Source organism: Metopolophium dirhodum, chromosome 9 (assembly GCF_019925205.1).
Source record: "Metopolophium dirhodum isolate CAU chromosome 9, ASM1992520v1, whole genome shotgun sequence".
NCBI lineage: Eukaryota > Metazoa > Arthropoda > Insecta > Hemiptera > Aphididae > Metopolophium > Metopolophium dirhodum.
Genome location: NC_083568.1, coordinates 1,606,046 through 1,666,993, shown reverse-complemented (window position 1 = coordinate 1,666,993; position 60,948 = coordinate 1,606,046). Strand labels below are relative to the sequence as shown.

Sequence of the window (60,948 nt, the reverse complement as noted above, 5' to 3'; positions counted from 1 at the left end):
TGGCGTTGACCACAGCATTGTGCATCCGTCCTCGTTATTGTTGGATATAGTAGATAATACGTTCTTGTTTAAAAGCATATAGTTTACGATTTACATGGAAAAAAAAAGAAGTCGTGAAAAATATAATTCGATTTGGAAAAAGTTTAAAAATGTCATGTTTATATTATATTCAGTATACAATTATTTTGTGATTATAAACAAATAACAACTAACAAATATTAAAATACGATGATCTCAATTAAGAAACATTAACTAATAAATAAAATGATGTGTATAATAGGTATAATATCGTACTCAGTGTGTTATTGTGGTTTATAGGTCTATGATCAGTACATGCCATGCAGTCGAATAGTTTATTTTAGACCATAGAACTTTTATACCAATAGACAGATCGTGGTGCTAGTTCCCTGGGCGAGCATGGGTAACGCTGATCGTGGCGACCCTCACTTCTGCGCATGTGCGTAAACCACACCAGTTTGTGCATAGTTAAAAACAAAAGCAACATAAATACGTAATAATTTTGTATGGTTCATGAATATTTCTTACGAGTTTTAAAACGATTTTAACGAGTTATGAATGAACTTGATTTAAGAGGACGTTACACCCGTACGTGCTGTCTCCTCCTTATAAATGTAAAACATAGCAAAAACCGTTTCACGCGGGCAAGAACCACTTGGGCTGTAGTTCAAGTTGTGCAACCAAATTTTCACACTAGAAAGAGAATAACATTGACCGTGGAACCGCATTGTTAATTTTTCAATGCCACAATTACGAAACAAGTTCTTATTGTTTAAAAGTTCATTATTTTTGAGTTATTCCAACTCTAATTAATTTTTGTTTAGTTCTGATATCGAAAAAATGAAAACAATGTTGACAGTGAATGTTCTGCGCTTTGTAGTGTAAAAATTTGGTTGCTTAGCTTGGACTACAGCCCGAGTGGTTTTTGCCTGTGCAAAACAGTTTTTGCGGCGTCTTACATTTATAAGACGGAGACGACACTTGCGGGTGTAGCGTCCTCTTAAGTATTGGTAGGAACTCGTTTAGTTTTTAATTTCAACGTTTTCCACACCACTCCACCCCGCCGGCCTGGAATACTCCAACTATATTAGTATAAGGTTTTTTTTTCTAAATCAATATAATAATAAAAATTAAATATTAATATATTAATTAATATTATATTATACTGTTTGTTGGAACCCCTTTCATGCTGTTCACCACGACGCGAGTACACAATAATATCGATCCAATCAAAACGCGTAATACGCGCAACGTTTTGGAAATATGTCTACACTGGTATAATAATTATTAACGTCAAATAGGATATTATGATACGCAAGTACGGTTTTTCCAGGGAAACTGTTGTCTTAATATGTTTCTACCACGTAAAACCACATCATCATTTCGATATTGCCCACGTCGTTGAAACGATCCGATGTGTGTACTGTTTACTATAACGAGGCTTATATAATAATATTATTTTCGAAATTCCGTGAAATCGTGTATTTTCTAATAGCCGCAGACAATATAAACATTATATTTTTTTTAATTCCAGTGATTTTTTTTGACATTTTTAATCTTAATTTATTAGGGATAGCTTATTATCATATTTTTATATTATTATTTCCTGAAAAATAACCACCAAGTTTGTCCCTTGTTAGAGTCAATCATCACTTCTATAACTAAACGTTTAAGTTCCCAACTTACGAATTATCATTATTTCTTGGAGTTTAATAGTATCATTATAATAATCTATGAATTTCAATATTATGTTATGCGATTTTTGGTAACACGGCGATTTCGGTAGGCAATTTAGCTACACCGTTACACCCGCTGACTATTTTTCGATAATATGTCATAATAATAATAATATAGTATATTGTATGTCACAATAATATTAGTCATGTTAAACTTCGTGACAAAATATGTATTATCATAATTAATAATATATTTAATGGTATTCATTGTGTGGTAAGTAACATTTACAATATTTGAGTTTATATTTATTGTCCACGTTACAACTTACAAGTACTCTGATAGTCTGATGAATCATTTATCTAAACGTTCACTTTCTATTATCTTTTTAATTGAAATTTCATTTAGTTATACAAATGGCAATATTACTTACTTTGGATTTTACTCCAAACATTCGTAATATACTAGCTGTTTCAGTTCACACAAATGAGAATATTTGGTAATAATTAACACATAATAATAATAATGAGACTGTAGCATTTTCATTTCTAACAATAATATCCAATTAATTTAAGATATTTCATACGTACAATCCATGTACGAACAATAAAACGTCGTAATATGAAAATTTCTATTATTTAGTCTTTATCCTCTTTATTCGTATTATGTGAATTTAGAGTCAGTACACTGTATAAAATAACAACTATACTTACAACCTAGGTACCTACCTACATACAAATATTACTATTGAATTATTGTATTTTTGGTTTTTTTTATTACCATTATGATTGTTTCAAAATTATAATTTATTTTAATCGTTTATATAAAAATAATATTAATTTTTTCTGTATTTTACCTATCAAATATTATTATTATTATTATTATTATTGTTTTATTTTTAACGTTATTGACTCTTAAAACATTACAGATAGTCAGATAAAGTTGTTTAAATTGAAATGGTGAATATAATATAAGTACTTAACAAATAACAGGAAGTTGAAAAAGTTTGGCTAATCATGTTCTACAAAAGCCAAAAGAAGTTTTTACTTCTGTCTCCCTGTTCTTATAGTTTTTGACGTCAATATAATAAAATAAAATAAAGCAAAAACTTTTGAATCAATTTTTTTTTTCTAAATTAACTTTATTAAATTGAAAATAAATTCACAATAATATACGTACGGTACTGACATTAATAAAACGTGCACATTACTGGGTTATTTATGTTATGTACACTGTAGGCCCGTTTTCTGTCCACGCAATTTCTTAAAATACAGTACAAAATCGTGATTTTATGATATTATATTGTTATAATCCGAAGTCGGTGCATGTATAGTGTTATTATTATTATTATATAATAAGATTGTCCTCCGGATGCGAGCGCACCTGAGACCGCTAAATATGTGAACTTAAAATATTATAATAACATTGACGGAGCAAACGAACGGTATAGTCATCGAACGACATCGACGAATATTGGGTGCCATAATTCGGTACGACGCATTTTTATCGTCACAGTACGTTTATTACTTTAGGTATGATAATATGACATCAATATATTAATATTATTATTATTATTATTCGGGTGCACACGCGACAATAACAATTGTGATTTTTTTTTGTTTTTTTATCACCGATCGTCGGCGGTGGCGAAACTTCCGTCGGTCTGTCACGGGTTTTGTAGGACGCAGTCGTGGATTTTCACGAAAGTCTCGGAGTAGAACATCGAGCACACCGCCGCATTGTTGGTGTACGTCACCTCCGGGATTTTGTGCTCTGGATTGACGGACACCTGTAACGACGAAATCGTTTCGTTATAATAATATTATATATGTGCCGTCGTATTATATTAAATCATTTCCGATTCGATTGCACAGTGTCACGGACAGGAGACGACCACGTCACGTAATACAACAATAATAGTACGCACGCGACGAACGAGTGTGCGGCAGACAGTGAAAATTGGTGGGCGAAAACAAAAGTGTTTTCCGACGACGATGACGACGTAAGTTATTGTATTGTATAGAACAGGTGCCGCGACGGTGGTGGACATTTTCGTTTACGGACGTTTCATGAAAACATACGCGAGTTGTATGCATATTATAGGTAATAATATTAACGCGTATTTTATTGATAAATCCGATGATATTAGAAAGATAATCGCAGTGAACGCTTTCAGGTAATGTATGCCATAAATAGAGACTTGATTGGAAAGGGTGGGGGGAATCAGTAGTTCACCGTGTTTAGATTATTATAACAATATATCATTATTTGACCCTATATTCAGTCCACTCATTACACTGCTTGTGGATGACTGGACATTGTTGCAGGGACCCCTTTAAACTCGACCTTGTGTCCTCATCACTCCATTTCTAACTGACATATAGTTACTGCACAACATGAATCATAATATTATGAAATTGGCTTGTAAGCAATACCATTCAAGCCACTTCGAAGTGAATAACTTGCAGTGAGTGCCTCCTACGCATACTGTATACAAATACTTTTGTTCGTCATTTATGATGTTTTTAATTATATATTATATACGAGGCGATTATATTTTAATCCATAGACATCTCAGTTTTGGAAAAATTTTAAAACGACAGCAAAATTATAAACAATATAATATTCTATTTTTTTCCGACTAGAAATCGTGGAAAATAAAAACTTTTGCAAATCGTCATTACTGTGTCTTTCGTGAAAACGCCCTATGATTCAAGTTCACCAACCGATTTCTCTACTTGCAGCAAACTATCGCAACCAGAGAGGTCGTAACCGACCACCTGGTACGCGGTTGCCCGCGAGCTTACCTTGAGCGTGTACAGCCCCGGGTTCAGGTCGGTCACGTCGACCCACTGACAGTCGATGTTGTGCCGGTAAATGTCCGAACAGTTGACCGATATGCCCTGGTCACCGTAGTCCGCGCACGCGAATCCCGGCTTGGCACCGCCCGTGCACTGATTGTCTTCCAGACAAAACGACGCCTTATGCCCCTCGGCCACTTTCATTCCGCCGCCGTCCAGCACGTCGAACGTGGCGAACACTTCCATGCTGTGGTAGTGCCTGCAACAACGATATTATTATCACGTCCGCCTTAAAGATAAGTAGTGCAAAGGTTCCCACACACTGCAGCAGTGGCGATTAGTGTTGGACGCGGTAAGTGCAAAATTAAGCCGGTCATAATTTACCGCCACCTCGGCGGCACCGCCAAGACAAAAAAATTTTAACGCTACCGCAGCAGTGTGTGGCGAACTTTATATAGGTTTTTTCTAAATCGAATAATCGAATATTATGGTCGTCCGCATGTAACGTGAATATTCAAGTTACGACTGTGGCGAGTCAATCACAAACGAACTCTACAATAAAATTTAAAAATCAAAAAAAAAATTGTCAATACGGCCGTTGTCGTTATATAAATAACCGATTTCTACTGTGTATACTATAATTTGTAATTAAACCATACAACATTTATTGAAGTCACATATTCATATATTCCACGTGTTTATATAATTTTATTCACGAACAACAATTATTTCGAATAAGTCGTCAACAATATTATCGCGTATAATAATGCTACGTAGGATACTTAAATATTTTGTATTTCCACGATTTAATGACCTCGGATCATTATATTGGGCACATCCTGCCGGAGGCCGGTTGTTCGGTCAGGGTAGGGTGGTAGAAATGTTTCGTGGAAAAAGTCTTGTCGGTGTCGGTCACGTAAAATCCTAGGAAAATCGTATTTCCCGCATCAGAAAAAATATCTCTGGCCTGTAAATAATATCTTTCGCCGATTTATGCGGTGCAGCGGTTAGTGCAGTTACATTTCGATTCCGCGCGCAGTCGTGTCGAGAGAATTATAATATAAATAAAATATCATAGAACACATCGCGCCGTCGTAAAATCGGTGTGGTTTTAACTCGTCAATAACGAATGCTATTGTTTTGAGCAATAATTGTGATGACGTTTTGTATTCAGTTTTATCTACTCTTATGGTAGATTTTACGTCCAAGGATATTACTATTTAGTAACTTCTACTTAAAAAGATATTACTATTTGCTATGACGTGGTATTGACGTCGTGAGATGCATACAACTATTTGTGTTTAATGCGTTTGATCTTTTAATGGATATTATATACTATACGACACGCACTAATTTTCCGATGGCCGCACTCGGAAAAATGCGGTCGCTACCGCAGTGGTTCGAGTTTTCCGATAGAAAACCGCAACGACAATAAACATGACAATTTATTAGTGCTGTCGTTATATCGTATTATTGTTATCGTAAATCCTGGACATTGTGGCGGACGTTGTCGTAAAATCTAATCAACCGTGCCGCCGCCGCCGACGGAAATCAATTTATCAATCTATGAACATGCACTATACGTGATGACAAACCAAACAATGGTCGCCCCATATTTTTACTTTGACGAAAAAAATACTCAAATTCTTTATTTTGGATATTTTAAGTAGGTATATGCTCAAGTCTCCATAAGTTCAGATATATAGATCTTTTTCGAAATTTAAATAGTGTCTAGTGGCAATATAAACTTCTTTTTTTCAAATGAAAACCTAAGTTTTTTATTCTAAATTCTAAAATCAGATTATGAGTTTTTTAGGAAAATTTTTGTTTTTATAACAGTCAAAATTTAAGCGGGTAGTTTCTGAGTTAATAAACTTTAATTACCAAGGAAAACAGTCCGTTATAACAGGTGTTCAAGATAATGTGAGGGCTGTGATTAATTAATAATTATAGTTATTATTATAAATTTATCAAAATTTTGTAATTTTTAAAACTTGTTCGATTATAATAAGTGCTGTTCTTAAATTACATATAATTTATATTACATATAAAACTATTAAAAAGACTATATAATTATCCTTAGTTAACATAATATAGGTATAATATTTTATAACTTTGATGCATTAACATGTTCAAATACATCATCTATTCTGATTAACAATTTAAATAAAAATGATGGTTTTCATTTAGAGAAATTAATTGTTTATCAGGATACTCTTAATGGTATAAAAAATATAAATATTTTAAAATATGATCCTCGTAGGATATAGGTATTATTATGAAAATCAGAATTTGAATAAATTGTTTAAATAAATCGTTTTGTATAATATAAAACACAATGTATAATAATATAATTTTTTATAGGTGAGTGGGTTTATTGGTTTATATAATATATATTGTTATGTATATGGATAATAAAGAAACGAACCCACACACACAGCCACGCGTGACCCTAGAAACACTATCATTTATAGCTAACTATTATTATTAACAATCTATGGATTAAATTGTAGTACTGATCCAGCGGCGTATACAAGGGGGCGCGTGGGGGGGTCAGATCCCCTCCCATTGGCTTTGGTGTGGATAATCTTCCATATTGTGTTTGATGTGAAATTTGAATCAATTCAAATTATATTCATTGTTTCTTATTGTTAAATATTTTACTACTTAAGTAAAAAGTGTTGAGAGGATTTGGGGGGATTTCCCAATTAACCCCCCCCCCCCGCTCCTTTCCGTTAATCGTGTCTGCGCCACTGTCCTGACCCCCCCTAAATGCGGCCATGGGTGGGTGGGTGTTTATTGGGTAAAATAATAGTGCATACTTCTTAGTATTTCTGCTATACCTAATTATATTTAAACAGATGTCATTATATTATTTTTTTTATTCATTTAAGTAATTTATAATCTATACAACATTATGTACAATGAGCAAATAGGATATTTAATAAAATATAAAGTAGCAGAATTTAACATTTTTGGGCAGGCACTCAGCAGCACCCGACCGAGTACATTTTAGATGTCGTGGTTTTTTTTTTTTTTTTATTTTAGTAGGTCTCTAGGCCACTGTCTTATTATATTATTTATACATAATATTAGTTGAGCCAGTTTCACAGTCATTTGAAATGGTGGGTAGTTCAATCGAACTATTTGAACTGCCAGTTTTTATTTCATTCAGCGGCTCGGCCCTACTGCTTGGGTACCTACTACCTAATAATAACGTTATCGATTTGATGATGTATAACTTACTGTATAAGTGCATCAAGTAATTCTGGTACCGCAAAAATAACTCCGGAAATTTAGACCTCAAAAAAATAACCCCATAAGAAATTTTGTAAAATTAAAATAAATGGGTAGAACATTTGAATTGAATGATAGACAATTAAAAAAATATGTAATTACTAGCTGATCCCGCGGACTTTGTTGCCCGTAAAAAATGACAACTCTTAAAAAATTGTGATCATTCAACTCCTTTTGGGTGTAACTCGTTGCACTGTTGCAGTAAGTGCAACTCAGACATCCTGGTATAGGCAATCCGACTATGACGAATGGCGGACAATGTGCTACATTTGAATTTGGTCTCCGGTTTATAACGATAATTACCCATAATATATAATATATATATTTGGTCAATAACGTTAATTTCCAACTTCATTTACTGTAAAGGCGGGTTCCCACGGCGCGTGGCTCGGCGAACTTCGCGCAACGCGGTTGTTGTACCGTATGCTCGGCAAATCACGAGCCTACAATGTCAACAGCATTCCCACGGCGCGTGACTTGGCGAGCCACAAGCTTATCCGAGCCGATCAGAGTTCCTACAAAATTATTTAAACGCCAAAAGTCTCAGTTCAAAATGAGTCGTTCTTTGGATAACACGCAAATTGCTGATTGTGCAGCAGCGTAGGTACTAGGTATATTGTAATTGTAGGCGGTGATTATTTAAAAGAAAAATTAGTTGAAAAAGAAAAACGAAATCCTGCAAGGAAAGAAGGTATTGGATGCATGAAGTTTACAAAAGCCGTGCTAGGTAAGTATGCTTATGTAAATTAATATTTAATTTTAGGTTTTTTAAATTTAATTTTAGTTTAATTTGCTTATATTTAGTTTTTACTGACTACCTTTTTTTAACAGTTTTAACTTTAAATGTAAGTACATACAAGAGCATAACAGTTTATAATTTATTACAAGCTAGTTTTTTTATAGTTAACAAGTTTTTGACAGAAAATACTAAATTAAAAAATAAAATAATATTATACTATAGTTGTACTTAACATTATTAATAATATATTATACTACAACTACAATATAGGTACAATGCAACGGATCTGTTAGAAGATTTAAAACGAGGACCATCTAACAAGTTTCAAAACTTCTGTAGAATGTCTGCCACAGACTTTGAATATCTTATTCAAAAAATTGGTCCAACCATATGTAAAACTGATACAAATATGAGAAAGTGTATTTCGGTCCAGGAAAGGCTAGCTGTTACCTTAAGGTTCTTAGCCACAGGAGATAGCTTTAAGAGCTTATCATACTTGTTCGAGTCAAACTGTTTCCAGGTGTATTCAAGATGTTTGTAAGGCGTTAAATCAGGAGTTGAAAAATGAAATCATGGTAAAGTATTTATATTTTAAAACATATCTTTTATTAGAATAATAAACACTTTTTTTCTTAATAATATTTAAAATTAATAAATAATAATACAGAATGTATTATAAGCATTTTAATAAAAAAAAATTAATATCTTCTATGTATAAAACAATATTTAGTACCTACAAATAAGGGTGGTCCTTATTTTTTCAATGTGATTTTTTTAATACAGTACCCCCCTAATTTGCTAAGTTATATGAATAAGTCATTTGGGTAAAATTTGGAAGATCTCACTCAACCCCTTCTGGTGCCGCATTAGGGTTGAAATATGGAAAAAGAGGGTAGTTTTTTGTTTTTTTTATTTAACTCAGAATGTATAGTATTTAGTGAAAATATGTAAAGAACTAAATGATAGATTTTAACATTGTATATAAAAAAGCATATTACATAAATTCTCGTAAGTCCATTTATTTTTAAGAAAACTCATTAATTTACAAAATATTGTATATATTTAATGAAATTGGATTTTTTTTGTTTTTAAATATGTACAACGTACGGTTGGATATATGACAAAATATGTTGAGTAACAATTATACAGAATTAAATAATATAAAAAAACATTACGACTAAAAAAGTCTTAAGATTCTGTAATATACGTTTTGGTTTTATTTACTTGATTTTCATGTAATTTTTACAACATAAAAATAGAATTATCAATATGAATTTTTTTCATCAAATTGTAGGTATAATTAATTAATGACACTTAAAATGGTTTCTTTAGCGTATGTCTGTCACTTTGCGGGTATTTTTTCCGGTAGTCTTGAACAGAATAGAAAATATAATAACATTTTTAAGTTTAATTTATTTTGAAAATAGTAAAATATATTACCTGTAAAACAAGTTGTTTTTGCTCTTTATAGCTACGTCTGAAATTCTTTATTTGTACAATTTATATTCTTCTAATTTTTTTAAAAATAATATATCATTAAGTGGAGCTTCAATTGCATTGGGTGACGAAAACCAAGCCTGAACGTAACATTTAACTATAAAACAACAAATATCTTTTAACGCCTTTTCTTCTTTGCTATTTAATTTAAATTGATCTTTAAATATGTATAGCTTTAAAGAATATATGGCCTTAGCCATATCCATCTGGCTAAATGGTATGGACCAAATTTGTGGATATCCTTCAAAAACTCCTTGCAAAAACTCTATTACCTCATCATTTGACCATTCCGTCATAGTAAATATTAATATTGATTAAAAAATAAAAAACACCAAATTGCAAAATAAAACACCAAAAAACGTATAGGTACAACTATCAATGGCTCTCCGAACCGCACGCCTGTGGGAACGCTGTCTAAATGCGCGGCTCGTTTACTTTGGCGCGGACACATCGGACCGACAATTTTCGGATAGACACGAGCATGGCCGAGCTATACCGCGCCTAGACGCGCAAGAGCGTTCCCACGGCGCGTGTAGTTTACCAAGCCAGCGAATTTTACTCGTGGCTCGCCGAGCCACGCGCCGTGGGAACCCGCCTTAAGGTTTATTTTTGTTAGTATTATTATAATTATTACGGTTATCAAAATATTATAGTAATCACATTAAAAAAAAAAACATTTAAGATATTTATAACGAACAAAACTCTTTATGCGGTTAGACTTAATTACATTTGTCGGTTATTTCTCTTACATCGTATTTATATTGTATCACAATACACTGGGACTGAAAGCGGACGGCAATCGAGTATGATTTATATAAGGTGGGTATTATGCGGTATTATTACTACGCGGACGTGACAGAAATCCGTTTGGTTTATTTTATTATTATTATTATTATTATAACTATCGGCATTGCCGTAAAACATAATTACGCGCAATAGGAGCTTATTTCTGTATATTATTATTATTATTATGACAGTGATATTATTTTGTCGTTTTCTTGCGGTAAACAACACGACAGTCTCTCGTCCGAAATTCCGATCTGCAATAATATTATAAAATTGTTCGTGTCATAGTACTTCCCTCTGTTTTAGGTCTCGGTCGCCCATACGAAAATAGACGGAGAGCTCTATTCGATAGAGCTCGTCGGTCGGGTCTCGGATAATGTTTTGATCTCGGGACGAACGCATCGAAACGTGTAATATAGCTGTTGTCAGCACATACCTATTACTTCGGAGAAGTATAGAGTCGACGACGATGACACCCGTCTTTGATCTCGACGCGAATCGTTTTGCCAAAACCGCCGAAAATCAATAACGTTGAAGTTACCGCATCGACACGACGTGTCAAAAACTCCACGTGGTTAGAAATTTGTTAGAAATTGTCCGTTACTCGGCGGATGTCCTCGATTATAATGTGCCTGTGAATTTTTTTTTTTTTTAATATAATTTAATACCCGGACCGAGTGCCCCCGACGCACTTAAAACTATAATATTATTATAATCGTACGCGTAATTAATTATTACAACTGTGACCTACTCAGCTGCAGCTAAAACGCTGCGAATTCGCATTTGTTTACCACCATCATAGTCTAAAACATATTAAACTTTAATTTTCTCGAAAACAATAACTGTTAATACAACATATTTTTTTTTTCAATTTATCATTTTATTGCACAGTTGTAAAAACTACAACTTTTAATTTTTATGTTATACGATTAAAACAACCATAATGGTAATATTAAAATGTTTTTCAATTAAAACTTTTTTCATTTGAATATAATATAATAATGTGGAATAATATGGGATGGAAATGGAATTATACGTTTTACGAATTCGTGGGTTTTTTTTCAATTACAAACATCTATTATTTCTATTTAGAAGTTTTGTTAAACAACCCAATTATTCTCTGCTCACACTAATACTTTTCTGATATAATAATATAATGCGATTAAGTCACGTTTTGACTCCCATCATTTTAGATTCCTTCTATTACATTCATTAGTTTAATTTATATTTAATTGACATTTCAACTTCTATAATAAGTTTAGTTTTTTTTTATATATCATTATTTTTACCTCCTTCTTGTACAGCCCTTAATATGGTACATAAATATTGTTTCATATTTTTCGAAATTTTATCGTTTGAAGAACGATACAATAAATTAAAGATTTATTGATGAAATTTAATTTTATTACTACGTTTTTTATAAAGAAATATCAAACAAATTTAAAGTATGTACTCCAAATAAATTATTTAAATTCGTGTACATTATATTTTTCTATAGTAATAATCTAACAAAAAATGTATATGTCAAATATACTTCAGTCAAATGTATGCATCATATCGAATTTTCAAAACTTAATATAAAACATAATAATAATGTATTTGTGTTTATATCAAAATAATTTTCCTAAAAGAATAATTATTTCAAAATAAAAAATAAATGAGTAAATATTTAATGATACCAGAGAAAACAAAAGAAACATCAAGCAAGATAGAGAGAAAGAGATAGAAAGAGAGAGAGAGAAACTAAACGTTTGCAATGTAAATTATTTCGTATCGCAATCTTTGATCAACCGAAATTTAAAATCAAATGAAACAATCTCAAAGACAAAAATTAAAAAAGGTAAGAATATAAAAAGAAATTAAACCATGATTACAACTCGTTTATATTATACATTCTTAATTTATGGAAATATCTAATGAAAAACATTACCATAAACTAATAATATATCTACCGAGTTTCAACTGATGTGATAGAAAAATGTAGTCGATTCACAGTCGAAAATGTTCTGTTCACCCGTCAATACCGTAACACTATCTGTCATTACAAAAACAATCTTGATACTGTCTTTTAATAATTATAGGCTATGATGGCAACTAAAAACTAGGTCACTAGGTACTATACACATCGATAAGTCGTCGCGCAAAAGTATAATAATAATATCACCGTGACCTTTTTTCCTTTTCGGTCTTAAATGTTATATTGCCGTTCGGGAAAAAGTCTATGGTATACCGAACTTCGTTTGAATCAATCGAAAGCTCGACAAACATCGTAAGTCAGTGTTTTGCACCTATACGCCTCTTAAGATGAAAGCTGCTGTGCTGCAGCGATATTGCATTTACACAACTGCAGCTTATACACAGTCCGTCTAGAATTTGATTGCGCGAGTGAGAATTTCGATTTCGTCATCGATTGGCATTTAAACACCACTTTGTATCTTTATAATAGAAAAAATATAGAAAAAAATATGACGCCATACCTGACACCAGATAATTGTCAAATTATTCTAAACGTTGAATACAAATAACAAAAATCACCACTAGCCATTTTTAAATCTGAAATTCAGACATCGGTAAAAAAAAATTTGTATCGAATGACATTTCTCCAGCCGACCATAATATACAACTGCCTGGTCTGGGTCGTAACGGATTGAACGTAATATTTCACCGGTCGGACTCGCGCTCGGCCACCACCGGGCGATGGCCTAGTTTCGGGACGTCATTAATCACACACATTTTTTTTTTATTTTAACGAACATTTTCATCTTGCATTAGAAAATATACTAAAACGAGCACCGGTCACTGATTTTAAATCAAAACTCGACGGTCGCGAAACAAATAAGTAAATAAATCGTACAGAAAAAAATAAATTACATTTTTGGATTGCTATCAAAAAAAAAAAAATTAGTACACGAAATGTCTGGAACAAAAACATCTGCAGATTTAAGTATCGATTACGCGTTCTGCTGTCCGAATCGAATACACCCGCAAAAGAATGAAATCACGAAATCGATATTATCTCTTAAATGACAAAATTCGTTTGGATTTCGATTTCCGTTCGTCTCGAAATCAATTGGAGACAATTTATTTATATTGGCAAAACGTGTTACTGGACAGTCTTTAGACGCTGTAAGAACCCTATTATATTGTAGTAGATATTTGGTCATCGAGTGACACATAATAATTATAATACGTGCCGCGTCGAAAAGTTAAAAATCAAAATTTCAAGAAATTCTAAAAAATCGAAACTCCGATAAATGCGTAATGTGACGTCGAAAACTAGACGTGCTCGAAACGTCTGTATAACAGCGTAACACGCGAAACTCGCCGTCGACTTAAAGTATACATTTGCATGTTTTAATAACTATATTGAATATTATTATTATTTCGTCGGCCATGTTTATTCATCATGGCCCGTCTGGCACGTACATGTGACACTGATGAAACTGCCACAGATGTTTGGGCACGGCCGGCCGGAACGGGGCGGTGCCGACGTTCGTGATTTTAGCGGTGAACCGCAGCAGCCGTCGGGTGATCAGGTGCCAATCGGTCTCGTCTCGACGGAGCTGGTACGCAGACGACGCCAGGCAGTTCTCCTCCATGGCGCACTGCAAGAAGTACATCTGCCTGTCCTCCAGGTACGCCGATCTCATCAGTTCGTCGGCGTTCACCTCCAAGTCGGCCATCTCTACGACGGACAGTCATAATAATATATCGTTATTACAACTGTGTTTTTTTTTTTTAATTTTATTTATTTTTTTATCCCGTATACAAAATTTCTACCAGATGGAAGGCTTCGATTTCAAATATTATAGTATCTTATTTTTCAAAATGGGTCAAGATGGTACTTTAGAGAAGTCATTTTTCGATTTTCTCCATAATTATTGAATGCCGTGGGAAAAACCATCGAAAAATTACAAAAACCACTAAACCTTGGATTTTAATATCTAACGCTTTGTTTATCACCATAAAAACGTGGGTAAGTAGATGCCGCTCTGCTGTACAAGTGGGTCACTGTATTATGGATTTTATTAAATTTGAATTCAATGATATCGTATCATTGTAGACGAAAAACGATTCTGAGTGGAGATGGTTTGTCAGTCTGGATATTTTATACTGTTATTATATTTTATTATAGCCTGTAAGTTGAATCAATATTATAAAATACAACAAAATAACTAATATCATTATTTTTATTCGTTTCTATGATGATAAACAAAGCGTTGGAAATTAAAAACCCATTTTTTTGTAATTTTTCGGTGGTTTTTCCCGTGTCATTAATTAAATATTGAGAAAATCGAAAAATAACCTGTTTAAAGTACCATCTTGATCCAATTTTCTAAAAGATAAGATACTATATTATGTTTAAATCAAAGAACTCCTTCCGGTAGAAATTTTGTATACAAGATAAAAAAAAAAATAAACCCATTGTAAAACCACTAGATCTCTCGCTCCGCTCAGAATCTAATAATAATATTATAAAATGAATTCAACTTACAGGCTATAATGAATAAAACTAATATAAAAAATCCAGACGGACAAACCGTCTCCGCTCAGAATCGAATCGTTTTTCTTATACATTGATATTATTATATTAAATCATTGAATTCAAGTTTAATACAACCCATTATACATTGCATCATTTGTAACCTACTGTACAGCAGAGCGACATCCACTTACCCATTTTTTTTTTAAATTTATCGTCCAAGAAATATTATTGATCATTTATAAATAAAAATATTTTTTATGTGATGTCCAACACTTAGAGCATATATTATTGTATATATTTTTTCCAACTTTTAAACGACAAAAGAGTAAAACGTATCGTAAAAATATCGATTTTTATATATGATATATAATTTATTCTATGGAGTATGGCTGGTAGTACAATAAAAAACAAACTACAATAATTGGAACTTATAATATACGACCATAAAGTGAAAATCGAAAAATGCTTAAGATCAATAATATTGAGTTGATTAATTAACGTGAAAATCAAAAAAATAAATTAACTTAGATGAACTCATCAATAATATTTTTTCTAAACTGTTGTTACTACGCTTCTTATTCCTCTCCTTGGGTGAAACTTTAATTTATAGAGTAGTATTTTTGGCCTCGGCAATTGAGAGTTAATTAATTGATTGATTCCCTAAACCAATATAATTCGATGTCACGGTATACCAGGTGCAGCCTATAGACAAGTAATCCCGAAATTCGGTATAAAAGCGTTTCCGGTAATTCCGACATAAAAGTTTTTAATTAAAATTGTTGGTTTCTCCACCAAATTCTTGTTCCTGATGATCTTTTAAAACAACGATCCAGTAAAAAGCTTTTCAATATCATTAGCAACCTGCGCCAACCGTTCGAACACTTTCATTAATTTTATTGAGCACTTTTGCACACTTAAAACGAACAAAAGATACAGATACTCTTATAAATACCTTTAACACTTGAAAAACAGACTTAATATTGCAACATATACATATACGGCTTAATAAAATAAATAACTTACATGTAGCTTATAAGACGTGTTCACAAATCACCAAAAAATGTAATCACTTAAGTATTATGTGTTTTTCAGGCAATATACTAGATAACAATAATATAGAGGACAATTACACCCAAAATAGTTCACCGTTGAAATTTTTCGACGATGTTCGCACAAAATAAATTGAGGATACAAAATACTGAATTCGTTCTCACTGCATATAATCTAATTAATTTTGAATACCAAAATGTTCACTACGTTTTAAATTAAAAAACAAATCAGATATAATATAATATTGTACCTATAATATTGTTTTAATAATAATAATAATGAATTTAGTATGCTGTACATCACTATCGATAATATAGCGATAACTAGTGACTATATATTACTATACCTAACGGGGAAAAAAACATTATTAAAAACGGGACAAAATAAGAATGCGTGATACGAAAACCGACACGTTATTAAATATTTTTTAGGGAGGAAAATGTTCACGATATTTTTGCGATGACAAAAGTTTCGAACCGTCGCATTATGCATAATATACCTAGCCGAATATCTATAGGTAAGTCACCTAAATGTCTATATATATACGTGTATAATATATCGATAGGTATCTGCTCCTTTTCGGTCCGCCAGCGAAAAGAAAAAAAACCGAGGTAAATGGAAAAAAAAGGATACCCGTTGGAAGCAATCAACTTAACAAGTTCGGGAAGCCGCTGCGTGGTCGGGTGATTTTCGCTGCGGACCATCTAACGTTTCGACTTTCTTTCCTATTTCCAAAGTTTGTCGACAAAAACGTCGCCACCGCTGCCGATGCCCTGCAAGACCTCCTCGTATACACGACATTTATTTATATATATACATTATTTTTTATTGACGGGAAAATAAAAACGCCGAGGAAATGTAATGCTGACCGATCGGCCACTTTCGGGTGTTTTAAATTAACTGCCACCGGGGACGGTCAATAATTGATTTAAGAACCGTCGGGATCCGTCCCGATGTCACCATTCATATTTAATGCACCTTCCACGGCAGTGTAACGCAGTTATCGAATCGCATCGCAGACCACCACGCGCCACTCCACCCGGGGAGAAGTTTGCCGTGTCGATAAATCATTTGATTATTACATATCGTAATATTATATTATGTGAAATATACGTTTTGTACGGGACGACAGCTGTTAATAAAAATATATAATTGATACCCCGCGCATATGGCGAAGGATAAAAAAAAACCCACAATCGACAACCACCGACTATATAATATCGTGTCATCGTCGCGAAAACCCGTAAAACGAAACGTTTAAAATTGAATACATATAATGTCATACAGGGCTTATTCACATTTTTTCATTTTAATAATGATTTTTTTTTAATTTCAAATTCCGAATACTTTTAAGTATACTATAAAGGACTGAGGACCATAATATTTTCAAATACTTGGAATTTTACACCAATTAAGGAGGTATACCAACGATTTCTGAGTGTATATTTTGTACTCTTATTGTGGCGTATTCAAACTCACTTTTTTCAACCTCTATTCACTGAAAATTACGAACCAGACGATTGCAGTTTGAATACTTTGATGTGATGTAAAAGAAGATTCAAACGAATAGTTTTTGAATTATTAAAATGTACATGATATAATATATGTACTAAGAAGATAATATTATAGTCTTAGTAGGTAGTAACTAAAAATACTCCTTAAACGGTACATAATGTACAACTTAAGTGATTTAAAACAAGGGCTTTGTGCGCTTGAAAATTCCTAAAATCAGAATTTGAATAAATTATTTATCGAAAGGAATTAAGGGGATGACCAAGCTTGGTGAATCACCCTGTACTATATATTATACGTAATTTACTAATAATACCGTTTTAAATATTTGGAGCTAAAAACTGAAATATTGACGTATAGTGAGTGGCTTATCGCGTTTTGTGTTACAATGCAGTGTAAGTTATCCGACAAGAAAGTTTTCTCGATTGTTCTATGCCTCGAATCTCTTATCGTCGTTTGGCACCTATGATGTTTAATATTATAAATTGTGTACAATAATTATTACTATTCATGTTCCACACAATATTATTATGACTCGAATGTAAAGATATAAATTATTCGTAATGGAATTTTGGAAGGTTAATGAGTATTACGCAGTTGTACCTACGCGTATAATGTAATAGGAAAGTTTCCACGCGTTATCAAAATAAACGTCTCGTAAAATATTAAGTTCTACGCACTAATGGCTCAGTGTACCTATATGCTTGAATATATTATATACCATAATATAATTATAATTATATACTCAATTGCTGGATTCTCGACAAACTGCCCGATATCATGTTATTATTCCAGCGGCGGACATTTACCGGTCGGCAAAATCAGACATGTCCGGGCACAAACTGATAAAAAATTAAAGTCATTCGCAAAAATGTTCAAATCATATGGACTTCTAAATCAAAAATTCTTGCCTCTCTCTTTAAATCTGCCACTGCATATTAATATATTGTTTTACAACCCATAATAATACAATAGCCATTAATAGGTAAGTATATAAGTCCGGTACTACTTCGACGTAACCTATATATGTATACATACGTATACGACCTAGTAAAACCATCGAACAATTTCCGCAAAAAAAATATTTTGAACATAAATTCGAACACAAATGACGCGCATATCCGGCCCTCGACCGCGTACAATAAAATGCGTTTTACGATACAGTCGGTACATATTATTATACTTTGTACGGTTTCGCGTTAAATGTTTTACGTTCCAGTGAAATAATGTACGTTTTTATCCGATCCAAATGCCCGTGTAACCGTATAATATTGTAACGAAAAAAAAACACCCCCGTGGGGGTCCGGCTGTCGGGAGCGAAGTTTTTTTTACATCGACACTGTATATACACGTCGACCGGCCAACATCGCGGTGGAAAATGACGTTCGATTCATGAAAATAAATTAAAATAACTCATCATCTCTGAGTTCCTGTGGTCGAACATCCACACAGCTGAAAATTTATATTTTATGAAACTCACTGTAGTCTGCGCGTTCAGACAAGCCGCAATAAAAAAAAGAGGAACAACACACACACACACACACACAATGTATTCCGCTGTGTAAATAAATTATTTCTACCTACTCGTGGTCACAAAACATTAATAAATGTATATGTATAATGTATTACAACACACGCATAGGGGTAGTGAGTATTTGTATATGTCTGTATAATATATATACAACGATACTTAATGAAGAGTTGTTTACGAGATGTTTTTTTTTTTTTTTTTAATAATATGTTTTTATAATTAAAAAAATATATGTACGGGTAGTTTTGTAATAAAATAAAATTTTAAATTTGATGAGTGCCGCGGGTGATGTGGAGTGCGCAATGATTTTTTTTTAAACTGAATTAAAACAAGGTCGGCCCCGAGTACCTACAATTATTAAACCATTTGCACAGGTCAATTTCACGAATATAGGTCACCACAACAATGTTTTCACACACATTTTGCAACAACACAAATTCTCTATCTCTAAATGTTTATTATCGTTGCCCGAAAATTCAACTATTATACACGTCCGCTTAGGTATAGTTACCTATTTATACGTCACAGTTTGTTATATTTTTAATACATTTTGCGACGAAATCTCCATACTCAACCGTTATAACTATACTCTACGACTATATTATACGGGTACGATATGAACCGGAGTTATCGTTTTATTATTGTTTTTTTACCTTAACATATTATATGCAATTTTAATGTAAAATCCTTCAGCCCTGCAGAGACATTTTGTTTATGGCGGCGTTCATGCCACGAAGCATAATAATGAACAATATTGATATGTATTTTTTTTAAATGTTAATTTCTTATCTGCCATGCCTGGGTGGGGGACACACCGTGTCTGCCCGAAGAGAAGTGCCGCCCGTGACCGAAGTTCGAACCGACGCCTTAGTCCGCTCGGCCACTCCGTCCCCCCACACATAATTATTATATATTATCATAATCGACAATTAGTGCTCTATCTACGTTACCGATGCCGATAAAACAATTTTTTTTTTTTGCGAGGCGATACGTTTTTTTTTTTGAAGGACGAAAATCACTCACCCCGTGTGCACACCACCGCGGCCACCGTCTCCTTCCTGGTGGAGCACGTGGCCTTGTGCTGGTGATAGCAGCCGGCAAGCGACGACTCGTTCCCGGCGCATTCGACTGCCGACAGCACGACTGGAAGGTCCAACCCTCCGAACCGGTCCGTCTGGAAGGCGGCTGCTGCGTACCCGAGCCCGACGGAACGGCACACGACCAACGCTTCGAGCACTCCAAACCCGTCACCGCATATCACGCCCCAGCCTTGGCGACGGCCAATGGTAGACATGAAAATTTAAAACGCTGTCATTATTATAAAGTATTAGGTCATCGTATACGTAAATTAAAATGGTCGTCAATTAATAATATTACAACGATATTATAACAATAATATAATATTGTATAAGATTTTCGTATGATGCGCGAGTGTCAACTACAACAGAGTGGCTATTTTTTTTTTTATCACTATATTATGCTTTTATAATTCGTAATAATATAGCTGATTGTTTAATGTACAACCAAGAACGGGCTGAGCTTAGAATATCCCACAACCAAGACGCCGCACTCGGGCCCAATCATGAAAAAAACCTAGATATAATTAATTTTATGAAACAAACAAAACTGTTCAATCTTATATAAAAAAAGTATGTAACCTAATTATATGACTTATCATTGTATTTAATCACATACATTCATAACATTTTTGTAACTAATGGCCTTTGTTGTCGATGTTAATATTTTTTAGAGATCAATAAAAAAAGCATAAAATAAAATTTGTAATAAATTTATAATATTATATTAAGTAGCTGCAGGTAACTATATACTATTATATTCATTACGTTTTAATTTCCATACCTATTTATTTTCATGGTATGGTTTTTCTTAACACAACTAAGTTATAATTTAAATTTCATAATTTATAATTTTGCAAAAACATCAATAATCAAAATATATTATAGGAATATTAAACAATCAGTTTTATATTAATAATTTAAAGTTAATATAGCCTATAGGTAATTGAAGTAAACTTCAAAAGGATTCACATTTACCATTGGACTATACATACTCTAATCAAAACTTTAAATATTTATAAACTCCATAATTCAATACTTAATATTTTACATCGATAGCTTAATAAAAAAATATTCTGTATCAGTTTACGATGTAATATGATTTAATACGGATGGTTATTATAAAATAAATATTTCGAAAAATGTAATTTATTTTTGAAAACTAAGTGTTATAATTATTGTACCTATACGTAATAGTTGTGATTTACATTATTGATATAAATGTTATTGAAAAAAATTCGACCGACGTAGGGTGTGAGTGTTATAGCTGCAGTAAAAAGCACCACTCTGTACAATATAAACTATGCGTAAAAATGACATGGAAACCTATATAATAATATAGTAATAATTTACTATACAACTGTATCGGTCTAATATTTTAATAATATATAAAACGGCGGACTTTGTTTATTATAGAACTAGCGGGTTATTTTTGAAAATCAATAAGAACAAAAACGACCATCTCGCATGGCCGTGCCCTCCCAAATACTCGAAAAACATTTTAGAATTTACTACTATAATATATACACGCACACACACACCACCGTTTCGTTCTCATTGTTTTCCCACAGTCTCCTTTTCCCACCACCCCCCCCTCCCCGAAACCATCAACGCAACGCGCGCGAGAAAAACTCGATTCCCACCCGCGTTCCTCTCCTGCAGTATTTCGTTTTCTTTTTTCCTTCTCTCTTAAAGATAACTCGGCCGCCGCCGCTGTCGCGTTTTCCACCGTCGAAATGAAACTTTCCGCGTTCGTTATAACACTATAATATCACAATATTATATTTTGTTGTTTATATATAATATTTTATTATATATTATTATTATTTTTTTCGCCGACGAGATCAAACGTCATCGATATCGAAAGATATATATATATATATATATATATAAAGTTCGTACCTACGCGTATTATACCGGAGCAGCCGACGAATATTTCTTTTGTTTGTCTCTCGGCTTATAATGTTTACCCGATGTGCTTTTTCGATAGTTTTCTCCCCGAACAAATTGAACGAAAACTTCTGGGATGTATTATACGCTAGGCGTAGGTATGTAATATTATAGTCGTGACTCGACGTGGAGTGCCCTTGCTCGGTGACGCCGCGTGTTCCAAAGTATAAATAAAACTCAATCAAGAGACGCCACCCCACCCCCCCCCCTTGTGCGTGCGTGCGACTTGTATCTGTAAAAATATTATCGTCGAAGAGTCACGAAAAAGTTTACGATATATATACGCGTATTGGATATCCGCCGCCGCCGCCGCCGCCGACCTGACACGTATCCGATAAATATTGTTATGCGATTTGTAGATTTCCGAGTTTCCACGTACGTTGGCGTTAGCGCTGCTTTTAAATAATTCACGTCGAATTCAGATTTTTATTCGGCACACGGATATCGGTATATTACAATATTATACCTATCACGGTCGTATCGTTAAGGCGGCGGCGAGTCTAGAATTCCGTGGAGATAACGTGAGAGAAAAAAAATCATAGGTTACAAGCGTTAAAATAATAACGATAATAATACCCGCGATCATATTATATAGGCGATCGTATACTCCGAATGCGATTCGTTTAGGATGAGAAAAAAATTTTAACAACCGGCGTGAATTTATACGGCAGCTTGTTCGGTCGATATGGACTTATTCCGCGATCGCTGAGGTCGGGAGAACACGGACAATTTTTTTCCCATACAAAGATGTAATAATAGCTATGGTGACTGATGTACCTATTATAATTATTTGTAACCCGCGATAAACGCCTTCCGTATATAAACTATTATTTTGCAAAATTGTATCGGTCGACTCCGGTCTAAATCGGACTTTCGGTACCTAACGGCACACGATGTCAAAGACATTCACCGCAGATGACTGTAAATAAAAATTTAAGGTCCCAGCTGTGTTGTTTTGGAAATCGGTTTTTTCTCCGATAGTTTTTCACGTTGACATATTTTTATGGCTCTAAAAGAGGTCGGTCAGTATATACTATAAATGGTGTTATATGAGTTATTGTCGAAAAACGAAATTCTATATTTTCACTATTTTTTTTATTTATTTTAAAAGCCTGTTGGGAATTTGAAGTTATTGTAAAAATAGAGATTTCCAGATTTCGGGAAGTTAACGACGTGTACTCGCTGATGAATTCGAGTATTTTATATTAGACGTACGGAAATTGACGGCCTGTTTAATTTTTAACGGTTGACAATATACTTATTTCAGACACTTTTTTCTCGCCAAAAGCTCATGACACACAATTAATATGTTTCGAGCTAATCGCTGTTAATTCGTTAATGGTTTACCATCAATATTAGCATAAAAAAAAAAAAAATAATAAACTATTATCAAAAAATTAAATTCACGCGACCGATCGGTCACATGCGCTCAAAACGAAATTTAGTTTATGTTTTAGCGTTCCCCACGGTTTAAGTAGGTAATTTTCCAAAATCAAAGTCATCAAACGGTACCACGCGGTTTCGCCACAAAGTAATATAATGTCGGGTACGTATAATAATAGTATACGTCAATTTTGGGAAAAAAATTGTTATATAACTTCTGAAAATCAAATGTTCAACATGGCGACGTACTATCGCGCGTTATTAAAGTTTAAATCATTAACGTCCAGTGACTGGGTGAAACTTTTTATATTTTTTATAATATAATGTCGCGTACGACACATTCATCATTTTTGGTTAAAAAGTGTCGTAGGATAATATATTATTATTATTATTATTATTATTATTATGTTATTAAAAATCTCTGCGTCGGTGTGCGTGCCGGGAAAAAGGATAACAACTACGTTAACTCGACGCAACGAAAAGATCATCGCGTTAGGCAAAACCTGTCTAAGTATGTACCTATATGGTTTATGCAAATTCATATTATTGCATTGTGTTTCGCTGTACAGAATGGCAATTTCAATTTATATCGACGGCCGAATGATTAATTATTAATCCGACCGATTAATATAATAATAATATATTATTGTTATTGATTTTAGCGATATTAATATAATAATATTACCGGCTAGGTTTATAACGTAGGTACATCATATTTCAAAATAATCGTTTTTCACGTGAAATTAAATGGTACCAAAAATGAATATTTCAAATAACGGTCTGTTATTAAACTGATTTTATTCGACGTAATTATGATTTGATTCATATAATATTGAAAGATTTTATTACCTATACTTACCTTAGCGAAGCTAGTGGTTTTACAATAGTGTTTATTTTGTTTTATTTTTTTTATCCTGTATACAAAATTTCTACCAGAAGGAGTGCTTCAATTTCAACATATCGCACTCCCGCTTAAAAAGTAACACAACTGAAAAAATGTGATTCTTCAATAAAATTAATTGAAAAAGTACAACATTTTGTAAAACGTATTGTAACTTCATAAGTTGACCAATTTATTTGTTTTTTTCACTATACTCACTATCTTATCTCAGCTTTCATAAAATTTAAACATTTTTTGAATTTTTTACTAATTCGCCATTTTTATTTTACAAGTGTCACTTTTAATTTGTCATTTTTTTTAATAAGTTTTGAATTGTGACGTTTTCAATGTAATAATTTACATTATAGCATCTTATCTTTAAGCAAATTGGATCAAGATGATACTTTAGGGAGGTCATTTTTCGATTTTCTCAATAGTTATTTAATGCCAGAGAAAAACCACAGACAAAAAAATTACGAAAAATATGGGATTTTGATTCCTAACTTTTTGTTTATCACCGTAGAAACGAATAAAAAATAATAATATTATATAATTTTTAAACTTACAGGCTATAATGAATAAAATCAATATATAATATCCAGACTCTAGTTCCTCTCAGTCTCGAACGTGCAGACGAACATTTTCTCGGGATTTGAACTTTGCTTAACGCTTAAGATATTTGTTATGGTAATGATCGTTTAGTCGAAATTCGGCAGATTTATAAGCTACCGTGTAATAGTCGATATATTGTAAATTAGTACAACGAAGAAAGTGCTGCAGCATAGCAGGGGGACAGTATATATTGCCTTAATAAATAGTTATACGCTGTAACGTTGCTATATTCATTAAGTTAACGCTTGAAGTTCGACAAGAACACTTAGTCAGCGTTCCGAGAGGGAACAAATTGCATTTGTTGATAATAATTATTAGGCTTACAGCCAAACGAAACGGGTTTAATAGACGTTCAATTTTAATTAAGTAATATTATCTGCACCGGCGCTGTAGTTGTATAATATAGAGACTATCTACACTATTTCATAATTATTGTTACGACATTCAAAAAAGGTACCCACCTGTAATTTCGAATAATAATATTATTCGAAAATTACTTTCAACGTTATACCTATAGGTAGTGCTTTAATTTTTCATTTTATTTTTCCCATCAACCCGTCATGATTTATTATATTTTATTTATTTATTTTCACGTTTCATATTATGCGAACAACTCGTAGTGTGAACATAAAACTAAACGGATTCAATTTCGATTGAATAGAAAACGTGTTTTCAACATTTTCTTACCTTCCGCCGAGTACTGGTACTACCTAGTATTGGGTTGACACATATTATTGGTAAAACAATATAAGTTGTCAACGAGATACTATCTTACACTGAAACTCGCGAAATAATTCACATTCTGAGAAACGAAATAGTTGCTAAAGATAACTTTACGTCATTGCTTTAAAATTAATGGTATTTTTAATTGCGTTGAATATTTGATGAATCTGTCGAAAACAACGTACATGTCTTAAAAATATATTAAATAACTTTTTCCGCGTCGTAAAAAATACATTTGAAAAAAACTTTCATCCTATACTCACTTTATATTTTATGATTTCTTTATTAAAGACAAAACGAAATAGTCTGCACGTTAAGCACGCTGGCATGTATATATGCGTGTAACGAGCTAATAAAAAACGATTCGCGTAAACAAATATAATCAAATAATCAATTCAAGTCGACTGCACAGTAATTTTATTTTAAAGGAAAAATGTCCAACGGACTCTTAAATAATTGAAAAATATTTTTTAAGCTAATATGGGTAAATACGTGTCATTATTTATACTGCACAGAGCGTACAATAAACGTACTCGCTTTCGTTCGTGGACAACGTTCGAATGTCAAAGATATTTAAAAACTACCCTTTTGGAATTAAGTCAAACAACGAACAATATACCTACTAACGAACTGTAAATATTTACCAAGGACATATTTTCCAATGTATAATTTTATTGTATAACAAGCGTCAAAACAACGTGCATTTATATATTATATAACATTATATTATAAGATAGACACCTCCCTAGCTTCTAAAAATGTACTCAACAACACCATCGATGAAATTTCATCCAATGATATTTTCACAGCTGTCAAAAATTAAATCCTCTTGTCACGGCAACACCACCGGGACTCCATTCCACCCACCAATAAACTTAAGTCCATCAAAAGTTCAGTGAAACAGTGGTATACACCCCCCGGATCTCAGCCGACGTCAATATATTGCGATCACACGTATAAGAATCGGCCACACTTTCGCTACACACTCTTTCCTAATCAGCAAATATCATCCACCTACATGCAATATAATATGTGAAACTCGCATCACTATAAAACACATACTCGAAGAATGCCCCATCTATGAACCAACACGCATGCCTCTCAACCTACCGCACAACATCAAAGAAATTCTCGATGGAGGACAAACTCCAAGTATCATCAAATTCATTACTAAATGCAACCCCATCAACAAACTCTAATCTAGTCAAACTATATTGTAAGCACACTTAAAATTTAACTGTAAATATGTAATTTTAATTATTTATTGTATATATTATTATTATTATTATTAACAAATCTGTACTTAAAAAAAAAAAATCTGCTAATGACCTTAGCAGTTGAAGCCTGTAAACATTAAAAAAAAAAGACGTCGAAGTTTTGGCGAATCGTATAGTTTATAATTATAATGTAGCTCGACTTACCGTCATTGGTCTTGGCTTCCACTCTGCCTTCGTCCGATGTCCTGCCTCCGACAAGTCGCAATTCGATGTCCGATCCCGAAGTATCCTGCGGTGCATGAAAAACAGAATAAAATCATAACCAGCCCAACGTCTTAAGGGTGTGTAATAAGTCTTCGACAATGTTTATGATGATATTATATCTGTATGGAATATCTCTCCATATAATGTTTTTATTAATTATATAATAATTTTCAGGTTTATCAAAAATTCAAAATAGTACACAGCTACCACGACGTACCGGACGAAAGACGAAATCATTATATTACATTATATTATAAAAGTCGATAAATCATTAAGAGGACGTTATACTCGCATAGTATATTATACAAAAATTCACGTCCAGCAGTTTCAATTTTGTATTGCAGTGACTCACAATTTGTGAGCTTAAATATTATCAGAGTGAATTGACCAAATATCAAACTTAAAATATGCAAGAACGTTTTCTGTGTTTAATTTAATTGTTGGTATCTCGTCGATATTTTAATTTTTAAGTAAATTATGAGCATTTGCACATAATAATATTTTGCATACACATAACTCACTTTAAAGTTCAAATTTCGTACAGAACCAACGAGATGCCACAGATAATGTTCTAATAGCTTGAAAATATAGGTCAATAATTTACTCTTAATATCTAAGCTAACAACACACAATTTGACTTATAATTCGATACGGTTACACAGGTTTTGTGCGTTTTATTTTTAAGGTATAATTAAATGTGAATAGAAAGGTATATAATATTGAGATTACTTTGATCCTGTACTTTTGGATGACTTTTTTCGTCGCCACCGACACCGCGGGCACAGGGTATATTTTGGGCTTTTCCGGTTCAGACGATTCGCACACCACGCCCGCGGCTTCTGAAGGGTCGCAGTCGTTCTCGCCCCAACTGTCGAACCGGCACTCGGCAATTTCCAGCTCTTGGCCGCCGCACTGAGTGTTGTCCATCCAGTACTTTCCTGCACGAAAAAGTCATTATAATATCACCAATTTTTTGTCCTCGTCCGCGGAAGACTTGAATAAAAGTATGTATATAATCTGTTTAAATTATTATTATTATATTTATTATATTGTATAATAATATGGTGTTGATCATTACTGGCCGTTTGTCCGAAGTGCGAACTGTGCGTGACCCTAGACGTGCCGTTGTAGCCCAATTGTCTGCACACCACTTGGCCTTCTCTCGAGTCCCATTCGTCATCGCAGATGGCGCCCCATTTTCCCAGGTGCATGATCTCCACGTTACCTGTAAGAATAAAAAGAAAAACTGTAAAATCGATGATGAAGATCCCCGCAAATATTCGTGTCATTGTCGCACGAATATTGTCGAGTGTTACAACACAAGACGTGTGTAAAATAGTGCGTTCAAAAAGTACTATTTATTTATAATGATTGTCGTTGTAGAATAATATTATACTTATTACCTAATAATTTATCATAATTCCGCAATAAACGAATTTATGGGGACAAAAATTTCAACTCGTTATTGTATGGAAAAAAACCGCTTAATAACTTTATGCGAAACGCTGTGGAATAATATTTATGCGTGATTGAGTAGACACTTCGTTTTATATATTTATATTTTATTGCGCATCATAATAGTATTTGATTTCGTGCATCATCAATAATTTTTTTTATCGAAAATTCGGTAATTCCGCTGCCGAAGAAATGCATAAAATAATAACACAAACTCTTGTTGTACAGTTGCGTTCTTCTCAACAATTAAAAAAAAATCCACCACTCACCAATAACCGATCACTGATGACATGTCTCGTCATTTTGGCTCGCGACTTGTGATTTTGTTATCAAGTTATATCGACTGAAGATTGTACTTAATAAAGACGCAGATTTCAAGTCACACACGAAATGAAACGATACATGACGAGTAAACCATTGGTATAAATTCTTAAATATTACAAATCGAGAACAAGTTCAGCGCTGGTCAAAAATTCAAGCTGCCGGTCTATTAAAGTCTAGAAAAAATTGTATGTACACATTGAAATGCGGGAGCCAAGACAATCTTTCGAGTCATCGAAAATTCTACTTAAATATATTTGAGTCATATCGAGGTTCCACTGCGTATTATATAATATTGAATATATAATGTCATAGCGTGTTCGACGATACATTTATATGATATACAAAAGAATTTTCTCGACGCACTGTTAATTGAATTTTTTTTTATCATACACATAGGTAGGCGCCTTAAATATATTGTACGACGGTCACGCGTGTTTACAGTTGCTGCACATACGTATAATAGGTAATAACGTAATAGAATATTATAACACAATCGAATTATAATATTATTATTAAACCGGCGTGAAAATTGGTCGTTAGTTGTATTTGTTGTAATCGTGTGTGGGTAGGTATATCGTTAATCTGTAGCGTGCATTATAATATGAATATAAAACATAATAATAATATACGTACAACAATATAGCACCATATGGGTATTGTGTACAGTGTGATTCGCCGCGCCTGGTTTTCCGTATTTACGACCTCTATACACACACATTGTATAACCGGCCGCGGTAAGGTTCACCTCCCGATTACTATTATTATTATTATTATTATACTTCACTATAATAGTATGTAATATTCTTATTATTATTGTAATATTATAAAAATCGAATCGCTCGGGCCAACGGCGACGGATTTTACGACCGCCCCGGACCGCGTAATCGTATTCCGATTGCACCGGCTACGAGTGCGTTGTGATTGTATTATATTATGCTCTTAACGTTTCCCCCCATTATTATAGGTAAGCGATAAACAATGTTAATATCGTAAAAAATAAATATAACACAATATACCTATATCAATAGTAATATTGTCCTCGGTGCCTCGTCGTCTAGCTCTGCGCGTTATTGTTCCGAACGTGCACTATCCGTTTTATTTCTTCCGGGCCAATGGCGGCACGGGTTTTCTTCGACAGTGGTATTAGTGGTATATGTTTTATGTTTACACTGCATGTACCGTTTGCGCGGTAACAAACGGTGATTTTATTTATATTACATCAATATAATGTTATTATATCGCACAACCACATCTGCGTTTGTAAATAATAATATGTATTCAAATTTCGATTTATCAAACATCTACCTAGTTTCTATTGTGTAATACCTATGTCTGTATATTGAATAGGTTTTGTTTTTCTATCATCTTGCCCGTCTCTGAAAGCATTGCGTATTATATATTATACGAGTTACGTTGATGAGCTTTTGTGTCTCGAAAAATAGTGAAAATCCTGCTGAATATTATACTCGAAATAATTCATATCGTAACATAATATTACGATGTGTAATTTTAGACCAATTTATGGAAAATAAAACTATTAACCGTTAAGAAAACTCACAGAATTTCCCTTTAATAAAGCTATTATCCACTATAGGCATTTAAGAAATTGTACATTAATTGTACCTATTAAATATATTTTTCATTTATAAGATTTGCGTTAACCACTCATCTAAATACAGGATGATCCTCTAATCACGTTCACCCCTTTTTTCTCCAATAATGTAGTTATTAAAAATATGATTTTTGGAACTTTTAAAAATACTTGAAGTTCTTGAGATTTTTTTGTTCTACCTAAAGAATGTTTAATGTAAAAAATATTCAAACTTCTGCTTTTAAAATGAGAACCTCATTTACGGTACTTCATTTATGGTTCAAGTAAAATAAATGATTGATCCAATATTACATATATTTCATAAAACAACTTGATAACTTAGAAACTACTCATTCGAATTTCAAATCAGATATATCAACATTTAAAAAAAAAAAATATCCACTAAATAATTTTCTTTAAGAAAGGAGGAATCTCGTTAGAAAAGCAGAAATTTGTAAAGCCTCATGACCTCCTTAAGTACGTAATACAAACGTCTCAAGAATTTGAAAATACGGTCTAATAAATACTTATATTGGAAAATTCAAAATCGGAATTTGATGAATTAATTATTAATGAAAAATGCGAGCGTGCATGCTTGGAGAATCACACTGTATACTTATTAAATTCTATATTTTCAAAACGGTTAACACTACCGTTACCGAACTGAGTACCTAGATAATTCAGAATAATTTTACTTAAATTCTGTACTACCTTCCTAATATATTGATCAAAATAGTTTAGTAGCTATATATCATATAAGTAATCGCTAAAAGTTTAGTGGTGCAAAGTGGTGAGGTGGAGAAATATTTTATCATCCTATCATCCCACGGACGCGTATAATATACGAATATTTACCGCTCCTTTAACTGTAAGGCATAATGGTTTATAGATGATAAACTATTTATTAAATATTGAACGTAAATGCATTCAAATTTATTCTGCATAATACATCCATAATATCGTAATACTAACCATCAGGATTATAATTTATTTAAAAATCTAAAACTCAAGTTCATCGATTAAGGGAAAGTCACAATAACTTTTAAAATACGTATAGATAGTTTATAATTTATATATTGTGCAGTCTTTATAGAAATGTTATATTATACATTTATACATAACATTAAAAGTGTTAAAACCAATGCATATTTCAAAAAGTAGACTTTAATAATAAACCGAGTAATATTGGCAATCCACCTTCAGTATATAATATATTAGATTCTCCGTAGTATTATTATAGTATCTCAACATATTGGAAACAATATTATAGATCAAAGGTTGTCAACATTTTTTCTCACAACGAAAACGACTATACAGTAAAGAAGTGAAAATACATTATTGTATTTATTTTAATCATTGTCACTTTTACTATGGATACCAGTTAAATATATTAAGACATTTTTTTTTCTCAAATAATTTGAGCGTTGTTTCGTTAATTCTATACATAATATATAATATTTCATAAGAAGCTTGGCACGAAAACTGCTGTAATTGTTATCACGACGAACAATAATGATTTCATTATACTCAGACATACATATTAAATAAATAACAGCAATCACTAACACACGGCGACTTAAGTCCTCGACTATAATATGTTAATTTCAGATTCGTGTGTAATACGTTGTACAACAATATTGTCGTACTAAATGTGTAGCTATTGTCTCATCAATACTCCATAATACTGTATAATTTGCCCCGTCGCGTTTTCGATTAGACCAATTAATTAATTACTCGCTCGCAACCCAACGCGACTCGACAATCGAATCGTAACCGTTCTAATATTATTGTTGCTATAAATCTTTTCGAGTAATTGGACGTGCAGCTGCAGTGATGTTACGATTAAAACGCCATCTATATGATACATAATATCTGTTCGATAAAACACCCATGAATTCGTGTACCAAATTAATAATATTATAGTGGTACAGCGAGGGACGGACGCAGACCAGCATATTTATTCGAGATTCGGGCGCCAAAATTTGAAGGATTTTCAGGTGCATTTTATCCTGCGATATTTTCAATCGTTTTTGTATCTAAGATTATTTTAACCCTTAAATGCATGGTTTTTATAAATTAAAAAAAAAATGGTTTAATACAAGATTCCTCGTAAGATTGTCTACCTTTACCAAAAAACATTGATTGCCGGAAAGTCAAATTAGACTTTATGAGCGGTGAAGATTTCTCGTGGAGCGAGTTTTTTTTACTTTGTGTGATTAAAAAGTAAATGACTGTATACACTTGAAATTTACAATTTATGTATGTTTTATCATTTTCTATACTTGATAAAATTGTCAAAATATTTTGACTCATTTTGAGCTGTTTACTGACATTTTCAATTTTTTATGACATTTTATTTGTTGTGTCGAAAAGCTTGAACATGTAATATAATAGGCTCCTCACACATTGTTACAATATTAGTTTAAAAATGCATAATAAAAATACATAGGTATACATTTTATAAGAATACAAGACTTTTTTTTAAGTATTTAAAGTTCAAATTTTTACATAATTTACAATTATTTTTTAGTGAAAACTTTATAAAATATCCGATTTTTGTAGCTAATAATAGAAAATTTAAAACAATATTCCACGTTATTAGTTCATCCAGTAACTAAAACATATAGGTAAACACAGTTTTTGTATATAGTTAACTTAAGTTTAAATTTGAGCGAAATTACATATTAAATAACCAAGAATAACGATTTTTGTTATTTTGTTGTAATATAAAAACATTATTCATGGGTATTTGAAACTTCTCAAGTATATTATATACAAACATTGAAATATGATAATATGCAAATAATATTAATTTAACTTACCTACCGCTGACCTGCTACCATATTAATAATAACAATATAAATATAATATAAAATATCTTATGCAAACCTATGACAAATCGTCTTCACTCAGAATCGTTTTCGTACACAATGATATTACAAAAATTTATAATTTATTATTCAAATTTAAAACCATCCCTTAATGTGGCCCATATTATGTAACCTACTGCATGTACATCAAAGCGCACCTACTGACTCACTTAACCACTTTTTATTATTTATTTTAAGTGATCAAAATAAAATATAAAATAATATGTTATATTAAATCAAAAAGAAATATTTTTAAAGTATTCGAATAATTGTACTCAAATAATTTTATTTAATTACTTTAAAGCACTAATGCCACCAACTATGTATGGTAGTAATAATAATAATAATATATATTATGCTTTTTATAACTACTGATAACTATTTTTATTTTCCGGATATTTAAATTAACGTACATCATAGTCCGGGCAACTATCTCGGCTGGTGTTGATCTGAACCACTCTATATTATTATATACCTTTAAATCAGGACCTGGACGGCGCCTTGATCTTACACGAACGTCATAATACTTAGTTTTTGTACTTCTCAATAATATTATGGTACCGGATATAATGTTATTTTACTTCGATAAGTGTACCTACAGGCTACAACAGGTAAAACCGTCGTAAAAATTGATGAATTATGGATGGTCGCGACGTTTTACGACGACGACGAGGCGCGCACAACATAATGTATACCTAGGTATAATAATAACGTGTATGGTCGTCGCGAGGCGACTCGTCGATAACGCGTGGCGTCAGTGTACGTTTATATACAGAATGATTCACCAAGCACGCTCAACATCGTTTTTTATTAATTTAATCAAATTTTGATTTTTGGAATCCATAATGATTTTATGGAGACCAAGTTTTCGATTTTCTGAAATTGCTTATACCAATTACTTAAGCCGCAGGATTACGTCAGAACACAGGTGGCTGCACAGACTACGGTTTTTTGAACGAGAACCCCCTCCCTCTTACAGTCAATTATTAAGTGGATTTAATATTGAATCTAGTATTTATAATACTCCGACCATTTTTATAGACTATACATATTGATGGAATAATACAAACTATTGAAATTTTCTTCTATGTCTCATTATCTCGTAAACGTATATTGTATGTGCTTACTACACTAAGTTAAACAGCTTGAAAACTATCCGTTCGAATTTTGATTTTGATACGTCAAAATCCAGAGAAAAATTACCAGCTAAAAAACTCACGGTAGAAAAGGGATGAGCTGTCGTTTGAAAAACAGAAACTACAAACGACACTCGTTCAATATAGTACAACAAGAAATTTCGAGAAGTGGACAATAATTATGATATTACGACGGTCTTTATAATATTTATTACTTCTATATTATATGTATAAAAATTCCGAAAATCAGATTTTCAACAACCGCGCATTGTCGATGAAGTATGAAAAGGGAGTTAACGCGCCTGGTGAATCGCCCTGTATAATGCAATGTAAAAACCATGAGTATAACGTAATTTTTTTTTTTATCTTTTACGAAACAACAAACTACGACGGACGTGATCATCGGCCGCAGACATCGGGCGCCTGTATAATGATGGTCGGCCCACGCGATTACCCGAGTGGGCTAAATTCCCATACGACGTCTTCATTATGTAATAGACACCTATCGAATATTATCGCCGTGAACGTGTCGGATATGACGTGTAGTCACCGCATTCCCAAATACGGTAAACGCGTCTTCAGCACGCCTATATATTATTGAGTCTTCTCCCGGCGAGGTGTTCCGAATGATTTTGAGAGGGCTGTTTTTTTGTTTTCAATAATATATTATTATATATTTCCGACATTTCGAACAAAACATTAGGTTTCATTCGTCAAAATCGTGATGACTTTAACGATGATGACCGTGCTTTAAAATCCATTTATTGATCTTCGCGGTACGTTATATATGTTTGCAAATAATATGTACCTATGGCCCATGCCCACCGCAGGTACCCATGATACCGCATCCATACCGATCGGGCCTTAAAAAAATATGTAAATTAGAAAAAATCCATACGATTCTTGTCGTTTAAATTAAGTTCCATACCCGGAGATCCGTATTTTTCGTTCTCTCCAATAATTATATATCTATTCCAAACCTCGACACACTGGCTGGGACAACGTCGTTTGGGATTTTAAATTTACTATACTTTCAATATTATATTGAACGTTTCGACGGAAATAATAATGTCCCAAATTCTTAAATCGTTTCCCTTACATACTCTCACTTTTACTCGATCTAATCATGCGCGCATTTTATCTGGACATAAAACTAATAATACCCCTTACATTGAAATAATAATAATTTGTTCATCTCAACAAACTTATAGTCTAATAAAGATGTATTGTAATTTCATACTTGGTAATTTTTCAATTGTACTTATTTATTATTTTATTTTTTACTTGTATTGTATTATTATTATCTATATTACAGACATCTACGAATGATTGTTATTCTTTTATAAGTTATGTAGTTGGGCTTGGCCTGTTCAAAACTTAAATAAATAAACGCACAAAAATGGGTTTCCGTAATGAACAACGATTTGTGCCCATCCCATCATGACTTAATCGACATTTCACACGATACCATTCGCGTAGACGTCTTCCAGCCTGTCTTGTTTCGCGACAAACGAAGACGCTTCAAAAACGCACGTGAGCCTTATTAAAATATGATAAACTGTACGGATTTAGTACCGAGAAAAATTTAGTGACGATAACTTTTATGGGTATTTACACCCATTACATATTATAATAGTTCGTACCTACAATTTATTTTGTGCACGATTATAACAAAGTTAATCACATTTTTTTTATGTGGACACGGTACAGACGACAATTGATGGATAACGACGTGTCTTTCATTATAGACCAGAACTGAATAACCACAGATTTAATGGTTTAAAAATATAAAATAAGATAACGTCATAATACATTTTCATACAACAAAATTACATATTATTATTTATTATCACAACTATAGAGTACTCAATGCACATATTAAATGTCTATGAATCTAAAGAGTAAAAGGAAAAAAACACCAACATGTCTGATAGTATTTTTATGATTTACATAAGTAACAATATAACATTTTGTTTTTGTCCCAATTTAAAAATAATTGCACGTTTTTAAAAATTAAAATTAAATTTTTGTTTTTAATAGGAATTCAATGCCGAATATGTTTTGGAATTTAAAATAAATAATTTATTATCCAAATAGTTAGGTCAATAAAAATCTTTCCTTTTGAGTTTTGACGAAGAAATGGTGTTTAAAATAAGTCATTAAAAACTAAAAAAAGGAATAAAGTACAAATAAATTTTTTCTTTAAAAAATAATTTTTTATTATAAAGTACTCAAAACCAAATTGTGTGAGTTTTCTGTAAGTTATAAAATCAATACTAAATCACAAGCCTCATCAAAAAATTAATTTTTAAAAATTTGAGTATTGTTGGGTCTACGCGTAGTATCGGAGGTGAAGCCGTGAAGGTTCTCGTAGTACCGCGGCCTTTGTAATAACAACGGGTTCGTAACTCGTATCGTTAATCCAGAAGCTTTTACGTCATTGTTATAATTATTATTTTCGTATTATTTTTTTTTCTAATAACGTTCGGTAAGTACCTACCTTCATATTCGGATTCGCCATCAACCAGCCGCACCATTCCCTCGAGACTCTTGTGATTTTTCAAATGGTTTTTGATCACGGTCACCTTCCAGTGGTGTCTGCGCTTGTCGGCTCGTCGACAGTCGACCATCGGCCCGACCAGCGACAACAGGCCCAGCGCCAGCATGGATACAGCCATCAAGACCTCCGCCACCGGACGGCGACCGTTGGACGTCCGCAAACCACGACCGCGGTAACCCGACGTCGCGGCGGTGGTGACCATCACGTGTTCTATGCGTAGACCTGTTGATGTTGCAGTGGCGAGACGCGCGTGATACTGTGTCGATCGTCGTGCGGTCTGCAGGACGTAACCGATATGTCGTCTCGGGTTTTCGTTCCCACCACTTGCACGTAAATCCCAGAACGAATATTGTCGTAAGGTTGAACAATATTCGAACATTTCACACACGGCCGGCTGCAGCTGTCGTTCGCCTATATATATATATATATCAATATTGGCGTAAGTCGTGGTGTGTACATCGTATAGTATACAGTGTGACATCAAACGGTTTGATCTGACCGTTCTTTTTTTTTATTAACTATCCCCCCCCCCACGGTTTATATCAATTATGAAATAGGAAATTATTCACGTAGGTACTTTGAAAGATAAATGTAAACCGAAAATTCCCGAACCTGCAGGAGTTGCCGCGGTAATGAAAAAATCACGCTGCACGCAAGATATTCTATAATATTATTATTTTCAAAGTCGGTTCCGATACGAAGGTGTAAAAAGCCAGACGATTTATCATAAAACAGTATGCCATGGCAATCGTAATGATATTGTGCAGCTGTCTACGAGGGATGGTCGGGGCAGTTGTATGGCATTTGTTTCGATACCGAGTGCGCAAGCAGTGAGAACCACGACGATACCGTAATCACCCTGTATAATATATAAAACGTATTCTATATGACATCGTGTGCATTTGTGTCGTCCAAAGAGAATAGGTCATGGTTGTCGTATAAGTACTTTACATGATTTCGGGTGCAGCACAATAATACAATATTATGATATCATAATAATCGTCGATAATGCTTTTCGCAGATACGCGAAGGCTAGCGAATAACACGATTGCGGGAGCACTATAATATGATGGCGCTACGTTATTATAATATTATTATTATTATTATCATCGTCGTCGCGTAACGACCTTATAATATTGTTATTAAACGTCCACTTTGTATTGCGCGTTATAACATATAATATATACATATTATGAAGTTAGTAATATTATAATATACCCTCATCAACGACCATACTGCGCATAACACTCACTTAAAACTCTGCGAAACTAATCAGGTCATCGACGGGGCCGATTTGCCCAGCTCGCGATCCGTACCATAGGGTTACCTACCTATACGTTATGCGCAGTTGTAAAACGTCGTCGTTAGTCGGCATTTAATTTCATAATATACTACTCGCCTCCGAGCTTTTGTGTTCGACAAACGTATATGATGGTAGACGAGTGGCTGCCGACAAACCTATATTATGTGCAGTACACATCATCATTATCGTAATACGACTATATTATTATTATATTACCGCGGTTCACGAAGATGATAATATTATACCGTATACGGTTTGCTTCCGAGAACACGACGCAGACCGCGCAACAGCAGCTCTCGGCTAATACGAATTGGTACACACATAATATTATGCATAATTTATGCGTACGTATATATAGCTGCGGTATTGTCTAGGTAGAAATTTGTCGGCGCATTTGTTTCGGGGTAGACGAACTGAAAAAAACGCGAAGAAATATACACAAAAAGGTCGTGGATACTGCGCGAAGACAATAACGGTTGGGCGAGAGGGAATGAGACTATTTCTTCTTCTTTGTCTATTTCGACTGTTGCACGCTTTTATTTTCGGTTTCGCCAACCTACCGTTTTTATAATCACTAGCTATACGCGTATGCGCGACATCTTTATATTATTCTTATTAGCGTTTTTTTCAAAGAACAACGGGCCCTACTGAGCCCCAGTATTGTCTAGGTAGAAACTCGGCGCATTTGGTTCCTGGTAGACGAATAAAAACGCAAAGCAATACGCACAAAAAGGTCGTGGGTACCGCGCGAAGACAATATGAACCGGGCGAGAGGAACTTTTTCTTCTTCTTCGTCTATTTCGACTACTCGAGTTGCAAGCTTTTATTTTTCGTTTCATCTACCTACCTACCTACCTATCTACCTACCTACCATTTTTATAATTAAAATATTATTATTATTATTATTAGCGTTTATTTCATGGAATAACGAGTCTCACTGAGCCGATATTGTGTAGATAGTAACTCGGCGCATTTGTTTCAGGGTAGACGAACGAAAACCAAAAAAACGCGAAGAAATACGCACAAAAAGGTCGTAGATACCGCGCGAAGACAATATGAACCGGGCGAGAGAAACTTTTTCTTCTCCTTCTTCGCCTATTTAGACTACTCGAGTTGCACTCTTTTATTTTCGGTTTCACCTACCTACCGTTAATTACTAGCTATACGCGTATGCGCGACATCTTCATTTTATTATTATTATTATTATTAGCGTTTATTTCAAAGAATAATGGGCCCCACTGAGCACGCACTGTTTATACACTGTTATTAATCATTATTAAAACAGAGTCGGTGTTTTGTTCTTCAAACACGTAAAAACAACAAGTATAATATTTTCTATTGAATTCTCACTAAAAATAATGTAAGACTATATTATAGAGACTTATTCGTGTTTCAACTATACAATATTAAATATACAATATTTAACGCTGACTATCCTAATATTATGAACGGGTACGTAGAAAAACCTTCAAACGAAATACCGACGGATCTTAAACGAATCGTAAGACTGGAATTTATGCCTTTAATTGATCCAATGACATGAATCAAGACGACGGCAAAAGAGATTTTCGAGAATATTATAATTTATGCAAAACTACTTAATGCGCATGATAATAATGATACGCAATGGGAAACAAACTGTACTGCAGTTTCTTCGGCACACGCTTTGAAGTTATCTAACGTTAATACATTATGTAATCGCGAGTTGATAAGTTTTAGTAGGTACCACTGAACTGTATAATAACATTATCAATATAATATTAGTATATAGTATACAGTTCGGTCGTCGTGATAAGTACGCGTTCTGATGTCATATTATCTCACAAAACTTACTGCGCGTAAAACGAACACAACACATGACTACAATGACAACATTGTTAATCATTCATTGATATAGTTATGCATTATTCACCATCTACGGTAGGTAACTGTGTCGTAATGAATGAAAACGATATTTTGAACACGAGTAGTTTCACAGTTGTCGTTTTCTTTATATTTTTTATTTTCTAGGGCTTCTCGGTAGCTGCTCGACCGTTTGAGATACGAGCATGTGGTTTTCCTTTAATTCGTCGATTACGTAACAATAAGCAACATGTAAAACGTATTATCGTCACTGTCGTAATGTGCGCATGGTAGTATACAGGGTGAGGGTTTTTATATAGTTCTAAAAAGCATGGTCTAATATTTTTCGCCCTCCCGTGTTTGTTAGTGTTATTGGTGAACTTTTACTTGTAAACTTAAGCATATATTATATTATTTTAAATAATATTGTGATTTGACGTAAAATTGTTTTACAAATAATTAACGCTGAGAAAAATTTTCTTAATATTTAATATAGCAAAATTAAAAAAAATAAATCTAAAGAAATACCACGGCAAAGAGTTACCGTTTATTATTATTATTATTATTAACATTTATTAATAAACGCCTGAAACGCTCAAGTACGACAGTATTGGTAAATTTACATCTATAGAACTTAACTAATACATAAAATTGTATTAATATAGCATAATATAATACGTTGTTTCGATATCATCCCAACTATCCCCTATTCAAAATAAGAAGCGTATAGCCGGCCATGGGCAAAACCGGTTTTGTTACGTAAATCTATGCGCTTCTTATTTTGAACAGGGTATAGACTCGGGCACACGCAAATCACTCACAGTCATCGAATGAGTGAAGATGACCCTACAATATGTCTACCATGTGGCACCTGTCTTACAATCAAACACATAATGTCGGAATGTCGTTCATACTCCGAACCAAGATTGATCGCAAAACTTCCGGAACATCTTTCAGAATCACTCGGCCACAACAGATCCTCACTCGCAGCTACTTTCGAATCCATCATAAAAGCAAACCTTCAAAACAAACTATAAAAAAAGTCTATAAATATGTACATCAACTTTTCTTACAAATCATCGATGTAAATAATACTTGTATCCCAATGGCCTATATGTAATTTAAAAAAAAAAAATACATTGTATAGTTTAATGTTACCATTTTTTAAATATAGTTTTAAGTACACGCACATTTACAGTATATTTTGCACATTTACACACCTCACCGCACGACTAAGACTCACGACTGGTGTTATTTGAAAAACCAGTACACTATACCTTTGAGATCGCCACCACGAGTCATAAACGCACATCAAATACATTGGTAGGTCGATGAGTAGGTCGCAGTGAGGTGCCAAGTATTTCAATATCACCGGCCTATGTAATTATTGCCCGTTATCGGTCCGGACCATAGACATATTATATATTATATTTAATAGGTATTAATTTTATGGTGCGTACAAATCGAGTGATTATGATTAATATTGAATAGGTTACCGTTTGAGCGTCAAACGTTTATTGAAGTCTCATCGCGCACAAACAGACATACGGGTGAAAAAAACAAAAACTATATTAAAATTCCACGACGTATCCATAGTTAATCCTCTAAAACTATTAAAGAGTAAATTTTTGAAATAATTCCAATGCTTATACTGTTCAAGCAAACGTCTTAAAATATAAGACCGTGATAAAACCACCGTTGGACATGATAGTGCGTAACAATATCACAACTACACATTATTAGGTGTTTAATTATATTGTTTGCGGGCTAATATTCGTCTCGGCTGTCCTATATTTTGAAACCAAGACGTTCGGGTGGGATACGGACGGTATATGATATACCACGACATCGAAATATCGCATACACCACTACGACTACAGAGTGAATATACAGACTTCAAAATAATAATAATAATAATAATTATAATGCTGACGACGACGATGGTATTAATAGACGGAGGACCGAAGAGACTTGGCGGCGAGTAAAAGCTGCAGCCATAATATTATGTTCCCGCTGCACCGGAGACGACAAATTGTTGTTACTTTGATGAGAGAACCATTATGGAACACGATGCCGCCGCGACCGAATAGCTGAAATTCTCTGTCGAAACCCACGCAACACAATGGAATTTCAAATCGCCTTGGACAAAATTGTCACCGAGTGTTTAATATGTACGTACCTATTATATTATATTATTATGTGCCATTGTCTTTGGACTGGTATCGCGCGCCGCCCGACGTCACAGGGTAAGGTATTATTATATATTATGAGCATATCCATCGTCGTATTTACAGCTTAATGCGCTGATACCAATAGTGATCAATTAATAACACGCCATAATTTATAGGTATACTTTGATATGTTGTTCGTCCATTCCGATACGACATCAAGTACAAAAATATAAAAACTAAAATTTACACACGAATTGGGTTCACATTTTATAGTAAATAATGTTTTATCACCACTGAGATTCTCTCGTCGTAATGAGTAACCGGTGGTGTTTCTGGTAATGTGAAAATTCAATTCATATTCCCAATAATAATGATATAAATGATATTACGATATTATATGATATTTTTTATTTTTTTTTTTTTATTGATCTTGAGCCCGGCAGCTGAGGCCATTAGCTATTTTTAGTTTTTACTGTAGGTTATTAAGTCGGTAGGGGGAGGAACACGTATGTGTTAAGTTTGGCAGAATTTTTGATTGGGCACCCGTAGGTATCTACCATACCCGGGTGGGGGATGGCGACACTTGTTCTCCAGACACCGTGACTTGTCCGAAGAAAAATGCCGCCCATGGCCTAGGAATCGAACTCGGGTCGTCTGCGTCGCAGTCGACGCCTTAGTCCGCTCGGCCACTCCGTCCCCCGATAGTTTTTATTTTCTTACAAACCACACAAGTTTGTTGTGTACAGTAAGTAATTTAAAATGTTTATTAACACAATGCAAAGATTGTGCGATAAATTGGGCAAAACTGAAGCACAAGTCCCTAGGCCAGCATCTGTTTCGCCGTCTGTTGGGATTTCGGGAGACAGTGCGAGAGCAAAGAAGTTTAATTAGTAGATTATGGTGATTTCGAACACTTTGGTGAAGTGAGAGGTACTATAACTTTTTGCAAGCTGATTTAGTGTTGGTATTTTGAGGTCTTTATGGAGATTATTGTTCGTTATATACATCACGGAGAGGAGACAATTTGACGAAGACAAATGGACTGAAATGCCTTAAGCGTTCTAAAATTTAAAAGTTTAGTTGAACCCCATATGACCAGTGTATTGTCTTAGTACCTACGAATTTTTAAAGAATTTCGCTGGTAGTAGATAATTTTGATCGGATTATAGGACAGAGCAAGTGAAGTCTGGAATTATCTGATTTTAGTTCAGATTTTTGGGCTATGTTATGATCCAAAACTGCAATAACGTGACAAACTAATGTATACCACGATTCTCAACTCTCAAAATAATTAAAAAAGTAAAGTTAAAAAAAATACTTATTCTTGAAAAAATCATTTTTACTGCTTATTTTTAATAAGTAACTCGTTTTAGGAATTCATGGAATATTATTTCACAACTACGTTAAAATTTTTCATTAAATGTTCGTTTACAAAATAATTATTTTAATAAAAATTAACAAAATGAAAAAAAATGTCGGCCAATCGCAGCGTACTATTATAGTCAATGCCTCGCCTACTCAAAATTGTTATTATGTTGTGTATATACTACCGAATTCGAGGAAGTGCAGACGCGATCGAGCATGGTAGTTAGCTGTTACCTGCTGTAGTTCTAGTGATCGGAACTTTAAAATTAAATTTCCGTAACGTACAAATTTTAATATTGCATATAAAAAAATACACGAATATTACAATATTCTTGCGCCGAAACTATAATATAAGGTAATCAGGAATCAGGTCATCTGGAAATTAATTATAAAAAAAAATTTTTATTTTTATTTTTATTTGACGTTTAAGAATAAGTCATAATATTTATTATTGTTTTGTCATTATACATTTTTCGGTAAGATCGGAAAAATACATCTCAAATTGTGAGACTCTGAATTATGTATGCCTCAACAACAAACTTCTAAACATCTAAAACCTACTAAAATCTATCAAAGACACCAATTTAAATAAAACCAAGTAATCAGAATAAAAGCAGAAATGCTCATCAATATTATAATTTTCCATATATAATTTTGAAATATTTTCGAATCGTTTTGAGCCTTGAGATAATTTTTCAAACTACTGTCGATAATAACTTTTTCACTAAGTAAAATATCTTGATAATTTAACTCAAGAGTCCTCACGATGTCCATGATATTTCAATAGCAGTTCAAAAATATTAAAGATACATAGGCACGATTATTTTTATATGCATTTAAAAATGATGACAAAATTCTTCAAAATCCTGAAAATGCGTAAATTATTTTTCATTTATCAATTCATAATTTTTTTTTTTTCATAGTTAACATTAAAAATTTTAATTTAATAACGTGTACACACAATTCACTGCATGATTTTGACCCACGCTGACTTCCTGAAACGGGACAACTGGACTTTAAAACGAATTTCCTCCACTGTGAAAAAAATAATAGGTATGACGTAGAAAATCGTGATTAAGAAATAAAAATATATTCGTCGTACATCAAAGGTGATTTCAAGTAAATAATAAATCAAAAACCATTTTTTATGATTTAAAATAATATTGTTTTAACTTCGTGATAAAAGCAGCATACTTCATCCACATACTTTCATAAAAGGTCCGCGACCCAGTTCCACGTATTTACGTTTAAACAGAGGTTACTTTTATCTTATGTGGTACCTTTATTCCTATTAGTTTTCGTGCATGCCGTACATAATATAGTTATAAGTATAGTATGTATGGTCTATATAGCGTGTAGCTACTTAAAAATTAAAATTGCAAACTTTCTTTATTATAAATTATTTACCAAGTATTGTATTTTAATTTATTATTCTTTTATTTAAATTTAAATTTTATATCTAAATGCACGATGTTTGTTGTTTTTTTTTTAAAAAATAATTATTTATTATATAGCTTATAAGCTTAAAATAATATATTAATACGTAGGCGCCTAATTAAGTTTTTCTTTTCAAATTTTTATACAAAGTGTATTCTCGTGTACCTATAATACAATATTATAAATATCATAATATTTTTTTTAGGTTTCCAAGACATAAAAGTTATTATCATGATGAATATTCTCAACATGTAGCTAAAAATTTTAGATTTCATTTATTTTAAATAAAAATCACGAATGAAACGAAGTTATATTTTATAATATATTATAAGCCTAGATAGTTATAGGTAATATTAGAATGTCTCTGAAAAGAATAAATATTATACCTATATAATACCCCTGAAATCTTATCAATAATGTATGAATAAAAAATCGTAAAATGTAAACCATTATAAAGCTAATAACCTTAGCAGTCGATTCCTAATAAAAAAAAATATAATGTTTTCTGTTGATGCAGTATCAAATAATTGTTAGTTGTGAAACATATAATAATGTATCGGGAACTTATCAAATAAGAAAAAAATTATTAAAAATTGACATCTAAAAATGAATTATTTTTAATTGGGAACGGATTTACAAGTAACTACACCCATCACTCTCTAATATGAGTCGTGATCACAGAATTGTGGTATTCGTTTGTAAGCATACGATTACAAAGCACAGAGTTATTATACAAACGAATTTGTTGTCAGAACAAGACAACATTTTTATTTCGTACACATTATTATCAACCTATATAATATTTTGTTCGCAATTAATATAATCATTGAATAAAGGTATTATTAAAGATATTTAGAAAACAATTAAATAGCATAATATTATTATATATATAGCTACGCCTATTCGAGAGAAAAAATGTAAAACAATTGTGTCTACATATTAAATATAAATATTTTCATTTATAAATTATCAAACAATAACAAATTCAAAAAAATAATCGGCCAATCAGCGCACGCCATACCGCCTACTCGATATTGTTTACGTACAGTGCATCCTCATTCGATATCAGCCACAGTTGTCCGCGGACTATGCTAATGATCGGTACTCCTAAACTAATTTTCCACTAGATATCGACGACTCGTAGAATTTCATGAAAAATAGTCTCGTTAGGCAATAATACTTGTGGTTCGGTCCAACGTGTTGCGAACGTGAAAATAGACGAGGAAATGCTTCTTCTGTTTCCGTCTCCCTCGATCCTGAATTCCTGCAGACGATAATTATTATAACAAGGATATTCTCAATCTATCCCATCCGATAATATATCATACACCGCGATCGAGGTGGAAATACCTTACAATACCAAGTCCGCCACGGTGTATAATGACAGCCAGATTTATGGACACACCTCGAAGTACGCTGTAATCATGATTGCGTCGATTTCGGAGAAGATCGCACTTCTCAGACGAGTGTTGCAATAAAACGAGAGCAGCCGAGCCAAGTGATCCCTATGTGAAGGGACTTCCAATTACAAAGGACTTCCAACATACAAAGCCGTCCTCGAGTGCCTCGCATAGTACCAATCAGTCGAACCACCTCGTCCCTCGAAAAAAAAACCCTGGAGTCCTTTCCCAACTCTGCCCTGTAAATGAAATTATATCTTATGCATTCCATTGCTGCTGTCTCCAATACTATCATATTACCTTATAGTACATCGCTATATGAGAATTTCTTTCAAATCTGACTACGTCAATAAATTCCCTCCTTAGTCCTTACTCTTCTCGCTGCCATACTACACAGTATAATATTCCATAGTCTATTATTATTCCTCTCTCATTACTCTATCATATTATCTGTGTCCTAATTATTATATTATTATCAATTTAGGTACTATTATATTATATTTTAATATTAATTTATTGTATATATTATATAAAATATGCACAATGCATAAATGGATAACGTTTAATCTATAACTTTATTTTAAATCAAAATACATTTTTTATTTAACATTATTTCATAAAAAAGACATCGTTACGAATAAAGTCGATTGACGACAGTTTGTCTCGTAAAGGTTGGGACAATAATATAATTAACGTCCATCTGCAATTATTACTACTCTGTATATTTGGTCCTCGTCTTCGAGCACGTCAAACTTCAGAATACATTTGAAAGTTAATAGTACTTAAAATTTAAAACATTTCTTCACTTGAATAATATCATAATTACAGATAGTACAACTTTGATTGTTAACGGACGCTGAAAACTACAGTGAATCAAGTCGTAATTATGACCGCATCTCCTAAAGAATTACATCGTGGCATATTGTGGAATGTGGAATACTCGTGTACGGTTGGAAATGGTTTTCTGATTTTTTTTTTTTAACTTCTTCTTTGCTAACAATTAGTTTTAACTATTTTTTTCTAATATTTTTTTTGTTTCATTTTTTGTTGTACAGCGTGGTGCACGCACTAATTAATTAATAAATACGCAGTGAATCGCTGCACACCATTGGTCCACGTTCCGCTACATATTGTTCATGTACGATGCCGTCTTCGAATCGGTGCAGGATGAACATTGCAGTTGTAGTTGCCCTAATTATCGAAACACACAGATAACCTACTTTTCATTATCGAAAACTTACACGGTTTCGAGAAAAATATTTCCTCCAAGCGGGGTACCTAATATTTGTTTTAAACTTGATTATAAATTAAATCATATTTTTATTTTTAAATTAATAAGACATTATTGCAATCGCATAAAATAATAACACAACGTTAACTAAATTATAAAAATCAGAATTCCAAACGATTTTGTCTCTTCTTTAAGCACGTTTAAATTCGTGTAAGGTTAGTACGATAAATAAACGTACTATGTATTATATTATTATTATAATATTATAATGGTCGCTTTAACTACTAATTCTAACTTTTATTTTCGCACGACAGTTATGTCGCAATACTATGGATTTTTTCAAACTGTTGAGCAACCTTGTCCAATCTAAGTTGAAAAATTTACAAATCATGTAGATGTTGTGCCATAAACTCCTACACTGTTGGCGGTCGCTTCCGATGATATTTTCGGGAAAAGTTGCCGTATATTACTGACTTCAATCAAACGCGTTGTCCTATCAAACAGACTTGAGATGGCCAGCATGGCGTACCTAGGTAGATTTAAACGGAACACAAATGCGAAAAGGGACCGTAATATCGATGGATTATTGGATTCAACATCGCATGTGGATTTTTGTGATAAATAATTAATATACAATTCAATGTCAATTAAACTAATCTCACAATTATTAATAGCCTTTCAGAATGTGCCAATTTATTTTACGCATTCGCCTGTGCTGAAATTCTCCACATTGACATACGGGCATACGGCGCAAGATATAGGCAAAGGTGGGCATATGAACTTGTTAAAAATTAAAGTTAAGTTAAAAAGTTAATTTTTAACAAAATTTGGGATTAAATATAAAATATTTGTAATTGCATGATTTATGGTGTTAAATTCGAATAATGGCTGCCATAATATGTCGTATAACGTGTAAGTATAAAAAAAATATATCAAATACATTTTTGATATTTTATTGATCAAATTTTTTTTGTGAATAAAAAGCTATAAAATTAACATAATTATCTTAATATTATATTGAGTTTTCCAAAAACAAAAAATATATCAAGAATATTTCAATTTCAATTTTTTCATAAGACGGCGGTCGGTGAGCATGCTGGGTGAATCAGGATGAACATGGGTGTACTTTGTTTCACGTATACCGCAAGTGTGCGGGAGTATTTTTCTAGGCGGGAATTTACATCTGCCACAAAAATAACACTTCATGATAATGCGATTTTTATACGTCCGTATGTTTACGATGTTTTCATATTTATTTATTATTAGGTGACAATATTTTAATTTGTATTATTTTTTACAATATACAAATAATCACAGTAGTACAGTACATATTATATTAGTAAACCTTTTTTATGACAAAAAATATTTATACGAAAATAAATGTTGAAATACTTTACGACGGATGAAAAACCGTACATGTATAATATTATATCGACCTGACCATAGACAAACTGAATGGTAAAGAAAACACGGTTGACGCTTTTCGTAAAATGTATATTGAAATATATTCATTGGGTTTTTCTGATTCGATGCTGATATTAATGTTCCTGAGAAAAGGCCTATATTTATTTTTTTTTCTGGTCTTTAAAAATATAATATAGTCGATTCTTTGCGAAAAAAAAATATTTTAATATTCGTTTGACATTTTACTCTTCGCGCAGAAATCGTATTGCATCATCATCGTGCGATTGAATGAAACGTCTAATAATAAATTCATATTTTCCGTAGGTTAGATGTTGGTTATTAATATACCATAATATATACATATCGATGAATTAAACATCATTGAATCGTAACGATGACCGACAACGGCCACTGGTTTCGGTTGATTAGGTAACATAGGTATTATTATTATTATTATTTCAGGTACGTTTGATTAGCATAAGTCACGTGCTTGCAGAACGTCTTCAGAATACCGTCCGTCGTTACAAACACCTCCTGGAAATAAATTATAGTGCGCGGCAACAATATTATCGGTCGGTGTCGCACACACAATTTTTTCGGATGAAATCATTACGAACCACCTCCACACTCGTAAAAAAAAAATAAAGCACAGGACCACCTACGACCTATGCTACTTTTTGATTTGTTCTTCACATAATAATAATAATGTCATATTAACTTATCGAAACCGCGGCGAACCCATCTCCGTTAGCGCATCCGATGGTGAAATTCTTTGACAAAATAATATTACGATTCACTGCAAACGAATTCTGATAATTTAATATTATTATATTATATTATTGGTCACTCCCCGCCGATGATTATATTATAAAAATTCGATTCAAAAAGGTCTGTTTCGTCAGCTGATGTTCCCTTAGAGACCTATTATAATAATATTATAATAATTTGGCCACCTAAGCGCAAATCGAGGGAATGGGCTCGGCGATGCTATACCGCACTCACGCATATATGTTTCGAATTAGAACTTCCGATTTTTCCGGGCAATTTATTCAACACAATAATCACTAATAATTGTAGTTTGGATTTTGATTTTTTTTTTTCAAATTTAATCGCTTTAAAAAATTATCCACCTGTTTTATTGATTCGACAATACGTTTGTAAAATTTCAATGAACAGAATATGTCACACGTGGACGATAACTCTCGAGGGTTTGTGGTAAAAATTATTTTAACCCTCCCCTATTTTCACACCCATTATAGTATGTGTCTGTAAACAGGTGATAACGCGTTAAAATATTACATTTATACGTTTTTTGATTTATCGAGAAAATTTTGGACTGACGAACCGGTGTAATTACGTGCGTCCTGACCAGATACATTATAATTATATTATACCGAATAAGATGCAGTGGTGGTCAAACAGTTGGGGAGGGGGTGAGGGAAACAGATCCCTCCGTGACTATTGTAATATATAAATATTATATTCATTTTAACGATCGAATAGTGCGTGTTAAAAATCAGTCACACCCCCCCCCCCCCCCCCCACTACCCGTGAAAATTACATTCGACCGCCTTTGAATAGGTACGTACTATATATTATGTGTATAACACGCAGAGCGATCGCATATCGAGACGCTGTAGAGAGGACGATGTTATCGTTTTCGGAAACTCGTCGCGTTTTTCGGCGTTCAAATATTCAAATTAGGTATAATATCATCGACGGCTGCACGATAAGACTAAAACATTAATAATTGTGAGGGCTAAAAATACTGCTGCTCTCACGTACGGGACATCACGATTATTCGACGTGTATTTTATGCGCGAGCTGTGTAGTAAGTATAATAATATTCCAATATACAATATAACACCTAAACGAAGCGGCTTCGGCTCACTCCGGCGGACGGGCGAAACGTTTTCTCCGTTACTTTTATCGCCGAAAATTTCGATTTTTATGCGTCGACGGAGATAATTTATACGCGCATGGATAGTAATTTGTTTTAAAAAAAAAAAAAAAAACAAAAATACAAAAAAAATCGATCAACGGGCAACGGTAATAAAACGTTTTATTATGAAGTCTAAAATTGCTTCCATAATATAATTCACTGAACACGACATCGTGACTTTAGTATTCTAAGCACTGCACCGAAGCTATAAGTTTTACGATTTCATTTTTTTTTTTTGTTTTTGTTTTGAGCATTAACGATATAACTACTACTCTGGACTGTTCGCGTAAATCTTTTAAGCGCAGTCGATACAATAATATTTCAAACTGCGCGTATTGCAGTGCTTATACGACCTGCTTATTTGTTCGCTTATTTGTTTTTTCGAAATGATAATATTTCCATTAAAACCATTACACTAAAAACGGTTAGTTTTAAAAGTCTATAAATATTTATTACTTCCCGTTGTAATATATTAAAAATTCATATTTTATAACTTTCTAAGCACCATTAAATCCGTCCGATTATTTCTAGGTCAATAATTTTCAAGGTTTTTTTTTTAGTTTTTTTCGGGGGTATTCGTAAGAAGTAATTTTTAGAAAACAATCAAACTTGTTTTTTTGATTGCGACGGCTTCTCCGAATGTAACCACAATGTAACTAACATTTTAGATTAGTGTGCAACTTCATAATTTTCATAAAATAAACTTTGAAATAAAAAAAATTGTATTTTTTATAACCCGATTAGGCACTAACCTCGTTAGGCTCTTGCCCCACCTGACCGTATATAATATCGCAATAATTATGAAATATTATGAATAAAAACATAAACGACAGTATAATTATTTGACAGCAATACGATTCCAAAATTATAAATATATAATGTTTTTGACACACACAATAATAATAAATTTGCTTTCCTACAATTGTTCGTTCTATATATTTATTGACTCTTTAAAAATATATATATATATCTTATAAAAATTACGATCGTCGTTACAATTATGATATTATTATCGATGTAAAAACAATCGTAGAAATCTTATCTCTAGGCATTATACAAGTCTCTCGTTATTATAAAATACGTATCACTGCATTGTGATGTCAATGATGGTATTGAGCTTTACGCTGTCGGGTTGGACAGTCTACCCATGAAAATGATGTCTTTGTCTTTCTTGATGATGAACAAGAACGGATGACACGCGTAGAACTTGACTTTCTTGATGTCTTTCGGAATGTATGCCAGATTGTAGTTCTCGATGCTGGCACCTGTGGCAAAATCGTATGATTAAGTCGAAAAAACAAGTGTACAAATGTCGAAATATTTCGAACAACGTCAAGGACTTACCGGTAACGGCCGCGGCTTCCGTGCCTTTTTCGTTGACGTCCACGTAAGTCTTGTGTTTCATGCTGCTGACCCTCAACTTGCCGGCACCCGAAGAGCTGAGCTCGGAGAAATCGGCAGTCGGCGAGAACATTTCGGTTAGACCCAACTGTCGAAAACAAAATAAAATTGTGTGGTTTGATATAATGAGACGTTATTTCGGCAGTAGGTGTGGGCAATTATTAATCTTATGAGAACACAGTTAATAGTTTGTTGACGGTCTATATATTATAATTGGGCATTATAGGCAGAACGTATATAAATATTATTATACAATTATAATATTTCGTTTGATTTTGGAAACGGACGTGATTCAGAGTATCCTAAATGTATCTCGTCCCTAATATTGTAATATATGATCATGTTGACTTGGTGAACATTGTAAATACTAAATTAGTTACGCGTAATATTGCTTACGCCGACGTTTATTTGAGCAGTCGACTGACAGTCATTACGCCGAAGTTGTACCGAACAGACAATTCACACGATTTAAATAAATAATACGAACAAAATACATACCGAATAGTACAAAATATACGGGTTATCGAAAAATGTATAGTTTTGCCACCAATGGAAAAAATAAACAACATCGGTATGATTTAAAATCCGTGGTAAAAATATTATTTAGATGAATCACGAAAAAAATATTACATAGGTACACTGGGTAGTAGTTCTCAACCTGAAGGTGGCAAACTAATTATTTTGGGTCACCTACACATGATAATAATATAAGAATAATATTTTTAGGTATCGCGAAAAAATTGAATATTTTATTCGGAAAATCGTTGTTGTATACATTATACATATTATCTTTCTTAAATATGGACAACGCCTTGTGATAGAAACATTAATATTATATCAACGATATTTTATGATTATATCAAATTCAAAATCGACAAAAATATATTTTAGGTAATATACTAATATATATATACTACCTACAGCATAATATTTTATATTAAAATGAAAAGGTTTTTTTTTTAATAAACTAAGAAATTTAAAATAAAGATAAATGCTCCCCTCCCTGGACATAAACAAAACGTTTCATTTTTTCAATATGAAAAAAAAAATCAGATAACATAATCTTAGGTTCATATCAAATTACAAAAATTAACTCAAAATAATATACTATGTGTTTTCATTTATCGACTACATTAAAATCATTTTAAAATTATTTAAGAAACAATAGAGTTCATTAGGAATCAAAACAATATTGATACAATAGATTGTTATTTTATCAAATTGTAAAAATCGAGACCTTGATATAATATTATAATTACTATTTTCTTCGAGAATAATAAGTTTTGAAACTATACTTTTAGTATAAAATACATTTCAAGAAATGTAGTTATGTAGTACCTATTTATAAATACTAAATAGTAATAACTGTACAAAATACAAAAAACTAAAACTAAAAATACGTTGAATAACTTTTTAATTCGAAGGCATAAAACGTAAAACATGTTGAAAGGTTTGCAAATATAAAAATGAAAACCTAGCATATTTTTCAAAAAATTACTTTCTCTATAAGTATACACTTGACGTTATAAAAAGCTGACTGGATAATGTTAAAACTATAAAAACAAATATATGTTATCACAACGTAGGTACTCGAAATTGCAACCAACACATTGTTTATTTCAACCGTATTAACATAAATTAACAGATAGATTAAAGATCTTTCAACTATAATTCATATCTTATGAATTAAAGTAAAATATGAACGAACAGTTAAATTAATTAGTATTTTATTAAATAGAAAAGTTTCAGTGAATCGATAAGATTGAAAATTATTTTACTCGTCCTGAAGTCGAACAGATTTGAAAATTAATTTCATCGACAATGGTAAGCGTCTTAAATACTTACAAAGTTTAGTATAACGAATTTATTATTAATAACTCATATAGAATACAATCTCAATGTACCGACCTTCCTGATCTAACCTTTTATATCTTTTCGTTGTCTTCGATCAATGTCTAAGTTTTATTTTACTATACACGATTATAACATTATATAATAATATATAGATTATCTACTCGAGTACAATCAAGTTTTCTATGCACGTAAAGACAAGCAGTATATTATGCTTAAAACATTTTTAATAATGATAGATTAGGTAATCTAGACACGACGGGAAAATCGAATCAACAATTATTAATAATACTATGATGAGGAAATCGATATGATATTTACTAAAAGTAAATTAATAAAATGGTTAGATCCACAAGGGATCAATTTTTATGCGTTAAAAAAAATTCTGTGCATCAAATATTAAATTATGAAAAGCTGTGAAAAATATGTAGGTACACAAACATTTAAAATATATTCTCTGCATAATAAATTATAATATTGTCATGTTTATCGAAAAACCCGTTTAGATGTATATCAGTTTGAAGTAGGTAAATATAATTTTTATTTGAATAAGTTAAATAATATTTAAAATTAATGACTTAGCTACAGTATCATAGACATGATAACATGGTTACAAAGTTGAGTCGATACAATGTTCTCTGATATACCACGACATTCACATAGCAAAATATATAATACATTTAAATTAATGTATTACATATTATTATTAATGACCTGACTAATGTAAATTCCGCTAGAAAATATTTAAACTCTGCATTCAAATCGACAGACTCAAAGGAAAATCTAAATCGAACGGTTCCTGGATAACTATTGTACTAGAATATTATTATAGGAATGTTTTTTTTTTCATTTTTCGCTTTATTTTTTTAGTTTAAAAACAAATTAAAACGTTTAGTAGATTTGACAGATATCTGTATGGAAACCATTGTGGAGCGCTGTATAGATATCACTAAAAAAAACAACAACATGACCTTCCGACTTGATTTTATCGAAATAAACAACTCTTATAAAATGATTTGATTTTCCTGTTTGTTAACTGAAGAAGAAAAAACATTGTCTCGAGCGTGTGCGTCAAATAGAAAAAAAAAAACCCGTAAAACTCGACGGCCGCCGACAACACCGTCAAGGTGGTTTTGCACGTACGAACGAAATTTTTATATTTACCAATCGAATCATCAAATGCAAAGTAAACGCACGCATATAACTAGGTATGTGTTGTACACTCACTTTCCGCATGGTTTTTTCGAGATCCATTTCGGATTCAAACTTAAACTTCGGTACGTCCAACTCGACGTTGTGTATGGTCATGTTGCTCAGCAAGTGCGCGTAGTTTTTGGATTTCTTGAGGAACACGTTTTCCAAGTCTTTTACAGCGTCCATCTTGTCCGGCAATATGATCAGCATCTCGTAACCTCCCGCCTGTTACAGGACTCGATTAGTATATTATTATGCAATAAAACGACAGTGATTCAAACTCGGGGCGGTGAATGTTTAGGGTATTTGACTAGGGGTGGGTGGGCACGTGTCTAAGCGCGAGAGTAGGAAAATATATCTAGGAAATTAAAACTGGGGGAAAACTATCTATTTTCCGAATCTATTAGGATTTAACCGTGTAACAATTCAACGACAATTTCGTCCCCCGAACACCAAATAATATGTTAAACGTATTAATTTTGAAATAATTTTGAAACAATATCTAGGAAATGTCAAAGATTGTAACCCCCCGGTCTCTTAAACCCCAGGGGAAAAATAACCCGATAGTGGTTATTTAGGAGCTGCGAGAAAATAGAGGGTTCTAACGTTTTCAATAATATTAATGTTTGCGTAATAGTCGTACTTTGTACGGTATTTCGACGGCTGCAAACTTGAGGTGATCATCTTTGAAGTATTTGAAGTGACCGGTTTGGTGCAACATTTTGATATCGATGTGTTTCGTAGCCGTGAGGCAGAAGCTCGCATTCTTCGTCTCCGCGAATTCTTTTTTCCACAAGTTTTGGAAGTGTACGGCCGACGCCAAAACCAAAACAGTTTCCTTTTTAATGTCTCCTGAAGGTATATTATTATAATATCATTATTATAGGCCACAAGAACATATTTTATTTTAGTGGACGACTCCATCGACGAAACAGTACACAACTATAATAATTATTCGATTATTACCTGGTTTGAAAATTCCCGAAATTTTCCCATTTGTTTTGCTATTGACCCATTTGTTTACTTCCAACTCCCCGGACGTAGGATTACCGGAGAAATCAACACTTCTCACTTCAGAGTTTAAGTACTTTTGAGTATTTTTCGTGTACTCAGGATTTAAACTGAATGCTTTGTCCGAGAAAATTCCATTGGCGACGGTCAAATGGCCGGGGACCTAAGAATAATTAATTCAACTATATACTTTCCAGTCGTTATTAATTAGTGTGCCAAAGCAAAAATATAATGAACTAATTGTCTGAAACTATGAACAGAAAAAAAAAACTGGTAAAAGAAACTGCATAAAAAAATCAATAACTGACATACACTTGATTACAAAATATTAAACTGATGTAAACACAGTTCAAAAAAATATAAATTTAAATAAATAAAATCGTTCATGCTTCAATGTTCAATGCACAATACATTTTTGCAGAGTATTGTTTAACCAACAGATATTTTTCTGAATCAATTTTTTTTTTTTTTTGTTTTAAAACTATAAAACCTTTTTTTTATAATATTACGAGGATTTAAATTTTTTGTTTGAATATTGAGAATCGCGTTATTTTATTATTTTGAATTTTATCATGAAATTAATAATTTAAATAAACTATTTATAGGTACATTATCTAATATCCACTGATAAATACTAATATTTTTTATGAGACGTGCCGTTCATTAAAAACGAATGACTCATCAAATTGCTAATTTCTATTATATAATTTCTTTTAAGAATATGTATTAATTTAATTTCTTATTAAGATGAATTACTAATTATCAACCTAATCATCATACTAAAAAAATATTTTCATATTATATTTTATATTTGACATTTGATAGAAGAAAATAATTCTTATATCATGTATTATTTAATTTTACGTACAACGTATGGTTAATAAAATCAACTATACTATTGAATATTTTACTTTTTATTGTATTCAACGTCTTACTAATTATTACAAAAATATACTAATATTTACGAATATTTAAAGGATAGGTGTATAATGCCTATTTCATTAATTTTGTTTGAATCATTTATAAAAGAACTTTTTATTACAAAAAGTAAATATCAAACGAAAAAATACAATTCCATCTAATTTTGTTTGAACTAATGGAAATAATTATTAGTAATATTTATATAAAGCCATAAAATTACTATACATTGAAAAGTACTTCCTAGTCCATCCCACTTCGTAAACTGTATTTAAAAGTTACAAATTATTGATGATTATACATTTTTAAATAATTTCATAACTTTAAAATATTGAATACCACTATAACCACGTTATAGATTGAGGATATTTTTTTTTACATACCTCGAGTTTTGTTATTATCGATTTGATGTTTTCGTAATTCGGTTGTTTGTCTTTGGACAGATGTAAGACCGTCTTGAGTTGATCGTTGGTCTTAGACTTGGATCCAAAGGCCAGGAGCAGCAACAGAAACTGTATGCTGTACGTGGACACGAAAACGTTGCCTTCAACAGAACTGCTGAGTTCCTGAAAAAAAGAATATTGATAACCAGGTGAAGTCGTCACTAATACCAGCCACGACATGTGTCGAACTGATTTCTCAAGTCCTATGTCGAGAACGTTTTGAAAACGTTCGCGCAGAGACCGTCGAAGACTTTTCGTTCATAGGTAGTGCTTACGAGGGCGTATAATAATATCATTACCTTAAACAACGAGAACGAATAGTTGGACGTTATGGTCGTGTAGTGGATATTCGTTGCGTTCTCCATGGCGAGACGTCGGTCAAACAGCTCGAACCACCAACAGCTATATTAAATTGTAATAATAATTTTAAAATTTACAAAACTGTCCGGTTCGGCGTGCGAACTGCGTCTGCAGGCCGGTCGGGCACGCGAGTCGTTATGTAGATCGGTTATCGATCGCGTACGATCGCGGCCGATCTACCTCCACGACAGACACGATAACGTCGCGGCGTTACAATGTACAATCTTCCGGCCAAAGATCGACGTGGAGGATTGAATATAAATTATAACTGCAGCAGTCGCCGCGGGAAATTCCGAGATAGATTTCGCGAACGTGAAATATAATATTAACATTAACGGTTCTAATCATTATAAATATTATATTATTATGTTTGTGCGATTAAAATATTATTTTTTCAATTATTGCCATAATATAACGGTTCGATGACCGGCGCGAGTTCTAGGTCATGATACTCGGACACATATTAATATTATTATCATTGGAAAATTACGTTGTGTTACGTGTCGATACGAATCAATCTCAAAATACACATTAATAATATAAGCAGTGTTCGTTATTTCACTAGAACAGTCGTTTCGTATAGTTAAACTTCGTCACGGCCGCTGTTGTAACTATACCTATAATACTTGTTTTCTTCATTTTGGACAGCGCGTGTTTCCGCCGAAGACATTCAATATTAGAAATGAAAAATTATTATTTTTTACGGTATACATAATATTATATCATACATATGATTATATTATATGTATTTATCATTAGATTTGTAACGCAACCTCGATGTAAACTGGTTACATTCTTTGAAACTATAGGTACTGGAAACTGAGACCTCAAGCACCCTCCCCTCTAAATCCAATTGAAAAATAATAAAATCGTAATATATTTTTTCTTGGCAACCGACTTCCAAATAATTGAAGAATCATTATAAAAAAGACCACTTTGATCGTCACAATATTATAATAGGACTACAAAAATGTACAGATATATTAATACACAGTATCACGTAATAGTGTCTCTGTTTTAATCCAGCTATGTAAACATAAACACTTAATTCCTATTTTTGATCGTGTACATAGAACTAGATTCAAACAAAATATTAATATACGTTTACTGGCAGATTATGCAATAGTTTATAGACGAAAAAGTGTATTTTATGTTGGCCAAAAATTGTGTATTTCTGTTAATTTAAATAAAAAAAATTTTAATAATCTATTTACCTTTAATAAATATATTAAACTTTTAGATTTAGTTGGTGCATAAATTTAATTTATCTTATAATGTCACTTATATTTCATATTTTCGTAATTATTATTACTTTATTCTGTTATTTACCATATAAAATATCTATTACATTTTACATTAATTTATTCTTTTTTTAAGACTTTACTTTAAAACGGAATAAACCTTACTCCTATTCCTATATTTGTCTCTATATATGTATTCTGAACCATTTAATTCTATTATATTGTTCTCTTATTTATATTTTTAAGAACTTTTCCCTCTGGACAAACTTTGCTTGCCGGGGGTTGCTGCAATATTGTACTCATAAAGTAAATTTTTATGTTAAAAATGTTTGATGTTACAATAAACTTATTATTATTATTATTATTAGTATGAAGATAGGTTATTTAAAAAAAAATTCCAAAGTAGGTACATTTGTAATATCGTCTGTCTTGCAATTGTAACTTTTTGAAAGGGAGTGAGAAAAAAGTATTTATGATATTTAAGAATTTTAAAATGTTACCATCCGCCAAAAAAAAAAAATGATCATGATAACATTTATGTTTTAGTAAAACTAAAATAAAGGTTAAGTTTAATTTTTGATGCTCAGATTAAAATTATAATGTTTTCGTGTGTTGAAGCAGCTATTCAGTGCATATTTTTGCTTAACAACAACGCATAACCTCAACGAATTATTTAATTACTTTATATGACCCTAACCATGGTTGCCGGTTGAGCTCTAATTAAACACAGTTCAATGTAAACGGTGTCTATTTCTCGATGAGAATTTATTTATTTTCTCCAAAATTGGTATTCAATTAAAAATTCATATTTAGAGTTAGGTATAATATCGAGCACGGTTAAAGATAATATAGTACCTACTACCATTAATCGTGTATACGACGTAGCTGGTGTGTGAGGTAGATATTTCGACCAGAGAATTCCGTTTGGAAGTTCATATATTATTTCTTATTTTGCGGATGGATCACGTGGGTTTCATTTTATTTTGTTGTTAACGTTTCGTA

At 32.6% G+C, this 60,948-nt stretch overlaps 2 protein-coding genes and 1 pseudogene across 2 annotated transcripts; 1 reads left to right on the top strand and 2 right to left on the bottom strand.

Moving 5' to 3' along the window:
• Nucleotides 1–2,834: 2,834 nt before the first annotated feature.
• On the bottom strand, nucleotides 2,835–37,717 carry LOC132952527 (lysyl oxidase homolog 2). Its single transcript, XM_061024841.1, has 8 exons — nucleotides 37,373–37,717; nucleotides 28,575–28,721; nucleotides 28,226–28,434; nucleotides 27,437–27,521; nucleotides 20,415–20,660; nucleotides 14,239–14,497; nucleotides 4,500–4,752; nucleotides 2,835–3,481 (listed from the first exon to the last, which is right to left on the bottom strand). The coding sequence occupies exons 1-8, from the start codon at nucleotides 37,632–37,634 to the stop codon at nucleotides 3,359–3,361; spliced, it is 1,584 nt and encodes a 527-aa protein (XP_060880824.1). The 5' UTR covers nucleotides 37,635–37,717; the 3' UTR covers nucleotides 2,835–3,358.
• Nucleotides 8,077–9,170, top strand: LOC132952532 (uncharacterized; annotated as a pseudogene).
• Nucleotides 37,718–52,342: 14,625 nt separating the features above from the next.
• LOC132952697 (leukocyte elastase inhibitor-like) lies at nucleotides 52,343–58,919 on the bottom strand. Its single transcript, XM_061025082.1, has 7 exons — nucleotides 58,645–58,919; nucleotides 58,286–58,468; nucleotides 56,940–57,147; nucleotides 56,617–56,825; nucleotides 56,007–56,198; nucleotides 52,872–53,016; nucleotides 52,343–52,792 (listed from the first exon to the last, which is right to left on the bottom strand). The coding sequence occupies exons 1-7, from the start codon at nucleotides 58,708–58,710 to the stop codon at nucleotides 52,647–52,649; spliced, it is 1,149 nt and encodes a 382-aa protein (XP_060881065.1). The 5' UTR covers nucleotides 58,711–58,919; the 3' UTR covers nucleotides 52,343–52,646.
• Between the last annotated feature and the right edge of the window lie 2,029 nt (nucleotides 58,920–60,948).

Excerpts from the sequence above, each read along its gene's own strand:
- LOC132952527 (XM_061024841.1), bottom strand. The coding sequence starts at position 37,634 with ATGGTCACCACCGCCGCGACGTCGGGTTACCGCGGTCGTGGTTTGCGG. Across the intron at positions 28,722-37,372 it reads TGGCGAATCCGAATATGAAG|GTAACGTGGAGATCATGCAC; the intron begins GTAGGTACTTAC and ends TTATTCTTACAG. Across the intron at positions 4,753-14,238 it reads CAGTTTCATCAGTGTCACAT|GCACTACCACAGCATGGAAG; the intron begins GTACGTGCCAGA and ends TCGTTGTTGCAG.
- LOC132952697 (XM_061025082.1), bottom strand. The coding sequence starts at position 58,710 with ATGGAGAACGCAACGAATATCCACTACACGACCATAACGTCCAACTAT. Across the intron at positions 57,148-58,285 it reads CGATAATAACAAAACTCGAG|GTCCCCGGCCATTTGACCGT; the intron begins GTATGTAAAAAA and ends AATTATTCTTAG. Across the intron at positions 56,199-56,616 it reads CCGTCGAAATACCGTACAAA|GCGGGAGGTTACGAGATGCT; the intron begins GTACGACTATTA and ends GTCCTGTAACAG.